This window comes from Anopheles cruzii, chromosome 3, assembly GCF_943734635.1.
Source record: "Anopheles cruzii chromosome 3, idAnoCruzAS_RS32_06, whole genome shotgun sequence".
Classification (NCBI taxonomy): Eukaryota; Metazoa; Arthropoda; class Insecta; order Diptera; family Culicidae; genus Anopheles; species Anopheles cruzii.
The window spans coordinates 57,261,020-57,332,595 of NC_069145.1; the positions used below are offsets into that span (position 1 = coordinate 57,261,020).

Sequence of the window (71,576 nt, forward strand, 5' to 3'; positions counted from 1 at the left end):
CATTTCTAGCAGCGAACGAAAATGTGCCGGTGTCCCTGGCGAAATTTAAAAGCGATTGGGATCATCGGAGCCAAGGTTGAATGTGCCATTGAAAAACATATTATCAAAGAAAGTACATAGAGAAACGATAGAAAAAATTATTTTGAGGTACGACGATACGTCAAGTCGTCGAAAGTCTTGTTTCTTACAAAATTGAAATTTCTTGTTCGGGCTCACACACCCTTGCGCACGCTTTTCGAAAATGGCCACCCGATTTCGAACATAGTTCGGCTTCAGCAACGGCTTTTTGACAGTTGTTCAAAACTGGGGAAATTTCACGCACCACGCGGACGCGGCAATTTGTATAAATAACCAAACTAACGATGTCGTTTTAATTTTAAAAGAAAAATCCTGCGCGGTGTGGGAACGATGGTCAAAGGATTATATTTGATCTCAACGGTATTTAGAAATTCTAGTAAACGTGACGAAAAAATATGTTGGGAATCGTTAGTGATAGATTTAAAGTGTGCAAATACCCACGGTTGTGCCACGCAAATGTTCCTTGCAGAAAACCCTATAACAATCAAACTCGGTCGATTTCTACGGTTCATTAACAACTGTTTATTTTACTGTTTTGCGTTTGGTTGCATGGTACGGTTAACATTGCACAAATTTGCTTTTTGCTACGCGAGCGCCACATAATCTCTAGCGAGTGGACTGTAGTTTTATATTACCCGCCATACAATTGGGCTTTTAGATATAAAATATCGTCTCGTTCTGGAGATATCTACTTTGTGATTTATTCAAGATACAAATTTCCGTACCGTTTGAGGTTTGTACGTGAAGTGAAGTGGAACGTGATGACCACGAATGGTCTGGTTTAGGAAAAACCATCATGACCGCTGATCTGTTGGTCGCCCTCTAGAGGAATGCATTAAGTGCAGTGCAGTTAGGCGGAAAGTGGGAAATATTGAGCATATGGTATGTTGTAGGCCACTTTAAAAGTAGTTCTAAAACTATAATCTGTTTTCCACATCCTAAGTCCACTCTAAGAAAAAGATCTTATAAGTTCTAATTTGAGTTAGTGAAAGCTTATTTTTGTCAAAGTAACTCTATGGCTGTTTTTATTGTGTGTTTGGGCAGGCAAAAGTTGTAACAACTCCCAAAATGGTATCGTTCTAAATTTAAAAATAAATTATTCGCAGTGTGTGAAGGAACGTAATAATTGCATTAGATTCCGCGATTTTAACGCTTCATTCTACCATCTGCATGTGTCCTGTGTATCGGTAAGGCACAGTGAAGTATGCTTTAGCTACATGATTTTGTATTCCTTTCACTAACACGTGATTCATTAAACCAATTGCTACTTAATAACAGGATAGAATATTTATCTTGCACCAGCTGCGCGGTTAGCTTTGGAACATTTATTTCGTTCGCAACTCTCCTGCACAAACCTAATTTCCAAAAACAACGAGGACAATAGCTCGCCGCCCCAAAAGTGTTCAATTAGACCTTCACCTTCAATTCGAAAATCTTCGGACCAAGTTCGTCAAACGACACCACAACAATGCCTATAGTTCTATTATATAAATATCCGTAGTGACAACAAAACTACGTTTATCACAATATTGGTTTGTTTGTTTCTGTTACGCTTAGCTTACGAAAAAACTAACATTTAACACTTTGCCGTTTCTAATTGTGTGGTTCAATCTGTCCGGGAGACGATTTGTTCGTGAGTTTGTCGTGTCGTGCAGAGAGTGCGAGAGATATTTCAAAAGACGTGCAAAATAAACTATTTTAAATCTGTTATGCCCCTTTCGCGGAGCTCAAACCGGAATGACTGTAAATATGTGTATCCTTCGGTGGATCTGATATCTTTTATCGGTTGTACTTTGTGTTTCGGACACGCCTTTCAAATCGATCAAAAATAAGCTTTCATTTAAAACTGAGGATCAGGACGTCTTGACAGAGAAGAACGTGTCGTGATAGATGTTTTCTATGTACTATTTCCTGCCACACTACACCACAACTGCACCTGCGCACACAACCAATTGGTAGACCAGAGAAATGGCCAGTAAGTGCAAAGTAAGGGCCTTAAAAGGCGCACAATTCCGCGGGCTAATTTTGCGCAAGTTGCGCGCTAAAGGTACGTATGTGTCAAAACTTTTCAATATTCCAGCCCATTTGAGGACACCCTATGGTTGACGGGGACCTTCATCGTTTCTATTTGCATTTTTCGATAAAACGTAAGGGACAGAGGGAGAAAAACAGCAACACACTTTATGCTTAAAATAAAAATAAAACAAATTGCAACACTGTTGCAATAACGGCGCTCAGCATAAGTGCTCCAAACAGCACGGCCGGAGCAGAACGAGAGCGACAGGCTTTGACTGAACCGCTTTGCCTGCAGGACCTTTCTAGCAGCCACCTTATCATGACAGTTCACCGATCGGTGCATTCTGCAGCCAAAGTTCGTGTATGAAGTTGTACAAATTATCACTCACGGCAACCTGCGAACGGAGAAGGACGATAGATAGAATGAACGAAGAACAATATTATTTAGGAAATCGACGAACAGGATTGTTTACTACCTTATAGGGAGTCGGATTGAGGGTGCGCTTATGATCTTGGCGCAAGGTTTTCAGCGAAACCTGCACGCGCTCGCGAACCTCCTCCAGAGAGGGCAGCACTTGCGTGACCCGTCCCTCTGTCCAGTACACCCGGTACAAAGGCTCTACCTGCGTCGGAATAACGTAAGCGCGTTTCGATTCTTGGAATGGATGGCGACAGAGGACCTTCTGACCCACTTCCGGAGGGTTCTCGTCGACTCGCTGCAACAGATCGATCAGCGCATGGCCATCGGCCCCGTACAAACGGAACACGTTCTTGCTGCCCGGCATCGTCACTTTGCCGACGTCCTGGCTCAGTTTGATGCGCGGTTGGGCGTTTATCTCAACCATCTTATACACACAGCCTAGCGCTGGCTGACGCTGACATGTTACTGTGGGTGTAGAAATGAAGCCCAGGCAATGAAACGGATACAGGTATTCGAAGCATTATGGCAGTACTTACCCAGATGCGTCCCAATACCGAAGCAATCAATTTTATGGCCCTGCTCGTTCAGGCTGAGTATCGTTTCCTCGTTGATGTCGTTGGACGCCACGATCGTCAGTTTGCTGAACCAGGGCAGCTTAAAGCGCTCCGCAATCCGCTCGAAGGTTTCGCGCGCCAAGCAGCTCAGATACGCCAGATCACCCGAATCGATGCGGATGCCGATCGCACGATAGCCCTGGTCGTTTAGGGCAAGGGCCACGGCACAGAAGTTCAACAGACCGCTCCTGTGGAAACGCGAAAGGAAACAAGACGTGGACGAGGTGGCCACGGAACCATCACGCACACATCATCGGACAATTAGAATGGCAGGATTGGCGGCAGTGGACAGAAGGCGAGCTTATAGAACGTAGAAATAGGAACGACAGTTTAAAGATGAAGTTGTGTTTTGATAGATAATGTAGAACAAGTGAACAAGTGAAACATTAAATTTAGAGTAAATTGTTAGAGAAGTGGTTAGCACATTGACAAAAGAAAACAGAATAAAACATTGTAAAAAGATTTCAGATTTCAACGACGCACTAAAGAGAATGAACATGATGGGAGTAAACAAGGAGTTATATATCTTTGGTATGATATTCGTGCCATGTATTTACTACCTAATACCTATTATTGGATCCATTGGCCAATTCTACAATACCCAATGGTTATTTGTACAGAAAATGAACACATTCTTATCATCTTATTTTACACTAAAATAAAACTAAACCGATGCTAACCTCGTGAGAAAGTAGCCCGCCAGGCGGCGATGGCTAGGTACATTGAAATCCAAATGCGAAAGGATACTACTTCTGACCGCTATAAGCCGCTGCTCAAGCCAGCAGCATCGACTAAGTACAGCGTATTTTTGTGTGGTTTTTGCAAAATGGAATAAAATTTACGTGCACATGAAAGGGAAAGTTTGGAAACTTTAAAAAATATAGTTTTAGCTACATTGAAAAAAAAATAATCTCATAACTTGATGCGAAGGTGCTTTAAGGATATAAACAGAATAATGTTTAGAGTTAACGGCAATAAGCTAAACCTACGAAAAGCTTATATTGTTGGGTGTCAGTCAGTCAGTCAAAAAAGCTACAAACCCCACGTGCCTACTTTTGTACAAATCGTTCTATACTTTTACTGCTGATGAGCTGAAGTGTTACTCATGTTTGTTCACAGGAAAATCATAAGATGATTTAAGGATCAGTGATGAGCGCCAAGCGATAACCAATTAACCAATATCTGCGATCGATTAGCAAAAAGCATCAACACTTATTTAGCATTTAAACCAGGAACTTTTTTTCTGTTACTGACAAGCCATGCAGAGTGCTCTCTCGGACTGTGGAGGAATGTTGACAATTTCTTCTGATAATCCAGGATAAGAAAAACCAGCATAAGAAACGGTAACAGAATATCAATTAAACGTGGCCTGAGAGACAGGAGTTGCGAAATCACGAAACGGCGACGAATCGAAAAACCAATTGCAATTAATGACGGCACAGGGAAGGGTACCAATTTCAGCTATTTTCAGGGTTCGCTTATCTGTTCATTGAAAAACATTCACATTTGTCTGACAGGATTCAACGGAACTTTGTGTTTCGGGAGGTGGGCTTGATCATATTTTTTCTTTAGTCTAAAAAATAACAAAGAAAAGCATCATGATTTATATGCATGGCGTGTTGCACTATTAACGATCCTCGATCGCAACCCGTTTGAAAAGAATTCGAATGTCCATAATGTGTGCACCAACAAGAACACCCTGTTTTCACTGTCACGTTGGAAAGTCCTTCGAAATGGGATACGGTGTTTGATGGGAAGCGGTTTTTGTGAAGCAATATGACTAGTATCATCATGAAAAATTGCACGTTTAAATCATTAATACACCACACATCGAGTTTCCATCCTTGCGTGCGATTCCTGGGCCTGGGCGCTTGTCATGCACTGTGCAGTGGTATTAGTCAGTAAACACAGGTGTGAACATTGAAAACACTAAACAGAAAAGGGAGTGACTGTTCAAACAAAATAGGATAAACACAACGAAACAAATATTGATATTCGGAACATAAATTTGGAAAAATGAAACATTTTCGGTTTCACTAGCAGACACCGTGTACAATCATGCCGACACTAATTGAAGTAGTTTTGAGTGTGTGAGCGAGTGTAATTTAACCAGTGTTAGTGAAGATCCTTCCTTGCTGCTAGCGCACATGTTTGCAAGCGGAACAATAACGAAAACTCCTCTAAAACAAAACCACAAAAACACGCTCCAGGACATTCCAAAGCAAAAACCAATTGTAAATGCAAGTCTGACTCGCTCTAGGAGTGGATAAGCGCGATGGGGATAACGCGCGCGCAAAAACGCAGCGAAACGTGACAATGGCGACAATGAGCAGAAAGTAGTGATGAGTTGGGCGAGCGTGGGGCTTCAAAAACTGTTTTCCGCGGTTTGCGCGCTTCGTGCCATCATTACCTGAAGGACTTTCCAACGGACCTCAGATGGTGGATCATGGTGTTCAGTGCCTCACAGTTCGTACACCTGGTATGATCCTCTTCAGCCTCGTACGGTTCGAGTTCCGTGTCTTTCCGTTCATCTTCTTCATTGTCTTGCTCAGCCGGAAGCAAGTTTTGATCTTCAATATCCTCGTTACCGTTTACGTCGTTCTTAAACGGAGAGCTCGTTTCTTCCTCCGCCGGGGGACTCTCTTCGGCCGCGACTGTTATTTCAGGAGGCAATAGATCCTCACTTTCATTTGCCGCTACTGATTCTACCTCCTCCTCCTGTGCTTCGGTTTGCTGCTCTCCACCGTCTTCTGCCACTGCTTCTAGCTCATCCGCCGCCGGCGGTTGATCCTCTTCCGGACAGCATCCATTGCACTCCTCTTCCGGAATCTCCGGTAGCGGGGCTACGCTGTACGATTGGTGCAGTTCGTCCGAACTTCCTTCGAGATCGTGAATGCGACCCACACAGAAAGGATCACAAACGATTGTATCGGGTGCATCAAGCAGGTCAACGATCGCCTCGCCCAGCAGCTTATCGCTTGAAGCATAAGCACCAAAGAAGGGTTTTCATGATGATGTCACAACACGGTAGCACTCAAAACACAATGATGTAGCAGACATTCACCAAGGGACATGGATTACATTAAGCAGTTTACCGATCCCCAACCGGATGTTACAGAAATCTCTTGCACAAACACAAATTTGCAACAACAATTCAGCAGAGTTCTTAAGGGGGTTCTAATTACAGCTAATAATGTCCTTGCCAAACAACGGATACCGATGCAACGAATGAAGGCAATTGAGTAAGAGTTGAAGAGATTAGCCAAAACTATTCGATAACGACTGTAGCAAGAAAAAGATATTTGGCCGAAAGATTATCCCTTACTGATACATAATACTACGCATGTCAGGGCAAAACAACAACGAAAAGGGTAAGCGGATCCGTTAGCGGATTTAGTTGCTACTACGAAATTTCCATTGATATCGCTGTCAGACAGTATTGTTTTGTTTTATGTGTCAAAGCTAAAGGTAAAATTGGGGAAGAAAACAAACACTGTTCGGGTTGAAGCTCAAACTTCAATACTGCAATGCACTGCAAACATTTAGTAGTGCCTTGCTATGTCAAAAACCATCCAAATTCACTTCTCTTCCTAGTACCACAGATTCTGCACATGGGTAAAGTTGGTTGTTCGAGGGCAGGGTCTTTTAATTGGCACACAAAACAACTTAATAATAGATAATAGGACAACGAAAGCAGAACTAAGCAAGTAAGAAAGAATGAAAACAGTGTTATGGCACTTTCATCAACAAGGACAGAGAACTGGAAATAAAACCAGAACCAGATCATCAAAGAAAAGTAAAATAACGAAAGATCGACTAAGGGAACAAGAAAGAACTAAGGGAACAGAAAAGAAAAGGGAAAGACATCATCCGAGAGAGTAGAGCCTAGAAGCGGAATACCTCTTGACATCGTACGTGTCGACTAGCGCCATGAACCCGTCCGGGAAGGCGATCGCAAACGAAACCATGGCGGCCAGCTCTCCCTCGCTGCTCTCGTCCGTCGATACGTCCAACACATTGGCCAGTTGCACCCGGTGCTCCATGGCCAGCTCCAAGAGATCGCGTGAGGCTCCTACAGACAGACGCGTTAGAGTAAAGTAAAAACCAAGAAGTTTAAACCGTTTGATAAAATTGATGGCGGAAGCGAAGGATGAAACAAAACACTTACCGCTTTCCTTGTGCTGCAGGATGCGCGTCTTCAACTCATCGATTCCGGTAAAGGACGTTATGTAGGCGTGAGCATGTGTACCTTTCACGGGAATGTTGAACAACTTTCCGGCCAGCACGTTCGACGTGCCATCGAAGCCCCCTGAAATGAGGAGTGCAGAAATGTAAAATGTGCAGCAGAGCAGAGTATGTGCAGCAAAACTCGTGGGGAAGCTAATATTGCAACGCGGAGCAGAGAAAGTTGATAATGGATAAAGTCCGTAAACCTATAAACCGTTTCTGTTCCGTTCCGTTCCGGCCCGATTGGCCTTGGCGGTCGAAGCAGCGCTTGGCGTGATCCTGCAACTTTACGAATAGTTTCACGGTCCGTTGGTTCCGTTAGGGCACGGCATCTACAACAATCGGGTGTTATAAACCATCCATGTTCTGTAGGATGTACCCAAAAAGGTGCTTTTCATGGCAGCTCTAGCTTCGCTTCGATAAACCGAATCCATCGAAAGAAGCTAGAAATGATGTGCGAGAAAACATAATTATTTTATTTTGCTATCAAATATACGAGGGTACAAATCACAAAGCGAAATGAAAATGGTTTGGGTCCTGCATATTTTTTCTCCCTTCGCGAAAAGCCTCAATTGGAGCATCACCACACCAGCCGAGAGTCTAACGTGTCCAATTACAATATCGCCCCGCGATGGTAGGCGAAAAATCGTAAAAAAGAAAAGAACTACCTCCATCGACCTTCGTCCAACAAGACCCCCCCGCTCATCGCTAAGTTCCTAACAAACATCTAGAGGCTCGGCATATCCTAGTTCCAGGGCCCTTGTCTGGAAACAACGGATGTTCAGTTTATATGGTGATGTTATTGATCAATCTTCGCACAGAAAATCACCACGCGCGCCACACACACGGACACGCGGCCTGCCAAGCGAAGAAAAGTCGGAAATTCCAGCAATTATTTGCTCCATTTTAGAGAAGCCGCTCTACAGAAGGTCCTACTTTAGACGGCAGGGCAGGCATTGGGAGCGCTTCTCAAAGCTGCAGCTTTTCATTTATCTGTTTGGTGCAGTCATTTTTAACTTTGCGTTTATGCTTGACACTTTATAATTTCCTGCTTTTCTTTTCCTTCTCACTCCCCATTGGAACACGGTTTCGTGTTTCGAACTCAGCAAAATGTCCTGGCGTTTTATGGTTGTAAATTGCTTATGATGGCGTTTTCTGATTTGATGCGATCGCCAACAATAATTTGAACGATCGCTCAAGGCATGAAAGGCGTGCAGCAATTTGTTAACCTCTTTGGCGTATTGCGACATACTGAAACTAAGATACATTCTAATGCCATAAATTACTGTCAAGTAATCTTCCTCACGCAGTGTTGCCTACTTACACAGCATATGTTTGGCATATTTGGCTTCCATTTGCCCACTCACGGAGAGGCTACTAACCATTGGACAATAGTTAAGCAGTACTTTTCGGATCTTAAGTTCGCGAATTGTCGAAAAGCCCGTAACTATCAATCAAGAACACGGTGCCATCGACATGCTAGCGGTAGTTCCCTTTTCGCCTAGACTAGATCCGTGTTGAGACCAGTGTAATGTGGTTTGTCATGTTCGCTCAAAAGACCGACCAACCAAATGGCCAAGTAGCGCGAACGAAGCAGAAACATAAATTATTCTATTGCCTCCGTCCAACATTTCCCCTGGTGGCGCACTACGAAAGTCCTCTTCCATCGCCATGCCCATCGTTTTTCACACCGTTTGACACAGGCCGGCTAGGCCGCTAGTAACTCGAGCCGTTCGATCGGGCCAATTTACGATCGCGCAAACCGTCGATAAACCTGCGTAAAATCGGGCGCTATTTATGCTGCCAAAGCCTAGCACTGTCTATCGGGCTATAGATAAAATCGCGTGTGGTCTCTGCATCGATAAGCGCAGTCAGACTGCACGACATCTGGTGACCATCAAAGGATTGTGGGGGGACAAGCCCTGATTTGTTTGTGGTTTTCTGCTTTGCACTAAAATGGTTCGGCAATTTGCAAACACACTACTGCATTCTCGGCTGCGTAACGCGCGCGAAACCGAAAGTACGCTGTTTATTGCCAGAGCTGTACGGAGGAATTGACAAAACCTGGCCGGCCATCCTTGTCTGTTGATGTACGAGTCCTGCTGAAGTGTAGTTTGCGATGGGACACTGTCACAGACTTGCGCTTATTTCCAAGGACCAAGGGCCTGCCGGTGAGAACGAACTATGCTGTTGCGACGTTGCGTAACTCGATACGTTGTTTACGAGAACCATGCGAAGAATATCCTGCTATGAAACAATCTTTTCTACATCACGGTCCCTAATGACATTTTAATTAGTTTGTCAACAAAATTAACACCCAAACAGGAAGGGTCCTCCTGCAACCGGTAACGTCTCTGAAAGTACGACTGATGTTTGGGAACTAGTCCTTGGAAAGGTTGCTTCGTTTGGTAACTGGACTGCACGGCAACAGATAGTAAAATAGAATGTGGAGAGTAGATGTGCTCGACGTACTTTCCTTCTTAGCGCAAGGTTGGAACGACACGCTGTTGAGATCGTTACCATTTGAATTTATTCTGAAGACAATTTACCGTTTCCGTTTAAATTCTCAGCCAACCAACATGCGGCAACCGGTACTCTTTTGCATTCTGATGATCATCCTATCAACATGGAGTATCGCCAACCTCCAGCAGCCACCATTCTACGGTGAGTGTCCACCGTATAACCGGCCGCACACGACAAGCGTTTACGATGTTAACGAACAGTTTGCCCGTGTCAACACGTGGTACATCTACGCGCGGCTCGATCCACATCCGAGCCTCGTTTCTATGTTCCACCTTCCGGTCAGTGTAACGGCAAAGTGGGACTGCATCAGAGTGCTGACCGGTACGGTGCGTGGACTGATACGCTTACAGTTTGAGTGTCCAGGTTTTGGCGAGATGTACAGCGTTGGGCTTTATGCGAAGGATTCGAACGCTTCCTTCTACCACCAGGTGAGCCTTCGTCCGAAGTACCAACACACCGAAAGGCTCGCCGAGGTTAAGGTGTTGGCCACGGACCTGGATACGTACGTTGCGTTCCTAGGTTGCCAGCAGCACCAGAAGTGGTGGTCTAACAGTGAAGCCCCATCGCTGCCAGGAGGCTTACTGGTTCTGGTACGTATGGAGCTGTACGATCGATTCACACCGCCACCGGAGTTGATGGATTTGACAAGGTTGACAATGAATGCGAGCCTTAATCGACAACAGCATCATAGTGACGGACAGACCGGAACTCGGAGGACAGTGTGTGACTGTGTTTCTGCCTATCGGACCATTAAAGAACACATCCTCGGGCGTTTCAACCGAGAAAGGGCTCTGAAACGTGCCCGGGCGCATGGCAAATTACGAATTGCCAGAGGGCTGCGCAACTTTTTCGGTTGCCTGCTGGCGTTCTCGGTGTGCATGATCGGTGTGAACAAGGTAGTTGATGTCCTCGTTTTCGATCTCGAGTACACCGCTCCGGTGCGTCGCATCATTGCAGCGTGGTAGATCCAAGCGAATAGTTTAATGCTCTTCAAAATTGGCCACTTTGCAGAAACATTATAAAAAAACATTAGACACTCAACAATCAGTTCGATATTTCTTGGTATATTGTTTCCGGATGACAAAAGGTACACCTTGGCGCAAACATTAGTCATATTGTAAAATGAACCCTCCGAAGGATTTTGCTACAAACTTCAAGTGAAAGACGTCACGCCTCCATGAAGGACAGGCGCACACATACACAAGCAATCCGGCCCACTACAAAACCATTATTGTTTGATCGTTAGAGCAATTGTCGCGTCAGGGCTGTGGCTTGCAGGCTACCGGTTCTTACGTAATCGGTCTCCCATCGAAGTGCATGCTTTTGTGATTTGATCGAAACAGTTTTGAATGCTCGTCGCTCCGCGTACACACACACACAGCATAGTACGATGATTGACGTGCGATCGGCCTTCCCGCAATAGTGCACCAAGTGCAGTGGTCCGTTGCACTCTGCATTGGAGCGGGCACGACGGGCGACAGTCCGTTAAGCTGCTGACATCGCGGGTGCCCAAGCTACGTACCTTCCATGCTATTTGGCCACGTGCACGCGCCATTGACATTGACTGAAAATGCTATTTTTCAATGGTGTATGAATTCGTTCGCAATTTGATTCGTGACCAGGACCAGGAAGGAAGGAATGGGGTTCGCTGGGTTTTGTTGAAAAAGGTGCAACCTCAAACGGAGGTCACAGGGAGTTTGGAGCTGTCGTACGCTCGCTCGAAAACTTTGCACCCCTCGGCCCGTTGGTTTATTTTGTAGATCGCAACAAACGGATCGAAGAAAACAATATTGCCCTTCCATTGTCAAGGAAATCTCACAGCAACGGTGTTACGGTGTTGCCACCCCGGCCTTTCCCAGCACCGCCAAACGCTCCAGTCACGGCACACGTCAACTGTGAAGCCAGAATTGGCCCCCCGAGGGGTTGAGATCTTCGAGCTGGTTGAAGAAGTTTTCGTTCGAAGCGTGATTGAGAACGTAAATAACAACAAAGTGCTTCATATATCCTGTGTGTTTTGGGCGGGGCGTTCCATGGAACCATATCCGTTTGGCTACACTTTCCCTTTCTGCCCCCGCTGCCACCCGGTGACCCTGAAAGAGGCATTCGTCATTTTTCTACGCTTCTTGTGCCAAACACCTATCGGAAACGCTACAACCTACTGCACGGGTCTCATGAAGGTCTTAGTACGCGTCTGAAATCTTGACATTCGGAACCAATCGGTGCATCTTTTGAGGTTCGCCAAGCGTTTCTACTTACCGATGTAGGAATACTTGGACGCAGAGAGCCCACCATCCGGGCCCTGGGCACGTCGCAGGCCAAACTCCAGTAGATGTATGTGCTTTCCCGCGACCATACGATAGCGCGCCGCGTTCGTGGCCATCAAACTGCAACGGAACGCGTGTAGGCGTAGCGTGGTTATAAAAGGAAGGTTAAGGTTTGCGCTGTGGGATCGCGTCTTCTGTCATCGATCAGAAAGGTGATCGACAGTCGCCGTGAGGCTGCTTACCTTGCATAATTCACCAGAGTTAGAAGTGTAGTTTCCAACAGTTGCACTATGATCAGTGGCCCTGCCACTTTGATGAGCGGAACTCTGGTCGGTGAAAGCAAGCCATTTGAACGGGTGTTAGGGGGTACAGTCTCGGAACATTGATCTTGAATCTTACTTCAATATGACGTTGCGCTCACCTTGGAAATGCCACCGATCCTTCCTCGATCGCGAACAACGTGACGTCTTTTGCCGTCAGTTGACTTAAATATTCGAAAAATTCTTCCTCAATGCCCTGCGGCAAGGCATGCTTGAGATATTCAATATCTAGGGTGAAAAAACATTTTACGTGCATTATATTTTTAGTGCAGTATTTTTCCATTGTACCACACGTACCTGTTTCTGAGTAATGGAACCCGTCCAAAAACTTGAGACACTCCTCCAACCCGGCAAAGATGGTAAACTCGCCCTGGAATGGGTTCGTGCGGAAAAACAAATCGAAAACGGCATGGTCGTCGGTTTTGCCGGACTTCCAGTACGCGTATGCCATTGTTATTTGGTACAAATCTGAAAAAAAGAATGGAAAGAAAGTGCAAAGCCAATAATTATTTTGATTATATTTAACAATGCATTGTTTATTTGTTATTTTTTTTCAATTGTGTTTAATAGTATTATTTCTATTTTGTTCATTCAAAGATTCATTCCGCGTATTGAGTCAGACGCCCATTTCGTTATCGCTTGAGAACATTTCATCACGGCCAAAGATTGCATCACTGTCTGACTAACTGGAATACATAAGAGGGACTCTAATTGATTTGCTTCGATGAATCGAATGCGACTCTATGATTGACCAAAAGACGAAAAATGTCTTGTTTTTGCTTTCATTCTTAGAAAATGTTTTGATGTGATGTGAATGTGATTAGTTTCAGTTCTAAGTGCTAAGTTGAGTTGTTTGATGTCAATTAGGCTAAGTTGCCCGTTTAATGTTTTGTAATAAATAAATTGAAAGACAAAAATGACACAAGCCATAGATTGCCTATGATGCATCAGTTTTCAGGGTTATTGTTAAGTCACTACAGGTACATCTTTTCAGTATTAACTACAGCATTGAAATGAAACAATATTAATGTAGTGGCGTAATCAAAACGGCTTGTTATTTTTTTGTAATGAAAGCGAAATGCCAATGACGCAAGCGTAGCCGTGCTTGGGTAATGGGTACTTGTAAAACAAAACACTAATAAAGGCTAACAACGCTATGTCATTTCAAGGAATAACATGTTTGTCTACTAACTTAACCTTAGCTATAGGCCGGTCGTAATCGATCTACGATGGCGCTACTGATAAAGGTAAAAATGTTATCAGTTTTTATTTCAATTAAATGTAAGAAAATGAGAAAAATAAGAAACAGCAAAATCATTATGAGTTACAAAACAAAACATTTCGTGACGATAAGGGGACTAACTATTGTTGCATTCCTCGGATAGCCAAAATCGATCTATTTTATTTTGACTATACTTCGCACTTCTAAAACAAAAGAAGTACAAATCAAAAGTACCGGCGGCATGTTTTTTCACTGTTTGCCAGCTCGCTCAAAGTCCAAGACGTGCACGGGAAAGCGGATGCAGAACGCACCTACAGGAATGATGAACGGTTTGCTCTTATCAACATTCAAACATCAACTCGCACCGCACGAGAACAATCACGGAAGAAACTCTGCCCGCCGGATGCCTTACGGCGGCCCTTTTAAGCTCTCGGACCCTTTGCATCAATTTCAAGTCACTAATTGCACAAACTGTTGATAAAAAACGACAATCACGCGTCAACCGGTAGCCGGGCCAGCGAGATAAAAGGTAATGTGATATAATCGCTTGATGCCAAAAGCGGCCGATAAAACGTATCGAAGGTTTTTTTTGTCCTCTGCCCTGGGTCAACCTGTGTACGGGCGAGGACGTACTGGATTTTTTAATCGTTCCGTTCCGCCACTCGGGGGTAGGTTAATGCTAATAGCTGCAAAATGCATCCAGTGCCCGTCAGAAGTGGATTAAAATAATGGACCAGTACAGTATTGAAGGACTTAAAATTGGATGAGAATGAAACAATGTTTGGGCGTGTGGGAGCAGAAGTGCAGCAGCCAATGCGAGTTGTACGATGACGCGTACTATCCATCGACCAGTTGTTCTCATGAATGACATCGAAATCGAAAGTTAAATCGCCCGGTGGGGCACACTATGGGTTCTCTATCCTTTTCGGAAGGCAAGTGAAGCAAAATATGGTTCTATCATGTTTTTACACCAAAAATTGAGAAAAAACATTAAAATTTTATTGCTGAGTGTTTGCTAGGTTTGTATCTTATAGGAGTTTGTTTTTCTGAAAGATAACCGATGCTTTTTTATGGCCCTTTTTCTAAACACGACTTCTTACGCCAAAGTTAGAATATTTACGGGGCAGTAATTGGAAAAAGCATAACGGTGTTGTTACAAGTAGAAGCTCATTTCCACATTGCCCTTTCTTGAAACTATTCAAATGTCCAAGCCATATTTGATTTCGAATTGAATTCAAGTGCCCAATATTTGCGCCTAAATAGTAAGTAAATAGAAAGTAATCCATGCTGATGCCAAGGCGCACGTTGAAAGCAAATCGTATAAATCAATCAATCGCAATGTAACAAACAAAACTATGCTGTTCTATTTTCGACCACCACGTGCGCCATTGTGGCATTGTACAGCGTGTGACGAAACCCCGGCACACCACGATGCTGTGCCAAATGTGTGCGTTAGCCATTCGCGTAAGGTTCTAGTCGGCTCTTATAGTGGTATGCGCGCCCTTTTTCTCTAAATCCGCGCTGCTCTCTCTCCGCGCGCTCAGTTCAATTGTTTTTCGTCGTTTTCTGCTTCGCCTTTAGTGATAAAAACGTGAAATGGCGTGAATGGCACACAAACAAATTCATGGACTCTTACCTGTGAGCAGCGGCTGCACGACGCTGTTATGGTAGTGGCGGTTCCAACTGTTGCGGCCCGCGGCAAACGCGCTGTCCTCGGACAGTTCGCGGTTCATCGAGGACATTGTGTCGCTGGATCGTGTAGAGTGGGATCGGGGCGGTCAGTCGGCTGATTAGACGCGGGCACGCAACGAGACACACACTCACAAACACTCACACACGGCGGTGCTGATAACGCACGCACTGGATGGAAGACCGAAGAAGATCGCGTTAGAAACAGTGATTCTCTTCCGATTTCTTTGCGGATCACTCGAAAAGGGACAAAGTGTAAAGAGATCGACAGATAGTAAACCGAGCCAACTGTCAGCAGTTGGCGTGAAGAGGCGTAACACTTCTTTTAACCTAGTAACCCGAGGACGTCGGTAACGGAACACAAAAAATCACATAAGAGGCGAACACGCCGCGCGCTGGTGTCGAGTCGCGGGAACAACGGGAGAAAAAAACGTAAACAGTCACAGCTAGAGAGGAGCGCGTCGTGCGCTGAAACCCGTTTCCGACCGTCAAACGGCCTCTGGCTGGTCACTTCCTTTCGCAGAGTTAAGGTTACCTCTAGTGAATTGGCGACACGATGTGTTTTCACAGTGCGGCGCCGTTACCGCGATCGGACCAGAGACGCGCGACAAGCCTTTCAACCGAACAGTTCAAACGCGTACCAAAAATTGACGGAGAACTTGCCTGTTTTGGGAGCGCGAGTGTTTTTTTTGTTTTTTTCCAAGCAACGCGCGTGACACACACCAACACGCCACCGCACAGTAGGGAATTTGTATGCGAAAGGCGGACATATTTTGTTTTTAGGAAGAATCTATGGAATTACTGGAATCTATTACTGCAAATTGTTTAAAATTACCTAAATTTCTATTGTAATGCCTCGTTTAGGCGGAAAAACGCGAAACATTTTTTTGCTGCATTACCAAAATCGAAAAACTGTATATTTTCGTAGCTTACTATACTAATTCCCGATAAAAATGTACCAGCAATGCAAAACGAAGACATTTGATTATTTCATATGAAAGAACGATTCATTACCTTTCGAATGATGTATAATACAGGTACATGACCGTTGCAGAACTGTGCTAACGATCGCGTTAAAGTAGCTGATAAAAGTTGGTTTTAAAGGTTCATTCTGACATGAACATGAAAGGCTAAAAATCCGGATTTGTCATAGACAACTTATCTATCTTAGCCTAATATAACTAAAACCAGAGGCATAATAGGGAAAATAGTGATTTTTAAAGTTGTCTTATGATCTCCTTTTCCCCATAGTGCACCGGTTCGAGTGACTGTTGTGTGAGTGATTGCGCCCTCGCGAATGTAAATAGCCGTGGGCCGACTGCGGCCTGAAGACGGTAAGGCTGGATCACGGTCCTTCATGATGGGCTGGTATTTGACTTGAATGACTTTAATTATTGATAGAATCCTTCCAGCACATATCACTCCCAAGTAATGCTGTAACAGTTTTATAGCAGTGAGAAGAACATTCGATTAATTATTATTTTCCAAACGATACCAATCCGGTTTTCTTCATCAAGCCTTACTCTCACAGTCGTGTTTTTTGTGAAGGTATTTTGAAGGACAAATCTGACAGTAGCGCTGTTCAGTTCGAGTCTCGGCTAAGGACATTCGTTTTGGTAAACAAATTTTCCGCCAGAGTTGAAAGTGTGCTACTCAAAAGTGAAAAGTTCCTGTGATTCTCGGCGAAACAGACAAGGCAGGTTAGTAAATTCCATTCTTTATTGATGATTTATTATGACACGCCGGCCAGGAATCAACTGGGTTGGGCCTACTATGATCAGCATCTTCCTATTCGCTACTAAAAACCAACTTAAGCTTACGAACATACAAAACGGTAATGTATGCGATTGTATCGAACGTATTTTGGTCTAACTTAATACACTTTGCACGGCACCTTTTAGAGCCTCTTCGGTCACGGGCACAGTTTTCCTACGTTAGCCTCTTTCGTTTGCATTATTTTTGTTTACTACTGCAACACTCCCTTCAGTGGGCTATTTTCTAGTTATTGTACTTTTACGCTTTGTACGGCCAACTTCAGACACGCTGCTTCCTGCAATGACACCATTCGGCGTTCGCTTGCGAAGCGATGTCACAGTTCCGGAGGCTGCACCGGTAGAGCTCGGCTTTACGGTGCTCTTGCTTTCGTTGTGATGATTGTTCAGGTGCAACTGTAAGGAAAGGATATTTTTTATTCGCAAATTCCGCATGATTAATCATTAACACACTACCTTCAAATGAAGCAACTTCCGGAACTCCTTGTCGCAATGCGTGCACTTGTGCAGCTCATCTCCTGGTGAGTTCTGGGGTTTCGTTTTCGCAGACTGACCCTCAACCATCACCCCCGCGTGGCACTGTTGATGGCGTGCCAAGTTGACGGCACTTTTGAACGCTCGGCCACACTTTTCACACTCGAACCGAGAGTGCTGCCTTTCCATGTGATCCCGAATGCTTTCGCGGGCCGGTAACGTTTTCCGGCACACGGTACAAAACGCGGAAGGCGTCCTGCGGGAAACCTTCGTCACCGGGTGTCGCTCTTCTTCCACGGGCGTTGGGGTTGACTTTTTTGCTTTCGTCACCTTTTGCTTCTGCGAAGGGACTGGGCTCGATGGATTTACTTTCTTCACCGGTTTTCGCTGCGACTTGCGTGTCAGTTCCACCTTTGGTGGCGATTCTTGCAATGGTTCTCGTACGGAAACTGATTTCACATTTTCCGCGGTTGATGGTTGAGGTTTGCTAACTGGAACCACGGTGATCGTGGTTGAAGCGGGTATCTTCAATGGTACGATCGTCAAAGGGGGTGGTGTTTTGGAAACCGTTTCTACCGGAGAACTGACCAGTGGTTTGACCGGTGTAGGCTGCAGCGGTGGAGCCGATAGTAAATGCTTGGTTTTGCGTACCCGGATCTTGATCGCCGGTTTGCCATGTTCCGACATCAACGGCATTGGGCGTGCGGTTGGAAGATGAGTCTGAACAATGTGTTGCTGCAGTTCGCCATTTGTAGCGAAACACTCCGGGCAGACGCTGCACTGAAAGCGGTTGCTGCTGCGAACGTTCAGAATAGCAGGAATCATCTGCAAAAACAAAGCAAAGCATTTAGGTTAGTATGGGATGGGATCGTCCATAAGAACCTTCGTAGCGCAATAATGCTGTACCTTCCGGTCGTCTTCAGAGTTATCGGATGTTGTAACCAATTTAATAGTCACCGTGTTATCTTGCCGATCGTCAAATCTGTGGTCAAACTTGGTCGCACTGCTGCTGTCTTCATCGTCGTACGGCAGGTAAAGATCAGGATCAATGCCCACTTCCATCTGCGTTACGGAGGCGTCATCGATTTTAAACGTATTTCCTGTCGTTTGCGGAGCGGTGCTCACTGGTCCGATGTTGGTTGGATATGGTGGAACCGGTGCCAGTTTAAAATGGCCGATATGGCCTCCCAAAACATTACCCGCCGGGGGCACAATGGACGACGACAACACCAATGGGGGCGGCACATTAGCGTTGACGGTTGCACCGGTTGATGCCGTCGCAGGTGGAGACGTGAAGCTGTTCATCACCCCCTGACCGATGTAGGACTTCAGGAGCTGCGTCAGATCGCCATCGTTGAGCAGATTGTGATTGGAGAGGATCTCGCGGAAGCTCGAGTTTTTCAATCGCTGTATCAGCACATCGAACGATGCTCGTCGATCATTTTCGGCCCACTTTAGGGCTTTCAGGATCAGCTTCAGTAGCTCCTGGTCTTTGATCAGAAGCCCAAGTTTCAGATCGCTGTACGATATGGTGCTGACCTCCGCAGGGGTGATGTTGCCCTGTGTAAAGTTGGCCGCTGGAACCGGCTTCTGAAGGCCGGAGGCAACGAAGAACCGCTGTTGTTGTTGTTGTTCCTTCATGTGAAATGCTTGGATATTGCTTTTCTGGTCGCCTGAGCAATCGGTCGCCGCCGTCGACTGTTGGGGTCTAAAGAGGGGCAAAACTAGATTGACGTTTTGCACCAGCTCGTCGGAACAGTTGAGGCCTCGCAGGCGGCGAATCCACGCCCGGAAGGCATCCTCCGTTCTGTTCGCCATCAAAGCGAATTGATCTATGCTTTCGAGTTTCAGATAGCAGGAACCGCAAATACATTTCGGTAAAAGATCGTCAGCTTGAATCTGAAAATTCGAAAGAAAGGAATTAATTTAAGTAAAACAGTTTAGTCCATATCGGTCCATACCCAACATATGGGTCCTGATCATATAGTTGCTTGTCTTTTAGAAGTTTTGAAAGCATGAAAATATATGAGTGTTATGATGTGTTATGGTATGTGGGATAGTGACTGGGTATCATCTATCTTATTCCACAAAAGTGAGGTATAGTTATGTGTTGCAACTATAGGGGTATATAAATACCGCCTTGCAGATCTTCTACCTCGATTTGCAGTTACGACTAGTTCCATACGTTAAATATGGTAGAAGTTGTTGGTAACTATCAGAGAGGAACCAAAAAAGTAAATTGTTGACCCGATCTTCACTATGCGGCAAATCCTTAAAAGAGTACTTACAATCTCCGTATCGTTTTCTAGGCAGCATATGACAGCATAGCCAAAATAAAATTGCATGACACGTTGACTAGTTTTGTAATACCGCCCAAGCTAACAAGATTTGAGACATTGTACATTTTTCATCATGTGGTACTTCAACCCCACGGATCTTTGTTAGTAGCGTTGCTGAGGGTACCATCATGAATTTGATCTTGTTGTTTATCTGCAGACCGAGATTATCCGCCGCTTCTTCAATCCCTATGTACGCCAATATCGGGAATCATTTTCCTTTAGAACTTATAATGTCTATAGCATCGCAATAGGCCATCTTAGCTGGGTTTGTCAGAAAAATACTGACCGATAACAATTTGCCCAAAACTTACTAATTACTTACTTACTTACAGGTCCTGTGTCCGCCGTCTTATCGGCGCGACAAGAGGGATGAAGTTAAATTTCTCCACTGCTGACGGTTACCCGCTATCGCCTTTACCTGGCGCCAGGAAAGGTTTCCGTCAGCAGCCCGGATGTCGTCGGCCAGGCTTCGCCGCCAAGAGCCTCTGGGCCTGCCCCTCCTCCGTTGCCCTTGCGGGTTCCAGTCCAGTACCTCCCTACAGATCTCGTTTGCTCCTCTTCGCAGGGTGTGTCCGATCCACCTCCACCTGCGCTCCCGGATTTCAATCTCAATCAGTCGCTGCTGGCATCGACGGTGGAGTTCCTCGTTGGATATCCAACTGTTAGGCCACCATGCCCGAATGATGTATCGCAGGCAGCGGTTGACGAAGACTTGCAGTTTTTGCGTTATTTCTGTGGATACGCACCACGTCTCACAGGCGTATAGCAACACAGATTTAACGTTAGAGTTAAATATCCGGGTCTTGGTGTGCAGAGTGATCTGGTTTGAGCGCCAGATATTTCGAAGACCTGCAAATGCACCCCTGGCCTTCCTGATCCGCATGGCTATATCTTTCTTGGTACCTCCATCAGGCGTTGTCTGGCTACCAAGATATTGAAAGGTTTCCACCTGCTCAACTTGTTGGCTCGCTACTGTGAGGCTGGAGGGATTGTCAGCGTTCACTACCATTGACTTAGTTTTCGCAACATTCACTGTTAAACCTGCCGCCTTAGAGCAGTTGGTGAGGTCATCAAGTTTGCTCTGCATGTCAGTTCGACGTTGCGAGAGCAAAACAATGTCGTCGGCTATTTTGGGAGCGCGAGTGTTTTTTTTGTTTTTTTCCAAGCAACGCGCGCGACACACACCAACACGCCACCGCACAGTAGGGAATTGGTATTCGAGAGACGGACATATTTTTTTTAGGAAGAATCTATGGAATTACGGGAATCTATTACTGTAAATCGTTTAAAATGACCTAAATTGCTATTGTAATGATTCGTTCAGGCGGAAGAAAGCGACACATTTTTTTGCTGCATTACCAAATATGAAAAACTGTATTTTTTCGTAGTTTACTATACTAATTCTCGATAAAAATGTACCAGCAATGCAAAACGTAGACATTTGACATATGAAAGAACGATACATTACTTTTCGAATGATTACATTACGAATGATTCGAGTACAGGTACATTACCGTTGCAGAACTGTGCTAACGATCGCGTTAAAGGAGCTGATAAAAGTTCCATTTTTATCACTTTGTGGGAACTGCCTCTTCGAGGACATCCCCACTCGAGTACTGGAGGCGACCGCGTGAACGCGGAGCGAGCACGGCAGGTGACCCAACAGCACTGCCGAAAGTGATAGTCGCCCCGTACCAGAAATATTTCTTTCTCTCTATTTCGTCACTCGATCGGTACAGACGTGGTAGCCAACGCTCCAGCACATAACCTCTAAATCAACATGTAAGGGCCGAAGCCCACAAGTGTTAAAACCGTTATCGTTTGGATAGTAAAATAATTAGCATCTTCATCTACGTGGTAAATATTACACAGACTGCCAAAACTCTTTCGACTTTGACAGATGAATTCTCGGAATCTACGCAACATGGAAGGCTAAAAATCCTGATTTGTCATAGATAACTTATCTATCTTAGCCTAATATAACTAAAACCAGAGGGATAATAGGGAAAACAGTGATTTCTAAAGTTGACTTGTGACCGTCTTTTCCTCATAGTGCACCGGTTCGGATGACTGTTGTGTGAGTGATCGCGCGCTCGCGAATGTAAATAGCCGTGGGCCGACTGCGGCCTGAAGACGGTAAGGCTGGATTATGGTCCATCATCGTGGGCTGGTTTTTGACTTGAATGACTTTAATTATTGATAGAATTCTTCCAGCCCATATCACTCCCAAGTAATGCTGTAACAATTGTATAACAGTGAGACTAACATTCGATTAATTATTATTTTCCAAACGATACCAATCCGGTTTTCTTCATCAAGCCTTACGCTCACAGCCGTGTTTTTCGTGAAGGTATTTTGAAGGACAAATCTGACAGTAGCGCTGTTCAGTTCGAGTCTCGGCTAAGGACATTCGTTTTGGTAAACAAATTTTCCGCCAGAGTTGAAAGTGTGCTACTCAAAAGTGAAAAGTTCCTTCAATTCTCGGCGAAACAGACAAGGCAGGTTAGTAAATTCCATTCTTTATTGATGATTTATTATGACACGCCGGCCAGAAATCAACTGGTTTGTGCATACTATATTCAGCATTTTCCTATTCGCTACTAAAAACCAACTTAAGCTTACGAACATACCAAACGGTGATGTATGCGATTGTATCGAACGTATTTTGGTCTAACTTAATACACTTTGCACGGCACCTTTTAGAGCCTCTTCGGTCACGGGCACAGTTTTCTTACGTTAGCCTCTTTCGTTTGCATTATTTTTGTTTACTACTGCAACACTCCCTTCAGTGGGCTATTTTCTAGTTATTGTACTTTTACGCTTTGTACGGCCAACTTCAGACACGCTGCTTCCTGCAATGGCACCATTCGGCGTTCGCTTGCGAAGCGATGTCACAGTTCCGGCGGCAGCACCGGTGGAGCTCGGCTTTACGGTGCTCTTGCTTTCGTTGTGATGATTGTTCAGGTGCAACTGTAAGGAAAACATAATTTTTTATTCGCAAATTCCGCATGATTAATCATTAACACACTACCTTCAAATGAAGCAACTTCCGGAACACCTTGTCGCAATGCGTGCACTTGTGCAGCTCATCTCCTGGTGAGTTCTGGGGTTTCGTTTTCGCAGACTGATCCTCGACCATCACCCCTGCGTGGCACTGTTGATGGCGTGCCAAGTTGACGGCACTTTTGAACGCTCGGCCACACTTTTCACACTCGAACCGAGAGTGCTGCCTTTCCATGTGATCCCGAATGCTTTCGCGGGCCGGTAACGTTTTCCGGCACACGGTACAAAACGCGGAAGGCGTCCTGCGGGACACCTTCGTCACCGGGTGCCGCTCTTCTTCCACGGGCGTTGGGGTTGACTTTTTTGCTTTCGTCACCTTTTGCTTGTGCGAAGGGACCGGGCTCGATGGATTTACTTTCTTCACCGGTTTTCGCTGCGACTTGCGTGTCAGTTCCACCTTTGGTGGCGATTCTTGCAATGGTTCTCGTACGGGAACTGATTTCACATTTTCCCCTGTTGATGGTTGAGGTTTGCTAACCGGAACCACGGTGATCGTGGTTGAAGCGGGTATCTTTAATGGTACGATCGTCAAAGGGGGTGGTGTTTTGGAAACCGTTTCTACCGGAGAACTGACCAGTGGTTTGACCGGTGTAGGCTGCAGCGGTGGAGCCGATAGTAAATGCTTGGTTTTGCGTACCCGGATCTTGATCGCCGGTTTGCCATGTTCCGACATCAATGGCATTGGGCGTGCGGTTGGAAGATGAGTCTGGACAATGTGTTGCTGCAGTTCGCCATTTGTAGCGAAACACTCCGGACAGACGCTGCACTGAAACCGGTTGCTGCTGCGAACGTTCAGAATAGCAGGAATCATCTGCAAAAACAAAGCAAAGCATTTAGGTTAGGATGGGATGGGATCGTCCATAAGAACTTTCGTAGCGCAATAATGCTGTACCTTCCGGTCGTCTTCAGAGTTATCGGATGTTGTAACCAATTTAATAGTCACCGTGTTATCTTGCCGATCGTCAAATCTGTGGTCAAACTTGGTCGCACTGCTGCTGTCTTCATCGTCGTACGGCAGGTAAAGATCAGGATCAATGCCCACTTCCATCTGCGTTACAGAGGCGTCATCGATTTTAAACGTATTTCCTGCACCCATCGCCGTTTGCGGTGGAACCGGTGCCAGTTTAAAATGGCCGATATGGCCTCCCAAAACATTACCCGCCGGGGGCACGATGGACGACGATAACACCAATGGGGGCGGCACATTAGCGTTGACGGTTGCACCGGTTGATGCTGTCGCAGGTGGGGACGTGAAGCTGTTCATTACCCCCTGACCGATGTAGGACTTCAGGAGCTGCGTCAGATCGCCATCGTTGAGCAGATTGTGATTGGAGAGGATCTCGCGGAAGCTCGAGTTTTTCAATCGCTGTATCAGCACATCGAACGATGCTCGTCGATCATTTTCGGCCCACTTCAGGGCTTTCAGGATCAGCTTCAGTAGCTCCTGGTCTTTGATCAGAAGTCCAAGTTTCAGATCGCTGTACGATATGGTGCTGACCTCCGCGGGGGTGATGTTGCCCTGTGTAAAGTTGGCCGCTGGAACCGGCTTCTGAAGGCCGGAGGCAACGAAGAACCGCTGTTGTTGTTGTTGTTGTTCCTTCATGTGAAATGCTTGGATATTGCTTTTCTGGTCGCCTGAGCAATCGGTCGCCGCCGTCGACTGTTGGGGTCTAAAGAGGGGCAAAACTAGATTGACGTTTTGCACCGGCTCGTCGGAACAGTTGAGGCCTCGCAAGCGGCGAATCCACGCCCGGAAGGCATCCTCCGTTCTGTTCGCCATCAAAGCGAATTGATCTATACTTTCGAGTTTCAGATAGCAGGAACCGCAAATACATTTCGGTAAAAGATCGTCAGCTTGGATCTGAAAATTCGGAAGAAAGGAATTCATTTAAGTAAAACAGTTTGGTCCATATCGGTCCATATCCAACATATCGGTCCTGATCATATAGTTGCTTGTCTTTTAGAAGTTTTGAAAGCATAAAAATATATGAGTGTTATGATGTGTTATGGTATGTGGGATAGTGACTGGGTATCATCTATTTTATTCCACAAAAGTGAGGTATAGTTATGTGTTGCAACTACAGGGGTATATAAATACCGCCTTGCAGATCTTCTACCTCGATCTGCAGTTACGACTAGTTCCATACGTAAGTATGGTAGAAGTTGTTGGTAACTATCAGAGAGGAACCAAAAAAGTAAATTGTTGAGTAATTGTTGACCCGACCTTCACTATGCGGCAAATCCTTAAAAAAGTACTTACAATCTCTCTATCGTTTTCTAGGCATAGCCAAATGACAGCATAGCCAAAGTAAAATTGCATGACACGTTGACTAGTTTTGGAATACCGCCCAAGCTAACCAGATTTGAGAAATTGGCCATTTTTAGCGATGCCAGCCAGGTGAAAGTGGATGGCAAGCATCCCTTCGTTACCACAGAGCGATTGCACCAAGGGTACGGTTTGGCTAGTCTCCCGATAAACATTGCGCCATAGCAGACTGTTGAGTTGAGACTTCAGAGACATTTTACTACAAACCCAGCTAAGATCCTGGCATATTGCGATGCTATAGACATTTTAAGTTCTAAAGGAAAATGATTCCCGATATTGGCGTACATAGGGATTGAAGAAGCGGCGGATAATCTCGGTCTGCAGATAAACAACAAGATCAAATTCATGATGGTACCCACAGCAACGCTACTAACAAAGATCCGTGGGGTTGAAGTACCACATGATGACCGAAAGTTCGAAGTCTTCTCGAACTTCACTTATTAAGGATTAAAAAAGGATATTCGTACAAGAATGCTAGCAGTCAACAAGTCGCTGTGCAGTCCGAAAAAGCTTTTTCATCTCGTGTCGAGACCGTCGGAACTAGGATTATACAAAATCTTTATAATTCCGGGACTGACATACGCTTCTGAACCATACACTGTATCGAAAACTGACAAAAAACCTTTTAACCGTGTCCTAGGGAAAGATGCTCGATCCGAAGCGGTTGAAAGTCTCTTGTATAGACGGAGACCGATCAGGGGTTGTAATGATAAGTAATTATTGGTCTGAAAGAGTTAGAAACTTGTCAGAAAAATACTGACCGATAACACTTTGCCCAAAACTTACTAATCTTATACATAAAAGACGAATTTCGTCCGAGTGACAATACGCTTATATCGAATATTAAAAAAAACTTCGTCTTGGACTATAATTCGGCTAAAAACTAATATGTAAAACATTACTTATACATTGATAAATAATACGGATACATTAAGAATCTCACGACCAATCGTGATTTACTTAATTTGCCCTTAAAACATTTTCCTATAGTATATTTTCGAAGATCTGCGTAACGTACATCGTATACGTCACAGAACAGAGACTGGTAACGTTGCCAAACAAAGTACAGTGTATAGTACAATGCAGCGAACGAATAGTGCGTTAAGCTGAAATTCTAGTAAATTCGAATAACTAGGGAAAACGGGAACGCTATATCACAACTACAGCGTAGGAATGATTTCAAGATTGTTTTTTACAAAAATCAACTTTCGTCGGAACGAAGTTTTTAAGGTCGACTAGTATATAAAATATCAAGCCAGAACGAGCCCTTTTTGCCCTATAATGTTTTTTGATTGTTTGTACCAAACAAGGTTTTGACCAAACTGATTTTGAATTTTATCTTCTTTGAGGTGAGTTTGACTTCATCTTATATTTGTTCTAGCATACTAACAAAGACAGGAGAGTAAGTAGGAGTCAAGACATCGCACAATTGAAGGGTGATACGGACAAAAACGAGTCAACTTCAACTTGACGCAGTATTTGTCATAGTGCATCAAAAAATCCTGTACATATCTCATTTTAAAGATGTTTTTGTCTAGAATCATACGTATTATTCAATTTTGACATTTGCCCTTCATTTGTAGAAAAAGGGGGCGAAACAAGAGGAGCATCGTTTCAAAGCTTTGCACCGTCAGCACGAAAATCCGAATTACTCGCGCGCCAAGTAAGTGAAATTGATGAATGTGGCCAAATAAACTATCACCAATGTATTAAAACTATTCGAAGAACGTTTGACGACAGTCAGAAAGACTGGATCAGGTGGAAGTCGGAAACAGGAGACCACGAAAACGACGAAACGGGTGATCAGTTGGTTCAAGCGGTGTTACCAATAGCCGCCGATATCGGTAGAGCCAGCTAGCCGCCACTTGCATGCCAGGCTGCAAACAAGCTGCAAACAAGTTGCAGACCCGCTTACGAGCGAGAGAGCGATGACCACCGATCGACTCACGAGTGAGAAAGGATTATGCATTACGTAGGAACGCCAGTGATAAGCGAAACGCCGCGAACGGCGGACTAATTTTGAGTCGCTTCTTTCGGGTGACCAATAAAGGACTTCAAGATACTGAACGTTCGTGGTGTTTGATTATTACTAACAAGCGGAATCCCAAACTCTCCGTCCGAGATGTCGCAGGCAAGCTGGAAGTATCGTCTTCAACCGTACGATGAACTAAAATACGAGCTAGTCTAGCATTTTAGAAGAAAGTAGTGACTCCAAATCGTGACGACAAGCAAAACATGTCGGCCAGAAAACGATCGCGGAATCTGTGCATAAAGATAATCACGAAATTGTCTGCGTAGTGCAGGATGATGAAACCTACATCTAGGCAAACCTTAAACAGCTTCCTGGACAGGAGTGCAACTGAAAGGGAAAATGTAGGAGAGATTTGCAAGGACATAAAACTGTCGAAATTCGCAAATAAATATCTCGTATGCGAGCTTTCTGTTCCTATGGTTTAAAAAGTGGCATTTTCATCGCGATCGGGACCATCGACCAGGAAATTTATGTCCGAGAGTGGCTAAATAAAAATATTTTGCCTTTCCTAAAAAATTAAAAAGTTCTTTTTTATTTAAGCTGGATTCAGCATCTTGTAATTATGGAAAAAAAGCTCATGGAGTGGTATGCCGCAAACAACGTCCAGCTGGTGCCCAAAGACATGAACCCTCCCAAAACTCCACTGCTCCGCGCAATCGAAAAATATTGGGCCATCGTCAAGCGGAACTTCAAAAAGACTCTTAAAACAGTTGTCAGTGAGATGGAATTCAGAAAAAACTGGCGTTCTGCAGTAATGAAAGCGTCCAAGAAAACGGTGCAGTCTGTAATAGTCCTTAGACTGTGATTTAAAATCCAAAAGGATGTGCAATTCCAAAACACGATGCTTTTTGCTAGTCAAAATATACAAAATTAATCCTACAATTTATCGTATTGATATTGACTACACAAAATTGCCATAGATTGTTTTAGCCTTGCTGATAATAATTTTGGGAAACAATTTCGCTGTCCTTGCGATAAAAATCTACCAGCTGTCTGCATGTTATTCAATTTTCAATAATTTAAAGTTCTACAAGTGTCTTCTCTAATAAATTCCCCCATCATCAAGGATTGTTAGGAAATGAGCACGTGTACGTTATTTGTAATTACACTGTACACAGTTACATCCTAAAGATTTGAAAAACACCACACAGGGGCTGGAATTGGGTTTGCCTCATGTTTTCCTCTTTTCGAGGACGATTTACACAGCAGACCCCGTAGCTCTAGCGTGCGAAACCTACAAAATCCTATTCCGAGGATGGCTACGGTCTTAAGGACACTAGAAATTTCTCTTTGAATTGGACTTTTTGCTCACTTTGTCCGTTTGATTCGTTACCCAAATCTCGTACTACCGAGCCTCCAGAGCCCATCCAAAACAGGATAAATCAGGAAATGTGGCGGCGTAACAGCCCGCGGCCAAAAGTCACCTGTTGGTTCGCGAGTGCGTGAGCGAGAGCCTCGCCGCGAGATTGTTTATTTGTTTTCTCTCTATTTGTGGGGCGCGTGGACCAACACAAACACATCTCTCTAAGTAGTTCCGCGACTTGCACGAGAGACCTCGCGAGTAGTCCGTCGTTTTTTTTGCTGAGAGTGAGCGAGGAAAAGAGACGGTGGCACGGTGCTCCTTTTCACTCACCCGTCAGCTTTGGTTTGTGGCGCTACTACTTGCATAATATTGCGTTGGATTCCCCACACACGCACCGCCTCACACGTTCTCACTCTCTCTCGCTCTTCCGCGGTATTGTACCGCACGCACACGTGCCGTGTGTCGCGTTAGGCGCGTGTTTTGCTGCGATTATTGCTCACCATTTTTCGTCTTCTTTTTCAGCCATGTGGACCGAGGACGGCCCGGTTGTGTTTTTATGCATGCAGATGCAGAAGTATGCGTGTGCGTACACCTCTTGGCTGCGTGCCGTTTTTGGTCGGTACCCTTTCGGCGACCGGGGACTTCCCCCGTTGGCAAGTTTTCTAAAGTTACGCACAACTTTCTCCTGACCACCGCGCGCATTTCTAGTGTGGAAAATGGCGCGATTTTGCCGCTGTTTTGATTCGGTTGTCCGTGACACAAACATTAATCCCAAGCAATCGAAAGGATATGTGGCTGTTTTGCCTGATTTTTGTACTTTCTTCCCTTAGTGAAGATTAGAATATGCACACGGGCGTATGAGTGCAGAATGCAGGACAGAGAAAGAGAGAGCAACAGAATGCATTTTACAGCCGCGTGTCGCGAGGTCGTGAATTTTTTGAACAGGGTTTTTGGGGCCTTTTTTGGGGACAAGCATTTGTCGGCTCTGTCTCTCATTACCGCCAGCGTATAGTGTGCACTCTTCACACACTAACACACACACACGACCCTTGTATGGTTCGACGAGCTGCTCCTCGCTCACACGAGGATTTTTAAAAATAAAATCAATACAATTCCCGCTGCTGCGTCTCGTGGGGTTGTATGCGTTGCTCCACTCTCGCGCTGCACACTACGGCAAAAAGCACGCGAGTGTTTTGCGCTTTGTTTTGATCATCTCGCTTCTCGCGGTTCCGTGCCACGCGAGATGCGTTGCTTGCGTTCTCTCTTTCTCGAACCAATCTCACTCGTATCGAACCATCTCTATCGCACTGCTGTTACCTTTTCCGCTATGTGAGTGTGTGTTGGGTTTATTTTTATTTTCTCGTTTCCTGCTGCCGTTTCTCGTGCTTTTGCGTGTTACAATGCTGGTAGGCGACGAGAAACGTATTTGTTGCAGTTCTGATAAGGATAGCACAGAAAGGATTTCTAACCCCATCCAGTCTCTGGCTTGCACCGTGTTTAGTGTTCAGTTAATGTTTTGGGTACACATATTCAAATCCCTCCAAAATTTGGGCTCAACCGAACTCACGCACAATATTCCCGAACCGCGTGGTGAATTGCGCGCTCCTTTACTTAATCAGCTTTACTGTTGATAGTAGTAGTAGTAGTGTGACGACTACTCTTGGGCAGTGCATTGCGAAACGTACAAATCTCTCGCCGCGCGTTCGTATACCAACAAGTGCGCAGGCAACGAAAGAGCGCGACAGAAAACGCTGCTTCTCTTTCGTGTGTACTACCAAGGCCACGGCACCTCAGATCGCCTCCCCAAGCGTGTGGTATGCGTACAAACATACAAACAATGATGTGATGATGAGCAGTGGCGAACACAACAAATAGAATGGTGAACCTTTTTTCTCTGTTCCCTCTAGGGACATATGTAATGCATGTTTCAGTTTAAACAGTAATCTAAACTACACAACACAACGGATCGGGGGACCTTTGGAAGGAACCCCTGTGCCCGTGATACTTACGTTCAGCTGCAGATAACGTTCGATTTTGTGATCTAGCCGATCGCTGCCGAAGATCGAAAACGCACAGGACAGGTCGAGGATATCCATGCCGCAGATGCGACACTTTCGGGCGACATTCAGCGCCAGGTTCATGTTCAGCAGGCTGTTGGTATCCATATCGTGTTCACTACGAACACACGCTTTTCCACCCGCCCGGGCACTTTGTTTGCTTTTGGCGCAATTTTCTTCGCCGCTTTTGACAGCACCACCGACCTGTCAAATGACGTAGTAAACTCTGAGAGCTGTTCAAAGGATAATAGATGGATGATGAGCACCGTGCACTGATCGGCGTGAAGTGAAGCTATGCTGACCAAACCAATAGAAGACCACCACGACACAACACCACGAAGCAAAATGCGCCCTTTGAAGGGCGATTGAAAGCGTTAAAACGTGACTCTAGCGGTGGATGTCGGAGATATGCATCACGGTACACAACATGCCACCAAATACGAACACACACACTCAACGCACAGCCTACTAACGAAGATGCTTATTGCGAGGCGGCTACGTACGACAGTGTTTTGGTTCGCTATTTTTCCACCTCGCAAGGGACACCCAAGCATGTGTGTGGGAAAAGGGTAGCAAAACTCCCTCTCTCTCTCTCTCGCTTACTTCCGTCCTATCGATTATCGCTCTCTTTCACTACGGTACGAATTGCGTATCTTTCGTTTCACTCTCGGCTAAACATGTCTTCTATCTCATTTCAGCACTCGATAGCGCGCCTTGTAGAAACACCTCATCACGGTTGAGGCTGGGGAGCTGAGTTGCCGTCTGTTTATCGTGCGTGAGCAAAACCGTGAACCGGCTCGTACGAGAACAGCAAAAGCCCGCCACAACTCACTTCACAAAACTCCGACAGAGCAAAAGAAATCAGCACGAAACGAATGCGACCGATCACGAACGGAGAGAGAATTGGACTGAACCGCGTGAGCCTCGTAGGAACACGCGAGAGTCGGCACCGCGTGCTGCACGTGTGTGAGTGTTTGCGCAGTATGGTAGTGCATTGAGCGGGCAACAGGAGTGAAAGGAACAGAAAAACACGTGTAAGTTGCCCGACGGATCGTCTCGCCATCTCTTTTGGCAATGGCAACTGTCTCACTCTCACCGCGCGCTATATTCTTCCTTTTCCTTCCAGCTTGGTGGGTTACATTTTCTTATTCATTTCTTTCGTTTTCGAACACAGGAAGATCAGGGCTACTACATTTGGTCGTTCTAGGGTCGCATAAGTGTGTCACGCTGAAGAACTTCTTGTGGCGCGCCCGTCCACCGAGCCTGCTGTCGAAGCATAAGGACATTCGCAAGATAGCCTGAAGAAGTACTATGCGCAGTACGAGAGCAAGGATCGGTTGCGCAAGAGAACGCCGAAAACGCAAGTTGTTAAAATGCTTATTCGCGAAGATCCTCCACGATCCTCGAGTAGGTCCGTGTACCGCAACCTTCTCTATCGGCGCCTCGGTAGTCATCATAAAGATTCCCTTTTTCGGGCTAGTGTGACCGCTTTCGCTTCGGAGTGCGCCGCGTTTTGCAGCTTCGGATCATTTGGGAAGTGTGAAGAAAGTTTTATATCGGCAATTCCGGTCAACATTCGGCAATTCAGGTGAAACCGCAACCTTGGGTCACACACCTCGCTCTGTACGATGCATAAGTGTGTGCCCAAAAATGGGCCCCAGCATGCGCCTACTTCATGATCACCGTTCGCGAATATCGCAGAAATAGGAAGAGAGATTTCCAGGTCCTTCCAGGGATTAATGGCTAGTTGCTTATATTAAGTTTTGGCCACGATAGCTTGGCATGCGTAAGAAAACGTATACCAACGATGAAAAGATAGGGAATCTGATCAGAAACTAAGAGATCGAGTATTTCTGATCGAAATGCAAACATGATAAAAGTATTGGTAACAAATAGTTTCGGTGGACGGTTGCGTTTTAGGGATCCAAAGGTATGCGTTTTCGGGTACGCGTTTTTACTAGGTCTATACGTTGAGAATGGGACTGTTAAAAAGATGGCTGTACCTGCCGATTGGGACTTCCCAGTAATGTAACCTTGTTTTGACATCAGGTAAATGATTTCAGGTCGAAAAAAAAATGATTTCGGTTTGCAACCCATCATTTAAAAACTATGTTAAACTAGGGTTAAACTATGTCAACTTTTGTGCCTGAAAATGACGTTTTGCGGGGATTATTATTTTTCTGCTCCTCTTGAAGAAAACTGCTTCGAAATCGCACCAAATGCTTGTCGGGACTTGTGTTTGGAAGATCGTAGTGCTTTGAGTGGTTTAAAAATTTCAAAATGGCGATTATGACTTTACAAAAAAAAAGCGTCTAAGGACTCCAAAAAACGGATTTTCTGAGGGGACAGAAAGGTGTGGTGTTTCACAAGCTCCTAAAACCAGATAAAAACGTTAATTCAGAGCGCTACTGACAACAAATGAACAATTTGAACCATGCATTAATCGAAAAACGATCAAAAGCCGTTTCTGTTTTCTAAAATGGAGACGCCTGGTGCTTCATGAAGTGAAGCTGATATGTGCCCAAAAAGCAAAACAATTTCAGAAAATTATCAAATCACTTGGATAGGAACTGCTATCCCTCCCCGCGTTATTCACCAGACTTGGCTCTTTCCAAATATCATTCTTTTTCATCGATGGGACACGTATTGGCTGAGCAGCCCTTTGTTTTTTTACGAGGAAGTCGAAATAGGATGACTAATTAGTTTACTTAAAAAAATGAAGAATTCTTTCGTCTGGGAATCCATGATTTAGCAGAGAGATAGGAGAAATGTATAGCTAACGATGGCACATACTTTGAATAAAATAGAAAATCGCCTTAAAATTTTATAAACTTTTTTTGTGTGTTTAAAACAGTCCCATTCTCAACGTATAGACCTAGTAGGTGTGCGTTTAGGGACTGCGTCCGGCACTGACGGATAGAAACGCTAACACCAGGCATCCAGGCATGGAGCGACGAAGGGCAAAAAACCGCATGGAGTGAAGCGAGAAAACCGGGCAGTCGATTGTCAGAAGTGGAAAGATAAAGACTAAAATAAAAACTAAATTTCGGCTCGAGGCCTGAAATTTGGGAAAACAAAACAGTATTCCTATTCCACTACAGGAATTAAGCAATTTTAAAAATAATTCTCACGCAGCTATGGTGATCGTGGCACGAGCCGCTTTTGCCTAAACACATGTTTGCTTTGCGTTCGAAAGCAAAATTAGTGCATTTTTAACGGTAACATGCTCAAACAAGAAACGGCATTTTGAAATTTCAAAGGGGAAAGTATAAACTGCATTTACCAGCGCCATCTGTTGGATTTTTTGGTCAGTAAATGACAATTGATTTAGCGGTGACATGAACCACGGGAGCTAAACCATAAATTTACCATAAGATAATTGTATTTGTGGTTTCGTTATTTTTTCAGTTCTTTTCACACTAAAAGATTGAGTTTTGTGAGTTTAAATAATGATTTCGAGGACCGATCAATGTACGAGGATGAAAAATTACTGAATCAAAAACACGAGCTTCTCGTTCGTTCGGCTGTATGAGCTGAAAGTATGAGCTTGCCGCTGAAAGTGCCGACGGGATAGGCTTTTTGGCGGTCAAATTGCCCCGCCTGTGGCTTATCCTTGTGCGGTGCGTGGCAAACAGGATGCCAAGGCAAGATTCCTTAGGTAATTCTAATCTGATACTCACTCTGACTCCTCTAGGCGTGCAATGGAAGTCGATGGGGAAAGAATCAGTTAGCCTTCTACCGTTTTACAAAAAAATTAATAAAACCATCGTTTATCTTAACAAGATTGTTAAAATATTGTATTTGTATGTTCAATGTTCAAGACAATAAAGGACCATAACCTGTTTTTAAAAAGGCTTATTGCTCAATATAAACATTTCTATTTTAGAACTCTTACTCATAATACTCATGTGATCGTTCCGAATAGAATCCTAGAATGTTGATCCTAAATCATAAAAAGAAGAAGTAATGAAGAATTAAACACATTTTAGTGACCTGCGTCTGTTCGTTGGTGTCCTATCTAGATCGTTGACACGCCCAAATACACCCCAAAAATGTATGGAAAAAACGACAAAATTGCACACACACCTGTTGCTCTTAGTGCTCCAAACCGGGAGACACATTGACACGTTACATCATAATATTGAATCAACTCCTGATGCATGCGCCACATGCTTTCCGATTCCACCCACAGAGATCGCGATATCGCGACAGGGGGCACTTATTAGGACATAATAGCTAAAATCAAACCACTTAGCGCAAAGGAAACGCCGAAAAAAATAGCTCCCCACACGAGCAAAAACGCCGTGACAACATTCGCCGAGAATTGAAACGTCGTGAGAGAGTACGCCGATTATCTCGATCGATCGTTAATCCGCCGCTCGATCCGATCGATCGCCTGCTCCAATTTATCACGTTCCACGTGATATCGCGCACGCCCGTGCGTGTGCCTTAATGACCGCTGGTCAGTGTGTTGTTTTGTGAGACAATTAGTGGGAAGCCGGCAAAAACCAAAGTCGAGCAAATTCAAGCTGCCAGCGACCACGGGATATCGCGCAGCGGCGATCGATCTTGTCTCCGGTGGAGCGATCGATTGGAACTGAAGATAGACGCGTGAAGTGTCCAAGGAATGGCTGGAAGGGGAGAGTGCTGTTGCACCGTGCCATGATGCCGAGAGCACTGCACAATGCAATAAACCGAGAAGCTGAAGAACGTAGAAAACGGTCCACAAAGTCATGTGTGCCGGAGGCGAGAGGCGACAGTGACCAAACCTTGCCCGGTGGGAGGCCACATGGAGGCGCATTATGTTTTGAAACTGATATAGTTTAGTGTGCCCCACATCAGCCGCCGCCGCCCGATGGCAACGGAATTCGCCAATTTACCGTTGGGCGTCTTGCGCCTGGTCGAGAACCATGTTGGCTGGGTCACGGAGTGGCAAGATCGTGCAGTCCATGGTCACTTTGGCGCATTATGCTGCGCAAAAAAGGGGGCCGAGTGGCCAAAGTGGGCTGGACTGGTCATATGGGGCTGAAGCAAAAAAACAGAAAAAACACACTGCAAACGGTGATAAAATCGAATTTATAGAGACCCTCAGACGGGAGGACATTAAATCCTTGACTGCGGAAACTAACGAGCGGTCTATTTCGCAAAACTTGAATGAAAAAAACGTAGTTGTTGCCTCAACTTGTCCAGGTAGCAATTTATTTACTACCTCGGTGGAGGTTTGGTTTGTTTCTAACCAATCGTACCAAGTTTTTTAATGAGAATAAAAAAAAACTTTTATGTATTGACTTAGGTTGAACGGAAATTCCGAACGGTTCTAAATAATTACATATTTTTAAGAATTAGGAAAAAAAGAAACAGTAAGAATGAAACAGAAACAGAAAAAAAAAAATTTGTTCAACACACTAGAGTTCAATCCTCTATTACATATTCCGAGCATCCCTCAATCAATATGTTGAATTGGTTTTTATATTTAAAAGAATATTTAAAAGAATCAGGAAAAAAACTTAATATCTGTGTTGTAAAGTCAATATCTTATAAGTTTATGAAATAAGATAAATGTACTATTATTCGTATGCTTACTATAAAGCTCCTCATGTAATAAAGTTATTAATAGTTATTCAGCAATGAATGAATAAGTTGTGATAAAGTAATAGTAGATAAAGCTTCTCATGAGTGAGCAGTAGAAAGTAATTTAATAACAGAGGTGCAAAAAGGCTCTGTGCCATAAGGAAGTATTCTGATATTACGTATCGTTATATTTCTCAACATTTATGTACGAAACGAGTTATTATTTTCGCCTTACCAAGCAAAAGTTCGTATTCGAAAGGTACCAGGATGTTCAATAAGTTTTGCGTTTCAATGAGAAAAACACATAAAATGGTTTGAAATACACTTTATTATTCAGTATAGCCTCATCATCATATGATCAGGCTGAACATCATATTTTTTTCTACGATTTCAGGTGTCGTAGAAGGTTTTGGACGTCCTTGACGTGGATCGTCTTCATGGTTTAAATTCAACAACCCATTTTTGTCCTGTATTAATTCAATGCGAAGAGTCCTTATATCGAGGAGTCAGCATTCGTTCATAAATTTCCTTTGCTTTTAAACCTTTCAATCATTACACGATACTGAATTTTTTAAATCGCTTTCAGTCAAGCGACGATTTTCCGATATCCTCTTTTTTCCCTCGATCGGAGAATAAGGCTAATATGGATATGGTCGTTTTGGACGAAAGGAAATTAAACAATACTTAAACACTTTTCTTTCAAGAAATCCGACAGACCTCGGCTAGGCTTGGCCGTTTTCGGTGGCAGCTTTGCGTTGCATCGAAGTCCACTCGCTGCACTCGTAAACTGCAGTCTGCGGTTTGCCATGGCCGATGGAAAAGTGCATGGTTCGAGTTCGGGGGGTGGTTTAGCGAGCTGCTCATTGGCTGCGGCCACCGTCCGCCGCCGCCGACGCATAGTGGGGTCCTTGGAGCGGCGCAAAGGTTGGTGGCCGGGTCCAGAAAATGTGCCGTGTTTCGCCGCATTTGCTCTACATTCGCAACGTTACGTAACGCGGACGAAAATTCAAATCGACCACCGCGAGGGGGCGGCAGCGATGGCGGTGAAAAAGCGTGACCATTTTGTGCGCACATATTTCTTCTTCTGCAGGCCTTATGCTTTCCACCGGGTCCGCCCGCCCGGGTCTGGGCGCAGTGAAGAAGGTAATGTTGGCTGGCTTGCTGGCTGGCGTGCTTTTTTTTGTGTGCCTCGGCCTCGATCGCTGTGGGGTTTGTGTTGCTTTTCGCTCCGCTACCATCGACGACCGACTGCTTTCTTTTCACTTTCGTTCGCTACCTCATTTCGTCCCACGGCGCGGGGCCCGCTAAGTGAACGATGACGGACATCATTACCGGGCGGAGTGGTGTGGATCAACAGGAAGTTCTGGATGCTGGACGACGACGACGGGCGTGTTGCAACCGCTGCCGGCCACTCGATGGGAGTACACAAAGCAAATATGCCGGAGCCGGGACCGAGGACCGGGAGGTTAGTGAGTGTGTGGCAGGAAGTGAAATGGTTCACTCTTTGGCCCGTGGCCGAGCCTGGAGTTCTTTCTTCTGCGCAGTGGCAGTGGCAGCAGTTGCCAAGGGTTTGCAGCGAGCGTAATAATATTGTTTGCTGACAGTAATGGCCATTTAATTGGACAGCTTTTTTTAATGCCTTTTCTTCCTCTTCTTCTTCTTGGAACGCCCGCCGGCAAATGAGGTACTACTGCGGGCCGCGGGGAGGGCTTACAATGTTGCAGTTGCAGGGCAGGAGATGAAATGATTATTTTCATCGGGTCGAAATTTAATAACCGTGGCTCGGTTAATCGCGCTAATCACTCTCTAACACTCTCGCTGGCAAATAAATTAGTCATCGGCTAAGATGATTGACCGGGATGTCATTGCTTTATCAATTTGTTTGAATACATTTTGAAAATTAACAAGATGTTACATCAATTATTCGCAAATGGTCCATTGTACTTGTTGGTATGGCATTGAAGTTGAAGAGCTCTATTCATGTTTATGCGAAAGCCACTTGCAAATATTATTTTAAAAATAAACCAGGATAAATAAGTTTTGAATTTTAATAAAAACGTTGAACGAAAACAAAAACAAAAATCAAATACCGACTGCATATTCCTTAATTAGGCTTTTACTTAGCCATCATTATGTTTTTCGTTTACGACGAAACGGGAACGATTAGTCTTAAAGTAACACAAAAATGTTTGAAACAGGAAAAAAATGTTCAATATTATCGATATAAAATGTAGCGCGCATACTGTAATTTTCAAGAGCAATTTCACAATGTGCTTGAAAATGCTGTTTAGCACATATTGATTGTCGATTTGACTTAACGTTTCGTTCGTTTTTCGTGGGCTTAGTTTTGACGTTTACTTTACAACGTTTACTTTACAATTACACTTACATTACAAACAAGTTTACATTACTACTTTCAAAGATCTTTAAGTTTCGATTGAAATTATTCATTTGAAACCAACTACCGAATTGGTTCAAATGGTCCAAAATCGGTGCAATTTTCAAACATCAGCCAAAGAGACACCTTCGTCTTGGAGGAGCCTCACCCGAGCGAGTTATGCGGTTTCCTAATCCTCAACCCTTCGCGGCCCTTCGCATGATCGGCTTTTTCGGTACGACATTACGGTCCCATTCACTTTCGGTCGACGTTCGGTGCAGACACCGGACGGCGTAGTTTGCTGATCGCTGATCCGCTGATCAGGTCGGACCGCGGACCGCCGCTCCCCGGTAGGTGTGGACCGTCTGGGGCTTATTTAATTTATTTTCTTTTTGCCACTCGCAGCTATGCTTGTGCAGTTTTACTCGCATTGTTCATGCTCGGACCCGGCCGGTTCCGTCGGCAGGTATCCTGCAGCAAGCAAGCTGCACACTCAACGGTGGGGTAGGGTATGGGTGGTCAGAGTTTGCGGACGGGGTCCTAATGAGAAGCGGAGGTATTTGTAATGCGAGCCCGGCAAGGTGAGTGAAGTGCCAAGCGTTGGTGGAGATGTTCGCAGTTTGATTAAACCAAATTAAATAATATGACGAAACGCACGTTGTGATGGAAGGTGATGTCCTAATGGATGTTTGAAAGTGACCTGTTTTGTCTATGGCGTAGAATAATATTTTCCCATTCTTACTTGTTAGGTTGGTCTTTGTTCAATACTTTTCTTACTTGCTTTGTCTTTTTTCTAATCCGTTTCTATCTCGTTAATACTTATTTACTCTTATTTACTGCGGAAAACTTGAAACCTGATGCAAACAAGGCCCGCCCGCAATGGGTTCGCCAAATGGGATCATTTTCAGCCAGTAAATGCTGTCTGGTGCTTCGCTTCTCGTTGCTTGAGCACGGTTAACTTACCGTGTGCCGTGAGTACTGGCCACCATCATTGCGCGGTGCCACGGATTCGATTATGGGCTTTGTTTCTTATGAGTTTCCATAACGATCGTGAGCATAATTCGATCGACACCGCGAGCCGAATGCAAGGACGTGTTTGCCGCCGACCCGAAACCGCGAGGCGTGGTGTGCGTCGTTTCCGTTGGAATGTTGGGCACGACACATACCGTGTGTCGTGCCGTGCCGTTCCCGGCCCCCGACCTGCCTGCCTCCGTTGTTAAACCAAACCCGTGCTCATTTGAAGTGCGATCTGACGATGGGGAAACCTTTGCTGTGGATACTATTATGTTCGTCCCCAGCAATGTCGCCTGCCCGCCACCGGGGGCAGTACGTGAGAGGAAACCTGTAGCACCGGGGCGACTGGCGACCGAAAATTCGCCGAAAAAAAAATCATGATTAATGCTCTTTGGCCGTTTTGGAGCAGTGTGTATGGCTATGTTTTCTTTTTCAGGTTTCACATGTTTGCCCCGTTGTTGGGCACGTTTGTTTGGTTAGTTTACATGCATTTTGGTACTTAATGCTCTGCCGGGCCTAGCGCCGTCGATGTTTTTTTCGGGCCCATCGAGGTTAACCGTGACCGAGCGGTACCAGCATTGGAAGGATTTGACGCCGAGGATCGATGTTTTCGTTTGTTCGACGCGGTGCGGTGCGTTTTTGGACAAATTAATAATCACCTCCGCCGAGCGCACGGGCTTAAGCATAGCTATGCGCACACGTTAGCTCCTTTCATGGGCTGCCTGCTTGCTGACGGTCGCTGAGAGAACATTGCTGCCACAGTAGAGGTCGCCAGGAACGGGCAATTTTGACAATGTGATGAATAATGTAATAATGGCCGATCGGTTGTCTTACTTCAGAGCTCCTTCAACTCGGTAACTTGATGTTTTTTTTTGCACACACACACACACACCGCTCCACCTTAATGCTAATGCGATCGATAGTAATAATTCGTTTAGTCGGTGACTCCGCGACTCAACGAGCATGCATTTGTCACGGGTCCACTCGCTGAGGGTGCCCTCGGGCGAGCGTTACCATTTTTATGCTGATTTTTCATTGAACGTTCCTTTTATTTAACGTCGCAAAGGACGCTAATGAACTCGGAAATGGGGGAATAATTATGCAGATCATTACGCCACGGTGGCGAAAGAGGGTGTCCCAACGCAAACGATCACAATTACAGTTCTGGTGGTGAAGCTGATGACCATCATGTTTCGACCGTGACGGTGATGAGGGTGGTAACAAGAATGTTTGCCCTTTCGAAATCGGTCCTCTCGGTCAGAATCTAAAGCAACCTTTCCGGTAAGGTTTTGCCTTTCTCGAACAGAGCTTTTACACTGAATCGAGGATCTACCAGTTCAAGAACAAACGTCTGTTGTTAGAAAAGCCTCCACTAAAACTTTAAGTTAAACATGTAATGTTTAGGTTGTACGTTGGAAAAGTATTTCTTATGTAGGAAGAAATATTTGCTATCAAAAAATAACAACAGAAAATGCCAAACTTGGGGCGTTTTCTACCAGAAATCGATAAGGTCAATTTCAGTCCAGTGTTAGTTCATGTAAACATTCTGAAATAAAAATCGAGAGTTGACAATATATGAAATTCTCAAAGTTATATCAACAATCGTTGTTAAGTCTTAGAAGAATTACCTGACAATGACATATTGTTTTCGAACTTAAATATCTTTAGTTTTATTGATAAAGCATTGTACTTGGCGTTGTATGTTAAATGATAATATCTGTCACATTGAACAATTCAATTAAATGCCAAAATCCGTATCAGCAGTTACCAACGTTGTTAATTCAATGTACGGCAGTTATTTAAATGTAATTGAATGTGTTAAAAAAATGCTGTACTGAATGTAGTCGATGTGTAGCATTTTACAACATACAATTGGTCCAGTTTTAATCATAATTAATTTAAATAAGCAAATGTCAAAGTTTTGAATTATACTAGCGTGTTCAATAAGTTTTGCGCCTCGATACCAGAGGGCGCTGGTAGGAGTCTAATTTTTTTTGTTGGATTGGTACACTCTTCGAATGAACGTATGTGAAGTTTCATTTCAATCGGTCACTTAATTTTTTTTTTACAAGTCATTTAGTATCGACATGTCACAGTATTTTTTACAATGGAAAAAACCAACTATCGTGCAGTGATTGAATTTTTATTTTTGAAAGGTTTTAAAGCAAAGGAAAATTATGAACGAATGTTGAAAGTGTATAAGGACTCTTTACTTTTAATTAGGTGGTTAAAAGGGGCAGTTATGAGTTTAGACGTGGTCGTAGTAGCCTTCAAGACGATCCATGTCAAAAACGTCAAAAAACAGACACAACATCGGAAATCGTAAAACAATACAGTATATCGTTTTCGAAAATCGTCCAATCACTGATAGAAATTAAGTACAAGACCTAGCCAACTCATTGAGCAGTATAACCAATATTTTGACTGAAGTTTTGGGTTCCTGAAAGCTGTTTGCAACATGGGTGCCGCATTTGCTACAAACGCATTCGAATGCATCTTTGTTGACAACATTCAAAGCGTTTTCGATTGGATAAAGTTGATTTTGTGCATTGAATCATCACTAGGGTTGAGACTTAGGTCTATCACCATGTTCCTGAATCAAAACAAGAGGTTAAGGAGTGGTGTGAACCTTTTACTTCAGTTCCGAAACGACTTCGCCCAGAAATTGCCTGAAAAGATGTTAGCATCAGTTTTGTGGGATACGAATGGAATTTTGCTAGCGGATTACTTGCAAATTAATAAAACAATAAATTTTGACTATTTTTGTAACATTTTAGAGCAACTGAAAGTTAAAATTCGTGAAAAAAGACCCGCTCTGCAGAAGAAAAAAAAACCTCTTTCATCAGGGCAATGCACCCTGTCAGAAGAGCATTGCGAAAATGGCAAAAATCCTTGAATTAAAGTTCGAATTGTTGAAGTATCCAACCTATTCACCAGATTTGGCCCTTAGCAACTTCCATCTGTTTTCAAACCTAAAAAAAATCGTGCGCGGAAAGGGTTTTTTCATCAAATAATGACGTCATAACAGCTGTAAAAATATTCTGTGACATGTCGATACTAAATGGCTTGTAAAAAAAAACTAAGTGACCGATTGAAATAAAACTTTACATACGTTCATTCGAAGAGTGTACCAATCCAACAAAAAAAAATTAGACTCCTACCAGCGCCCTCTGGTATCGAGGCGCAAAACTTATTGAACACGCTAGTATTATGTACAATTGTTTTTAAACGACTTTGTGTAAGCTTCTTTATTACCACTCGGTTTTATTATGCTACATTGCGATAAACCATTTCGATTGCCTTCTTCAAGGATACAAATATTTCCATCTGTACATTGTAACGCATGTTACGTGTACCCCGTAACAGACAGTGAACCCTGAAGTGGACTGCCGCACACGTCGAGCATAATCACGTGGAGCGACGGCGTCGGCGGCTCCAATTTGTAAAACATCGCCCCTGATCGTGAACGACATATTCGATTTTATTTGCACATTCATAAACGACAGTGCCTCGTCAACATTGTAATGAAGTTCCCGGCAGTCCTGGGCCGGCAACGTTCGGCTGTCTGCAACAAATGTGCAGACATTCGCGGGCTTCTGGGTGGTGCCGTTTTCGGCCCGGCCCGACCCAGCGAGATCGTTACCGAGCAAAACATTGTTATGGGCTAATTAATTCCGCCTGCACTGTGGGAAAATTGGTACCAATCTGTGCAACGAGCGATCGAACGAGACCGCACCCAGTTGGATTGAGCCGTTCACCGAAGGGCTCTAGAAGTAGTTTATGTTCTCGTTAGGACACTTTTCAGACCACCTCATGGGTCAGCCCTCAAAACTTGGACACACATAGCTCCGCGAGACTACGGTTCGCACTCTGAAGCAATCAATCGACTCTAACGGGACTCGGTTTTAATTAGTGAACTGCTTCGTAAGACACCGTTCGACAGTATGGCCAGTTTTGGCCCGCAATCCTGGCTCCAATCTAGATGGTGGTGGAAGATTTTCTTCCCTGGGAGTGATTAATTAACCCATCGGTTCCACTAATTGTCACAGCTTCAACGCTAGGAGCTGAAACGTCGCCAACCGGACACTGTAGGCCGTGGAACTTTTTATGTGCAAAGTTTAAGGTGAAAAGCCGTTGTTGACCGTTGCGCCAATTGCCGTTGTGGCGGCCTTGGAACCGGTCGGGATCGTCCGGATGGCTGAGCTGGGTGGAGACCAGGGGCGTGACGTGTCATTTTCGTTTCCTTCTAGCCGCAATCTCCCTCTCGTTTTCGACTTGCGGATCTGTAGCTGAAAGGCTAGAACCCGCCGAGGTAACACTTTCGAGACCGGTACGTTCTAGCACGGCCTTGGAGCTCTATTGTTGGCGGGCTCTAGTTGATGACTGTGGTTTGTTCGTTCGCTAAAAGGCGAAGGCAAATGGTTTCCCTTTCTGCGGGCCGACTTTGAAACCGCATCCGGTTCAGTGGTACGCGAAATCTAGTGTACGAGGTGTCGGTGTGTCTACTTTTTATCGCGTGTAGTCATTTAGAAGGAAGTACATGGTCGGACCACTCGCTAGCTGTTGGGGTACACCACCGTTCGGCTAGTCCGTATCGACGTGAGCATAAAGATGTCTGAATAAACACCCTAGACGAGTAAGGTAGGGTAGTAATTACACGCTGTATGGGTTTTGGGGCCCTAAACAGGGGCTGCGTTTCCAAACAAAGCCATTATGCAATGGTTAACTACTTAACGTTTCTAGCCTGATCCTACGGTCTTGTTTCAAATGATATTTTACTACAAGCGTGCAGTTGCTCATTTTTGTTGGGATCGGGTTCTAGATTGGTTGGTTTAGTGATATATCGTGCCACTTGTTTACGCTCTGTGTGTTGTGGATGTCATAAGCTAGAGACTCACGGTATGGCCTCACCTTAAAATCAGTCTGATAAACGGAAAACGACATAATATCTTCCGTTTGTGTCTCATTGAATATTGTAATCTGTACTTTGTGTTTGAAACCAAGAACAGGACAAATAAAACAGCATGGCACTGGCATAGACAGTGGAAGAGAGAAGAAACAGTGGACAAAAACCCCAAAGTATTGACACAATCGGCAGGTCTGGTCGGGTTCCACGCAATATTCGCAACGGGGAAGATAAAGTGGAACAAAGAGTAATCGCTGCCCGCACCCGGCACGTAAATTGTTCGCGATTTGCTCCGGAGAAAGACATCAACCGGTGGTGAAGCGACGAACCTTAACATTATGTCATGAGGCGGCATCAATCGGGGCCCAAGCATCGGAATGCGTGTACAGAAACCATATGGAAGAGGTGGCTCTCGAACATATTTTTCCAGGTCATTTGCATCCGTTCATATCGCGCGCGATATTACGCCGCACTAGCTTTACCGTAGTGGCCAGGTTCTGCGAACTGCGCGCCGTAACCCGAATCGCTGTGGAATACTTTCCATTCGCTTTAATTAAAATTACACCATTGGCAATTTTCCCAATCACGCCGGTGCAGTCGGGTGCTCTGGCCGGCCGCCGGGCCGTATCGGTCGGGGTCGATAATTGTTTCGGCTTCTTTCTTCGCCGAATTACCGCATAGTTCGGCGTGGGGCGCGATGCTTCCACCATTATATTGTGTGTGTGTGTGTGTGTGTGTGTGTGTGTGTGTGTGTGGGCTGGCCGGGACGGATTGCCTAGAAGGATGATCGAAGCAAATGGAAGTGACAGGAAAAGTATGTCGGTATGTGAAAATTTCGGAGCCTTTTTTTTGCTTCCAGTGGCATCCCGTGCTGGTTCGTGTGGAACAACTTCCGAATGTGAAGCGTATCATTTCATTCATTGCCCTCACGACAATACCCAATCGCTCTGGTATCTTAAATCTGGTTTGAAGTCTTCAGTAGAAAACAATTGTTTTGTCAATTTTGTACTAATTTGTTAATAAATAACCTAAAATAATGTAGACGTGTTAAAGGATTATAGTCATGAGGAAACATTGTTAAGAATGAAACGCAACATTAAAGCATTAATTTGATTTTTTATAAATTTAACACACACGACTTTTAATTATTTATCTTTGTTCTTTTCATTTATTGTTTGAAAATTCCTAACAGGTAACACAAGCTGGCATCTATACTCGTCCGTCAAACAATCACATACTTCGGCAGTGCGATATTCCTTTAGTGATAGTTTATAGTCGGACTCAGATTACCTCGGAAAACGGCTTTAGTTTTATAGTGTCCATAAATGGTTTCGATACGACGCGGTTTGGAAGAGACAGCAATGCGACTGTGGTCCATCAGTGCAGGATCATCGACACGTCCAGTTAACAGGTTGGTAATGAGGCGACATTGGGCAGTACGATGGCCGACGGAACGGGACACAGCAGTGAGCTTCCACTCAACTAAAAAGGTAAGCGATCGGATGAAGTTAATAGTCGGACAGTAATTTGAAGCAATATGTTTTAAATGTGTTACACCATCACATCGTGCGTGTGGCATTCATTCTCTTCCTTGATTTTTACCCTTGTTAAATTATAATTTATTACTTTGAATGCTCTATCCATTAATGAATCAATTCAAGATTACGCCGATTCCAGCCAGAGCCAGTTGCTCCACATGACGCACAAAGCGATAGCAGATACTGCTCGAGTACATGTCGTAACTGGCGACGTAATAAAACAGATCAGAAAATTAAACAAAAATATCTGACTCACCCGAAAGCGCATACTGTTCCCGGGCTCTTCCGTGTGCTCTGGTTTAATTTACTTTTTTTGACAACCCCACGACTTGCTGGCCCTCTTTCTACGGCCGTTACGAGTTCCGATAAATGCTCCCGATTACATGCACATGATCCGAGGCGCCGTAACAATCATAATCATCGATCGGTGGCACCGTTTCGCACCCGCACCCGAGATGTGCAACATGCTCATTAGCCGGGTGTCGGCTGCCTCTCGACGAAGTGTTGGCTTGGGTGGGCCGGGTTTCTATTTTTAAAGGCCCCCGCGTTCTCCGTCGCTCGGCCCTCGGCTCGATCCTTTCTAAAACTGCCACTTTTGGTGACGGAACGCCGTCAATAGCGTTATGCGAGTGTCGCTGAACAATGGTCCGCGTCCGCCGGGACCTGTGTATCGATCGGCATCATGATCATAATCAAATCTGGTGTGAATTTTCAGCATCACCTCCGCGATATCTAATTCGAGTAGGTGGGTGGGATGAAAGAGAGCGCGAGAGAGAGAGCAAGATATACACACCTAGTGATAATAATGATGGATACAATTTTGAACATAACTTTTGAAGCCTATCCACACGTTCGCCTTTGATTAGGTTCTTTAACTTGCTTCTTCTGGTCAGGTTTGCCTTCTTATTCTTTTTTTTTCTCGAAACTCCAGTGCCGGTGTTATGCTGCGGAGAGAACGTATCGTGTGCCCACAGCATCCATGCTGGCCGCGTATGGAACGGTATCATTACCGTTGGGGGCACCAGCAGCGGTGGCCCTTTCACCGCCGCCCAGGTGTCAGTGGCTATTTTGTCGGTGCTTTGTTCGCCGCATTCGAGCCCAAACCACTCCGGTCCGGCCCAAATGGGTGGCATAACGTGTCGTTCGTCGGTAGGGGCTCGAGAGTAGGGTGGAGAATGCTCTGCTATTTCCTGCTGCAAAGGCTCAGTTCGATGCCAATTTTGACACATCCAACGTGAAGCCGCTTACTGGCAGCGGCACCGGTCGGACGCTGTCAATTGCCGTTGAGGAATTAGATCACATCGCGATGAGACGGACTTGGTTTTATTTCTACTAATGACGTTCTTTAGCTACAGGGAGAAGGAAAGGGACGGTAGAGATGGAACACTATGCTGTGCATGGAGATGACAGCTCAACGGAGAAATTCAGTTAATTGCAGGACGAAATAAAATTAACAAAAAGATTATCATCAAACTCGATAGGGATAGAGCTAAACTTCGTGGACGTAAACTAAAAATGTGAAGATTTGAATTTGAGTAAAATTTGAACACTATTGGTCTAATTTGTGTATAATTGATTTGTATTTCGATGTGTATTCCGATATGGTGCTCTAGTGGTAAAAGTATTAAATATGTTAAATTAGGACATTATTGTCCTACAACTAAATCATGAAACATGGTCATGGTCACCACCGAAAAGTTTCAATCCCTGCCCAATACCGTAGTGTTATCTATTTTGTAGTTTTGAAATAACAGAGCAGGAATTTTACAGCTTTCGAATATATCTGTAGCACTCAAGTGTCAAAATTTAAATTTCCGCTATTTTAAAAAATAATCGTTTGGCAACAGAACAAAGTGTTGAAATTATTAAATTAAACAAATTAAAATTAAAGAAGACGGCAACTTTGGAACATTTGAAAAAAAAAAAAACATTCGCCAAGTTATGGCCGAGGTAACACCCGAAATGTGCAAAAAAGTAATTCAAACATTATCTTGTCAGAATCGACTGTTTCCATTTATGATAAAAATTTATGAACATTTATGATATAAAAATTATTACAAGTTTAATTATGCATGTATTTTTTTAAGCACTTTTTTGAAACTAGAAAATATATAACCCTGTAGGAACGCGAAGCATTAAGCTTCAAAACAGGAAGTGATAAATTATAGAAAGTAAACTGATTTCTTTACCGTTTACTGTTAATGGCTAAAATATAGTGGACGCAAAATTCAATTTAGCACAGCACTAATTGTTTCGATTGCGTGTTTCTACATGTAAGTTGATGGTTTGCGGTTGAATGTTATAAGTTTTCCATTATTGTTTGCGCTTCGAGAAACGTCCAATGTTGAGACGGTTGCGCAGAGTAACTTTTCCAAGAATCCCGGTACCTATTCCCGTTTCGATCAGCCGAACAGTTTTCAGTTTGCTGCCAGGCTGACGTACGTGCCTCTGCCTTTCTTCCCGATGTGGGTGTTGGTTCGGCCTTCGGGCCAATTAATTTGCCATCTACAAACGACTCCTGAATAGTCGTTTCGTCCAACGACAACCTCCAGCCTCTTTTGGATCCTTTCAGCCACCGATGCATCCGAACAAATCTGATCGACGTTTGATCGCAACGGTCATTAAAAGCATGCTAACAAATTCAGTCTTCGCCAACCTGATTGACGGCTTACTGGCCGATTGACTACGGCCATCGGCTGTTGGCCGTCGGATTCCGGGTCCTGTGTCCGGGATTCGACCGTCTACCGACCGTCCGTCTGCCGAGCTGTCTACCACATCTCGGTCGCATCGTATCTGGCCCCCGCATTTGGTGATTGGATTTGAAAATATCATCGGATTAAAGTCGGTCGGCCGGAGTTATCGTACCGTGCCGTAGCCCCTTGGCGACAGATTGCATCTTGAGCTCGACGATCTTGGCACCAACACCGGCTATCGGTCGGGCACGAGTTTCAGATCGAATCGAGTTCGAGCTGATTAATGCATGAAATATTGTAGCGCCACAAAAGGCGATACGGTTTTGTCCACGTTTTGCCACCATTTGGTGTTGGTGGCCGGCCCGGGCTTCGGTGCAGATCTAGTGAGCTTTTTCGGAGTGACGCAATAACGCCTGCAACGACGACGACGACGACGACGGCGGCGGCAGGTTCGATCGCTGTAATTGAAAATGAAATCAAATTAAAAATCGATCGGAAGCCAGCAACAGGTCCCGATCGAAGGCTTGAGTCCACCGGTTTGGTTCGTGCTTCGAGAATGAAACGGTCTTTGATCAATGTGGCGTGATTTGGAGGCAAAAGTGTGCCTCTGTTTTGGGGAGGCTTCATTTTATTCGACGTTAGAATCCGTTTCGAGGGCAGTTGCTGTTGAATCGGTGGTTCGTTGATTAATTTGTCTTTGACTTAATTAGTAAATTTGGAACACACGAACAGGAAATTAAAGATTATACGTTTGAAAATTAAATCAAGCGCACTCTGAATCGAACAAAGAAAAATCGAAAGAAAAGTCTTTTGAAATAAGATATTAGCAAGAAACTTCGTATCTCTAGCTTGTGGTTGGTTGAATCGAAAAACGGATATGCTAATGAGCTCAAATTTTCTAAAGGTTGACAAGCATTAGCTATAATTATATTCTATTAGCTATTACCAAAAAATACGGCCGGGTTCGTTTTTCTAATATTAAAAATAGCTTTTACCAAATTGTAATTAACTTTAGTCATTATCATATGTTCTTTTTTTAAGATATTCAAGTCAATCAGTTACTAACTTTAGTTTAAAATTAATCTTAACTTTGCAACTAAGCTACAGTGGAACGCAAAACAAATACGACCGTTCAAACCGTTCAAATTTGCTCGTTGTTGATGATTTAAATTAATTCTTAGAATTCTTAGAAATTGTAAACGTCCTTTTTCTGTTGTAGAATTTTGAGTATCCAGGATTTGATTAGGCCATGTCCCTATGCGTTTGACACGATACGGATATCGTTAAATGATTTGCTCTATTGATTTATACCAAAATGGAATGGAATTGGAATAGATTTCTAAGTGAGAGTCCAACTTTATGTACATTGAGCACAATTGAGTGAATTTAAATTGAATCGTACATATAAAACGTCGACAAATCGTTTCAGTTACACGACCGGTCCAGATTATTGTTACAGACCGACAGCTGTCATCGCCGACATCACAACTTTAACCTTAATGAAACAATTCTCATCGAGCAGAGGTTATGTGCGCGCACTTTGTTCGCTATTGTCTTCCGATTCGATTGGCCGCAACATTCGGCACCGCCGGTTCGGTTGTTTTTCGAAAGGTGGTCCTCGCTGCCGTGGACCGCGCCATTGGTTTCCATAAATCACTTCGAGACCATTCGACGAAACCTAATCCGATATTGTTCGTTCGATTGTGTTGTTGATTGCTCCCCTTCGCGCGATCCGTCTCTCTCTCCCTCTCTCTCTCTCTCTTCCGTTGTTTAACCGACCTGCCAGACCCTGGCCACCGGATTGAGGTGCCCACGACAATTAATCTTCGGCCCGTCAGACCGCCGTCAGAGCGCTACGACGCCGCCCAAATATGGCCCAAGCATAGCTTCGGAATTCGGATACGTTGGTCGGCGGTGGAGTCAGAAAGTCAGACCTCCGGGTTGTGTGGTAGCGAGTGCGGGCAACAGCACCATGCCCAAATTACACGGTAGCACCGTGGCAGTTCCGGCGGCTCGTGGTTTTTTTTCTGTGGTGGTCTGTGCTGATTTTATGCTCGGGAGACGAGGAAACCCGGTTGAATCATAGACGCCGGAGACGCCGGGGCCGCCTTCGCTCCGGGTTTAACCTTCGGTCGCCCGTTGATCGTTTCCGTTCGCGTTCGAAATTCAGGAAAATTATGACACTTAAACGCCGTAAGCTGCTGGCGTGGTATCTAGGTGTGTCATGTGCCACCCTGTAGTATATTAAAACCCGCTCTCTAGAACTCGAGTGGTACCCTTTCGGATCGGACCCCGATCGGTACCGATACCGATCGCCAGCCTCGCGCGACCTTGGCGTCCCATATGTGAGGTGGTGCCGCACGAGAGAACGTGAGAACACCGTTTTCGAAGTCCTTCGGATCGACCGATCGAATCGGATCGTTTGCCGTTTGGTTGAAATATTTCACATTTCGGTGCGTGATTCCGGACGAACGAACGACATTAAATAGCCTTTAGGTTTGGGGGGGTTCAAATGGCAGAAATAAATGGCAAAAATTCGAGCTACCATTAATTACCGGGACCGCCGGCTGGGCTGGACCGTCGGACCGTCGGATCTGCGCCACACACACAAATGCATGCTTTAGGTCCGCTTTAAGGCTCTGACTTTGGGTGAAACGCTTCGATTTCAACGCCCCTTTCGGAAAGCCTTCCTACACGGGCATCGTGTGGCCATCGTTGCATTCCAATGTGGGGCGTTTGTGTTGAAAATTGGACCACATTGGGTTGGGTGGGTTTCGTTTTTCACCCGACGTAGGTGTGATGGTTCCGAGTAGCCATCGAGCGCCTTTCGCGGGGCTAGCCCAAGGTTGGCCGTCGCCAATGCAAGGCGAGGCGAGAATTTTGGCACGTTTTGTCGCTTAAGGTAGTGCGAGGAAATGGTTGCAGGCTGCGGGTTGCGAATGGTTTTCCGGTCACCCCGGGCGCATGCGGTTCAGTAATTCAGCCCAGGCCCAGAGATTGCGTTTGGCGTTTTTTGGCGTCGTCGCGAACCTTCGCTCCATCGTCACGCAGGCTTGCGTTGGGCTTTGGCGTGTGGTGTTATTCGAAGAACGACGCCATTGGTGGCTTCGTTTCCTAAAACGGCAAAATAGGAATTTGGCACCGGTTCGGCTCGGCGGGTTGCGGTTGGGTTTCTTGCAATTTTCGGCAAGCGAGCGGAGCTGTGCAACGATTCACCATCCATCCATCAACGAACTATAATGAGTAGTTCTTTGATTTTAGTTTCAAAATTTTACGCGAATTTACAAGCGTAAGACAAAAATATAAAAGAAATTTTTAAAGAAGATATCAACGATGTTTAACATAATAAATTGTTTAAGCAAATTATCGGTGCGGAGACCAAAACCGGCACAGACCACGAACCCGACCTAGCAATGCCAAGATAACATGCAACAACACGCAGAAATATTTAACCTAAACCAGACGCCAAAAATCCCCAGACCCGGCCAACAAACATTGTCAAAACGTAAAACCTGTACGGCAAGGCCAGAATGAGTTATCGAACTGCACCAAGCCGGAGAAAAGGTCGAGACTTAAGGAAAACAGAGAAACGGCTGAAGGATGGCAAAAAGGACGAAGGGATAAAAGGGTTCGCAGTAAGAAGGAAACGTGGAAATGGAATACGCGAGAACCATGAGGCCAATGCTGGATTAGAGTTCGTTGGTATGTGTGAGCCACGGAATCGGCAGCGGACCATGCAAGTAAAGACACAAGAGCGGGTCATGTTGGGAAAAGGTTCGTCGGGATGAGCCGAGTGGAGAGGTCAGCATCAGAACATATATATGATACAAAAAATAAAGTTTAGGGAGAGAGTTGTAACTAGAACTTGGTGGTGTCTACATCGTGTTTCTATTCCGTAGCAACCTCTCCCGTAGGATCTTTTCAGCTAGTTCGACGGATTCTCAGCGAGAAGAATCTGTACATCGTGACAGCAAAGCCATTTCTGACTGGTGACAGGGACATTGTAGTTCGGTCTCAGGTTGGGCCACTACATAGATAGTAACAGTGAATTAAATGTTCAGCCCTAACGAGTAGGGCCGCTTCATCTGGTGACAGCGGTGGGATCCTCGATTGCCCTACGGGGATCCTCGACATCCCCAAGGTTTCGGAATCTATCCCGGTGGGAAAAGATATCCAAATCTACAGTTAAAAAGGAGAAGCTACAGTGACAGTGAATTAAAGGTGACAGAGAAGTTTCACAGTGTTCGAAGTAAAAAAAAAGACTGAGAGCTGAAGAATATCACCCAAAAAAGGAACAGTGAATATACGAGCCAATCACCGAAGATCACCTGCGAAGAAGGAAGACGCGAACCACGAACCCTACGAACCACGAAGGATGATATTTTCCTATTCCGGGTCAACGCGACAAGAGAGCAAGAAAGCCAGCAAGCATCTACGCGAGCAAGAGAGACAGCGAAAGTTAGCCCGCTGAGAAGAAGGCAGTGGAATGAAAGAACGCCGAGGGTCGAAGAAGCAGCCTAGAAAGAAGGACGAAGCAACTTAGAAGGATGAAAGAAGCAGCCTAGAAGGATGAACGACGAAGATCGACGCCACTTGAGCAGAGGATGGAGTTCGGAGAATTTTCGTACGGCACGCACAGCTTAGGACCAGCCAACCATCTGAGAAAACACAGTTTACGGTATCACCCGTGTTAGTAAGTGAAATACATTAAGAAGTGTTGTGACATGCGAAAAACTAGGAGAAATGTTAAAAAAAATTTAGAAAAACGAATACAGAGATATTATTCAGGAAGAAAAGATCGAAGAAAGGATCAGAATCCTCCATATAGGTAATCGCCGGCAGAAGATTGATAAAAGTTATGATCCTCGAATACATTTACAAAATCGAGAGTTGGCATTGATAAACTGGCAAGAAAACGTTTATAATTCAAACAGCTCAAGAATTTGCGATCGCGAAAGGGACGGTCAAGAGGATATAGACCCAGGTATCAAGGAAAGGACAGCCAAAAGAGAAAGCCAAAGTATAGCGAGAACGCCCGCTCTGACCAAATCATGCAGGCGGAAAAGAAACGGAAGGGCAAGTTAGATCCAGGCGATGGAGGTCGAATAGCAAGGTTCGGAATATTTTATTGGTATGTAGGGGGATTTGTTTCGCTGCGATCCAACCCATATACCTCAGCGAAAATGGAATATCCAGATTTTCCTCATTTTACCTATTGGAATGCAAGAGATGTAGGCGTAAAGCAAAGCAGTATTTAACGAGAATGTTATAGATGGAAAGAAAAAGACGAGGAACAAGAGGAAGAAATAAGAAACCAGCAGCACCAGAGAAGACAGTACGAGAATGAGAATGGTAATTGCAAGACAAAAGGGAAAAATGTACGAGAAATACGAGCGAAGTCAAACTGCGAAACCTAGAGAAAGGATAAAATGAAATGTTAGAGGGAGAGAGATTAGCGAGAAAAGGAAGACACGCCGAAAGCAAATAACAAGAAAAAAGAGGAAAGAAGATAAAGGGGACCAGGAAACTGGTGCGCGAATAACCGTTCCGAAAAGTCACCAACAACGCACCTGTTAGGTAATTAGACAAAGCCGTTGGATGGACGATGAGGGAATCAAAGAGGAATAAGAGAAAGTGAATACCGTGAGGGAAATATCACGAGGCAAAATCAGTACAGGAGAAAGTCAGCACGCGAATAGGTCATTCTTATAATCCAACAGTCATTGCACCAGCTCGTGGTATACAACAAGGACAGTGAATGCATGGCAGAGATGAACCAACTACAGATAAAAGAATTTTGCAAAGGCATAATACCGCAAGGAGAGAAAATAGAACAGGAACTAGAACAGAGAACACTAAAGAGCTAGAAAGATAGTGAGAACATGGGATGTACTGGGATGGAACATGGGATGGTTGACACTGGACTGGCTGAGGTTGGAAGTCTGTTCACGTGAACAGTTTCAATCTCGAAGTAACAATGCTTCTAAAGTAGCATGTTTTTAAATCTGTAACATAAATCAAAATTTAATAAAATCCTGTAAGGCATTTTCGTGTTTGATAAAAATGCACGAATTTCGTATTTTTTTCAGAAGATTTACTGTGCTTAGAAGGTTTGTGAATAAAGTTTAAAGTACTTTAAAGTATTCTGAATTTAAAAAGGCTCTGGGTGTTCAAATAATCTCAATCGCGTTCAAAACATTGTTACTCTGTTAAATAACATCACTGGCAAAATAGATTCAAATGATCTATGAAACACACGGACCGGACATGAACAGCGGCAACATAAATGAATAATGAAGAATTACAATTTGTGTAAGTTGAAATTGATCGAATTTTTCGATGAGGAAAACCAACCAAACCAAACCAGCAGGAGAACTTAAACATATTTCTATTCGGACTAAAAACCCTTCGATCTCTCAGGCGAATTCGTCGAGAACTATTCGTCGACTCATTTTTCGACATCTTCAAAGTCAGTGGAATGTTACTCTGCAAGTATTCCATATCCCATCGAAGCAAAAAGGCAGTAATCTGACGGGGCCAGTTCTGGAGATTACATTGGGGACGATAATAAGGGGTATGCGCCGGTACGTGAACTGTTTATGTAAACATTTCTTAGAAGTTTTCTGATAAATTTAAATGCTTTTGGATCTCAATGCTTACTCCAATGCTAATTTGCGTCGTTCCAGCAGAGCTAATAATTCTTGATCAGAGGATCACAAATAGAACAAACGCTGTTAACTCTCAAAACGACACAAAATCGTACCGCTGCCTTAGTTTCACTAAGGACTCGAGAGTGGCAACATTCACTGTTGACGGGAACGGGCTGTGGAAATCGCTAAGCGCAGGCGTATTTCCCGCAGGCTTTCCACCGTTACTTAACCTGACCTTTGTGGACCTCCCTTTGGTGGCCGTTTGCTGCAGGCTTGGCGAAGGTTTGGCAAACTTTTAGCAACTCACTAAGATGAAGAAAGCGAAACCAATGACCAAACCAATCGGCGTAAGATCGCTCGAAAGGCTGCCCATATGGTAATGATGCTGGTCAGGTCGGTCTGGCCGGCTGCTGGTGGCCACCGAAAAGTCAAACGAAACCACACCCCTGACAGTTTTCGAAAGGAAATGACGCCAGCGGGTGTCTGCGAGATCCATTACTGGGCCGGGGTCATTACCGGAGGGTTCTCGATCGAGCAGCCGTTGTGGTCCAAGGAGCACCGTGAGGGTGTCCGCTAAAATGGGTTGAGTGTTGTTTCTTCGACTTCGGTGACTAAACTGTCGATCGATGAGTTTGGGCAGCATAGGGCGGCTTTGGGTGGCATACGTACATTAATGAGAAGATTTCCATCCGATCCGCGCTTGTCCGAGCTTACGCTGCTTGGCCGTGCGTTCGAGAACGTCGTGCCCGGCCCTCTAATGTGAAGTCGTTGACTCGGGCCGAGATCGTGAACGCCTTTTTGATTCGTGGCGTCGGCGCCGGGATTCTGGAGCCCACTCGAAGATAAAGGCACCAGCTGAAAGCGATCGTTTAACGCCCGCCGATGTTTGGAGCACACCTATTTCTGCGTGCCCGGTTTGCAGTGGAATTGACGCCATTCTGGAGCACTATCATTAAATCTAACCTTTTCGCATGTTTAGCTGAAAATGAAGGGAGACGGAAACATTAAGCAAACCTCGCTCGGGTTGCTCGCACGGTGCAAGGCTGCGGTTCGGGATGGTGTTTTGCATGTAACACGAGCGTCAGGTCTTAAGTGACGTAGGGTTTGGGGTGTTTTGCACACTGGTGATCAATGTTCCCGTCTGGCCACAGGTCAGTTCCTTACACGCAGCTCGCTAATCGATACCATTTCCCGTTCATCAATCCCCTTTCAGGGGGAGCCCGCTTGGAAGTTTTGGAAGCGTTCGGGCAGTACGAAGCAAACCGATCGAATCAGGAATAGGAACTTCGGTGCGTAAGGTTCCGCCGTGTGGGGCGCATGTGCGCACGTTGTCTGCCGTACACGCAACGTTTATGGGGCTGATGCGTGGGGTGGCGATGCGGATTTCTTGGTTCCGAAGCACCGAGGGTGTCCGATTAACGCTATCAGTATCACTACAGGGAGCGGCCTTAACACGCCGGAAAACGATGCGAATGACTGACTGGTGAAGAATTGTTACGTAAAGGTTTCAAAGATCAACATAAAAGCTATGGACACGGGCGATTGGAATTCCGGATTTTTTTTTAAATTACTGGCGATGTTAAGAGCCAGAAAAAGTCACGTAGAGAGAGACTACGAAGGTGGTTTGAAAAGTAACCCGTCGAAATAGTACTCGGAAAAGTAGTACATTCACATTTCACAATAATTGTTCACAAAGGTGATTGCTTGTTGCTTTAACGGAAATGTCTGTCCTCCAAGTCAAATCTTCAGATCAGGGAACCAAAAGAAGTCTTTTGGAACTAGGTCTAGTAGGGCGAATAGTTCAATAGTTCAAACCGTAATTCATGGATTTTCGCCATTTCGCCGAAATCGATGAGGTGTGAAACAATTTTTTGCTCTAACGTAGAGAACTGTTAGTTTTTATTGTGCCAAAAACGTTTTTTTGCATTTTCATATGTTCTGCCATCGGTTAATTAATGCGGTGATCCTCCAGTATCATTTGGTTCCGACTCGGGCTTTGGCTTTTGGCCTTAGTGTTGCCATCTTTATGTTATTTTGATTATTTATAATTATTAGAACGGGTAGAGCCTTATTAAGTACCAATTTAATGCTTTGCATTCGAATTGGTATTCACTGACAGGGTTCGAACTGACGTCTTTCGCATATAAATCGACTACTCGGTGCAGCGAGACGGATGATCTACGGACGAGCCACATTTTCATGTTGATTTAGGAAACTTTACAGACCAGACCCTCGATCTTTACAGATCCTCGATCTTTACAGACCCTCGATCTTTCGCTGAAAAAATTGCGTTAGTGATGTGAGAGCCAATAATCTATGTCTTTTTGAGTCTCATTTCACGATTTGACGAACTCCAGGTAGCTTTCGATGGAAGGGAATTTAATATTACCCTCGATCGGAACGCGACCTGCAAGCGATAGATAATTGCGCATGAAAAGCTACGGAACGCCGAATATAAAATCTTTTTTCGCCCGCAACGCTGACGGCGGCGGCTACGTTTCGATTCGCGACATAATTTATCGCCCAGTCGGCGCGCTAAATAAAACCCCAACGATTACCAGCCAAGTGGCCGGTTTATCGTTGGATTTGCAATAAAAGCCGTCTGTCGCCTCCGCGAACCACGCAATGCACTTGGCCCGCTTGGCCGGGGCAGTTGTCACCCCTTTATTCGCAAGAAAGTAGTCCCGGTGTGGTCAGTCGGTGGCTCCGGTCGGTGTATACTAATGAGCGTTGGTTCTCGAGCCGGGCTCCCCTATTCCCCGCTCCAAAACGGGACCACCTTTCGAGCGTCTTGGGCTGATTATAAGATTCGAGCACATGGCGGCGGCGGGTCGAAATGTAAATTACCGTGTCGTGAAGGGAATGGCATCGTGCTGCGGTGGTTGCTACTGCGCACTGCGTGTACTGCGCCCAGTACTACGCCTTCTCACGATTTAGATCACAGTTTAGGGGCGCACAAACGGTTCCCTTCCCAAGCTAAGCGAGAGCCTCCCCACTTGCCACGCGTTGAAGTCTTTCGTTGCCGTTCGTCGAAAGGAAGGAAGTACGCTTTCAATCAGTGGCGATGTGAGAAAAATGTAGCAGTTTTATGAAGCAGATATCTTCACCGCACGAACTGCATCAAAGCCGCGGCGGTGGCTCCGTTGGGTTGCGTGAAAACGCGAAAAGGACCCAGAGCGGGCAGGCAGCCGAAGCCGGCTCATCTCACGGCGGCGTGCCGATGGGAAAACGAATTGAAATCCAGTTTTTCGGTGAAAGTATTGCATCATGGCGTAATTGGAATTCGAAAATATTTGTGTAAAACCCGAGCGTGCCGCTCCGGCTCCAGTCGGAGCGCACGCAACTGGGCAACTTCTTCGGTGGGGTTTTTTGTTAGTTCCCAGCCATCGTCGCCGGGCCGCTTCCTCTTCGCCAGGCACCACCACGGCGGCCACATCGGCGGCGAGGAAAGAAATATGTTTGTTTGCTAAACAGTGGTTTTAATTAATTTCAATTACCAAACGCCAATTCGGTTGCACAAAAGGCCGCGCGAACGGAGCGAATTAGTTTCGAGCGTCCGAAATTGATGCTTTTGCGTCTGTTTGCCAGGCGAATTCGAGCTTTTCAAATCATCCACTCAAGCTCATCCCCGGGTAATCGAGTGGGTGTCCGTGCGTGAGAGGGCTTTTCGTCAAACGGTTTGTTGGTTATGAGGGAAAACCAAATAAACATCCCAATCGGGGCTACTTTAGCTAGCTGTTGAGCCCCCAAACTTACCTGCTGCCCTATTGGAATGGTGTCACGTCTTTGAGGATGCAGTTTTGAGGCTACACCTTGGTACCGATAGGTGTTTGTGTCTTTGAAAATGTTGTGTTAAAAGTAATTGCCTCCCCGATTAGTTTCATCTTCAGAGTTGCTAGAAGCGCTATGTGCCATAAGAGTCTCGGTTCCTAACACGGCGAATGAGTGGACTACAAGTCATGGAATTGCAGAGACCAGGCCTGTTCAGGTCAATAGTTCCATCCAGCAACTTGGGTGTCAAATGCATATGCTTATCTCGGAAGGAAGGATATGAGAAAGAAGGCAACGGTAATCAACGGAACGCAGAAAAATACACAACGCCACGCAAGTTGGGACGCGATACGTGGACCAATAAACTTGTCCTTAAGGATGTAAGTTCTAAAACCGATTAGTCATCCGAAAATCGTCAATAGAACTTAAATCCCCGGGGTCAAGGTACACAGTATATCTCTTAAGTAACGAGGATTCTTCCATAGCTTCAATAAAACATACAAGATTTTGTTTTTGGAGTTTTTTTTTCGACGTAGTTTCCATTCCAGTCAATACAAAGTACGCAACGGTTGAATAATTTTTTCATTGATTTTTTGTAATTGGAAGGCATATTCGCAGGTACGGCTTGAATCGCGGGAATGTCGTCATAAAAGGATCCGTTCATGGCCAAATTGAGCAGAGGGAATAGCAAATAGTCGCATGGTGACAGATCAGGCGAATACGGAGCGTGGTCAATGATACAAATTTTTGTTCAGAAACTCCAGATTTAAGTAGATCGTACTTCAGATCGTACTCGTCAAATTCTTAACAATAATCGTTTCAGTACTTCTAAACGGTATTCCCCGTTGACCGTCTCATCTTAAGGAACAAATTCCTTGTGGATCAAACCCTTCGAATCATCAAAAGTGATCAGCTTTCTTTTTATTCTTGACTTTTGACGTTTATTTGACTTTCACATGACTTTGATATGACTTCTGACCACCCAAAACTATTGCTCTACTCCTACACTTACGTAAACTTGTTGTAACAAATTACAAGTCTCGGTTCATGTTTTGCCAATTTTGAACAAAATATCATATTAACTGTTTGTTTCTTTGTTTTTTTTAATACACGATTTGCATTAAAATGAATGCTTTTGAAAGAAGAAGAAAGATTGGAATCATGTGGTTTATGTAATTCGCTAAATCGACTATAAATAAAAGGTTCCAGGCTGATTTTCAAAGGCTCAGTTCGATCTCAGCTGACAGTAAAAAGCCATTTCAGCCTAGAACCGTGCGACGCATATCAACTGCGCAATCTTTTACCCGTGTTACAATCGCACAGAGTTCAGTATGTTTGTATGTTTCATTATTTATTTTAATGACAAATTATCCACCATTAATTTTTAAATCTCCTAAATCAGCTTCCAATTATGTGGCTAATGAATTCCATTTGGCGAAAGTCATTCCAACCATAATTCATCTCAGATAAGTAGTGCAAACACTCCTAGGGCAGGCGTATGGTAGTAATTTTGCGGTTCCAGAAATCGTGATCGTACGCTGTCGCCGGAAGGTGCATTGTATGTCGGCCAGCGACGACGACGACGACGACGACGATCGCATGTCTCGCGAGATGATTTGCTGCACGGCGATGGCGTCGGCGTCTTGTGGCTCGGCCAGAAGGAGATCAAAAATCTGCCAAGCCGTCCCGGCATTACTCTAAATGCAGTGCAACCGTTAGTGTGACGGGGCCCGTCTCGAAAGTGAAAATAGGAAGTGTGCCGTTATTGCAGTTTTCCTCTCACTGCCGACCGTCGGCCGTGGCCAACCAAGAGGGAGGCAAAAATTAAATATTGCTGAAAAAACACACCACGATATTATGCTGATATCCACCCGTAATTGTCTGCTAAGCAGACGGATTGCATCGGTGCAAGGTTGGAGGTTCGCTGCTGTTGCTGCTGCTGCTGGGCGTGCTGCGGTTGAGAGAACGACGCCCTGTGTGGCTTAAGTAAGATTAAATAATAATTGAAATAGCTGCCGGTGCCTTAGTACATTTTTTTGGACATTACGCAACACTACCTCGAGCAGGTGAAATGACACGACATGGCCAATAAAGGTTGGAACACGAATTCGAGTTCCCTACATAAAGCAGAAAACTATCGATTGAATAATGAACGTTTCGGGTTCGAGATTTATTATAAATTACTCAATAGATAAATAGTTAAAATACAAATACAATTATTGTGTTGGTTTTGTTCAATAATGCTTCTATAATCTCGATAGTAATAGTTCTCATGATTTAAGTTTCAGAGTTGAGTTATGTGCAGTAAAATAATTCTTCACAGTAGAAATATAATAACAGTAATAGTTCTTTTGTAATATCACATACTTGTAAAGTTCGTTGTCCATCAAAAAGTCATCAAATAACACGTAGAACTGGGAACTATCGAAAATATGCACTCGATACATCACGCGTCCATCGCTAGGCTGTGTTTTCCTGGTGCAATATGGGTGTATCGTCACCACGTGCCGTCACTTCGACACTTCGCGACCACTTGATCAATAGAACGGTTGGCAACGAGCAGGATCAGCTTTAGCTATGCTGCTACGCTTGACAAGTGGCCACTGTTTGGAGCATCGCCTCCGTTTACGGTAGTTCCAACCGACCGACGGCCTCATGTTTCCTCGTGACGGCCTTAGGGGGGGTCGGTTTCACAAATCCAGCTGCCCAGCTGTCCACGGTCCACATCGACGGTGGCCTCCTCCTGCGCGCTAGAGTTTATTTTACGATTATATTTACTGTTTTGTCTGTGCTGCGCCTCAACGCCGCGCCATTAATGCTTCTTTATTGTGATTTCGGTAAGCGCCGGGCGTCAAGTTACAAAGTATCTAAGCGGAGCTAAGCTCGCTGCAACTGTGGCCGCAATCGGTGTTACCATTTCGTAATGAGACTACGTCCGTGGACTATGGCCAGGGTAAAATCGTTTTTTCATTCAATCTTCTTCGAGTGATTCAGGTTGGCGGAAAGGGTCATTCGAGGTGGCAGTTAACTGCATAAAAATGGACTAATCTGGATTAACACTAAACACTTAGTGCACAACATTTCAATATCCCGTACTTTATTCTGTATAGGATGCAATTTTTGTCTAACAACACGTGGGACAGTATCAAAGAAAAAGTCATTATTTAGTCTTTTGAAAAGACAGGAATGATCTGGGTGGGACTGAGGATAAGGCAATTTATGAAGAAAGTGATGGTTGTTAAAGAAACTATTTTTAAATAACCTTGAAGTAAGATTGAAAAAGGGTAAAATGTATGGAAAATGTGTTATCTCCAAAATTTTCGATCAAAAAATCCGAGTGCGACATAAAATGAGAAATACTAAGCTAGTTGGACAGGGACGAAAAATTAAGAACAGATGTTTGGCGTAATCGATTTAAAACTGTTCATTAGAAACGAGAATTCTTCGAAGGATCAACATACTACCAACCGTACCTATTGAACTTTTTACTAGGCCGATTTTACGGTTTACTCCACTGTGCTGTGGTTTAATTAATATTTTTGAAGCAGCCATTTCGAAATTGGAACTGCAACTTGCACATTTATGCTGCGCCATATTTCTTTTATGCCAGATCGAAAGGCAATCATTTACTGTTTCTTGTGGAGCAATAGCAGCGGTGACAATTGCTCTACACAACGGGCCTCGCGCATGATCGCGATCGGTACGCTCGATGGATGATTATGAACCAATTTGTATCGCCACCAGCGCACAAGTGAAACCGTTGGTCGCCGCCCCTCACAGAAGCTTATCGGAAAATTGGGTTCGATTTGCAATTGTCCCGACACCGACAGAGCGGGTCGGGAGCAGAACCCAGCGTCCGTTTCGTTGCCATTGCCGGCGGTCATACCAAGTTGGGGCGAATCGAATGTCGAGCGCCGAGGGCGCTAAGGTGAAAAAGCAGAACCAGGAAGCACAATGCGACTACAACCCAACCCGGACTAGCCCGGATTTGATTGGCAGTTGTTGCATAAATCAGCCATCAGGAGTGTAAGAAATAGCAACAACAAAAAATAAAAAATAAACCCTTTTTTCCGTGACGTGAAGTCGAAATATTAATCATCGGAAAGTTCGCACCGCCAGGAAGAAAGAACCGACAGCGTTCTCGGTATGCTGCCATTTCTTGCGGAGAGGTAGGAAACGGCCCTTCAGCCGGTGCCTGTGAAGGCGAGAATAATTTATATGGGAACGTTTGATTGGTGGCGGCGCACCACGGAGAATGCACGTCTCAAGTGGCGCAGAGCGTGGCTCGGACACCCTTTGGCAGCGCAGCCGTATGTAGGACCGCCCGAGAAGTGGCCCATCGTCCGTTAATGACGTTTGTGGCACAATTAGGAAAATAAATGTGTTTATTTGCTGCCCCGGGCACTAATATCCACCCGCGGATCCGCGTGCTGCAACCAAACAACATTGATCGAGTGGGACAAATTGGATTCGCATTAATCACAACTCGGCATCTCCAGTTGATCGCGCGGTTGATTATTGCACATTTTTAAGCGAGCTAGAAAAATGTTGATCGATGGGATTTAGGTTGCGGGTGATGGATTAGAATGTTCTGGCGGAATGGCCATGAGCTGTTGCGCTCGGGAAATGGGGCATTTTTACGAAATAACTTCAACAACTCCAATCTTGACCTGCCATTGAAATCTACAAAACCTGTAACGGTACTTCAGATTAGCATAGTAAAACATTTCGTGTTATTTTAGTTTGCCATTGGCAATCTGCAATTTTCGGAAGAGTACTATTCTATATCCCAATCCCAAGACGCCCAAATATTACTCCTTGTTGACTAACTTGTGCCAAGAATTCAATATGCACCAAACCACAGCGGTAATCCTTGACCGTGACTTATGCCTTCTGGTTTTGCCGGAAACGACACAGTCTCGGTTTGGCTGTTTTTAAGGTTTTTTGGGGCTATTTTCGGTGTTTTTTTTAAAACGGTGTTGCGGAAACACTTTCCCAATATTCGCAAAGTGTGCGAACTGTTGAAATTGAGTTTCTTTTGTAATCTTAGAAGAACGGACCGGGCCGTAATTATATATGAAATAGTTATTAACACAAATTTTAACACATTCTTAGAATTTTTAAAAGTCGCCAACACAGACACATATGAGCTTTACTCCACGTAACTTTTACAGTTGATGGAACCTCATTTTTGTGTAAGTATCATAGAGAGTTGAGCAAAGGAACAAAAGCAAAAAAATGCTAGTAGTGTCGACTGCTAGAAGCGCCACATGGCGATCATTCCAGGAACTTTTTATTTAAAATATTATGAACTTTAAACAGCGTAATAGTTGTATTATAATGAAAAGCAATTGACATATAGTGGAGCCTTTGGAATAAGTCTTAAATATCGCTCCAAGCATGAGAATAGTATTAGATGGCTTGCCAGGCTGTTTATCAATCTGTGACCTGTGACATAGCAGGCTGAATTGGGATCTTAAATCATTTGATAAGTTTCTTAAATTCAAAAATTTTTTAATTTGATAGTATGCGGAACCGTGACATGTTATTCAACAATGTTTGTTCCTTTGATTAAATCTCCAATAATAATTCAGTCGTACATCCAGTCGTTTTCACTTTCAACAAAGATCTGTGAATAACAAAATTTTTATATGAGCGGCCTATTCCTAGGCTTGTTTGAAACTATACGACCCAAACTCGACTGAATGCTGTTCGATACGTTATTTTAGCCCGTATTTTAACGAGAGATAAATCAAAACATTGTGAAGTAAACGTCCTACCGAAAGTGAACTCGCACTGGCAAATGTTGGCCATGTTGAAGGGGATATTCAATCTCAGAATTACGATCGTATAACCCTCGAAGTTGCTACAAACGTGCCACGGCTGGCTGCTGTCGATCAATCGGTTTCGATGTTTGCTGAACCCGGGCGACTTTTTGCCATTCTCCCGCATTTTTCGTAGACATATGATAATTCATCAGCCATCAGGACCGAATGGCGAGCATATGGCGTTGGTGAAATGGCGATTTAGTTGGCGAAACTAAACCCCTTAAATCGCCCGCCCGGGGGTTGATCCGCTCCGCGCACGAACTCCGCCTGAAACAGGTTGTGTCCCCCCGATTGCGCTGGCACATGAAGTAGATCATGGAGCCAAATGTGTGTGTGTGTGTGTGTGGTTGATTTTAGCATATGCAGTTCAGTTCGCCATGACCAGCAGTAGTCCAGCAGCAGTCCAGTGACGCCGACGACGCCCCTGCGAAATGTAGAGAGTGAGAGTAGAGTTTTTTTCCTTGTCTGCAATCACCAGATTTTGAGGTGCCCGGTGTGCACCGTACGCCAGAGATACGCGACGGGTACCGAAAGGAAAACCGCCCATTTTTCCCCTGCCCATAATGCATTACGCCATCGTGAGCGTGAGCGGCCACGGTGTGGTTATGTGGGTCTTTTTTGTCCGTACACCGAAACCGTTCACATACCGAAACCACCGAGATCACGAGCAGATTGCAATGGTGTGGTCGCGATTCGGTGTCACTGGCGCAGCGACCCGGCGTGATAAGGTGACGTATTTGGGTGAATTATGGTTACGTGCGATTTGGGGTACCCGAGGAGTTTCGAACAATCTGGGGTGGGTTGATAGAGCAACCGTTTTGGGACGGACCAACAATTCACTTGGACGGAGCTGAATCATGTGGTAAATCTCATGTTGGCTTCCACCCACTTGCTGCAGAAATCCTTGGTCCGATCCGATCCGATCGGAGCTGTCAATCGGTCAATCTACCGAGCGGTTGCCGAAAACGGTTATTTGCATTGCGATTGCGACGTGTTTCGATTTTTGATTGAAACCATTCTGAAAAATCTTCGTACGTCCGGGTTTGTCCGCTATTGTTCGAGCGTCAAGTTGGCTGTCGACGTGGGGTTCGTGTCTTGCTGCGTGTCCAAGTCTTCCGCCGTCGCTTAGAACAGGAAGTGACCGTTTCGATCTGGGCGTGATTGCCTTTTGTTCGGCCCTACCACCGGAAGGGCTGCGCATAATCTTTTCAGTCGCATGTCTTGGGCGGTGGATGGGTGTCGAAGAGATCATTGTGCGAAATCGACGCCCACGGAAGGAAGGAAAGGAAAAAACAACCCAAACGCAAACCCCCTGTGTCCCCAGGGTGGACTTGCCGAACGGTTCACGTGTTTTCGAAAGTAGCCTGAAACGGAGGCGAGAACCGAAACGAGGTTCGGTTGCCACTCCGAGGTCGTTTACAATCTAGAGCGGCGCGCCTTTCGGGAGGTCGTCCAGAGCATTCACCTACAGCGCGCGCGTGAGCAGCAGCTGGCGTTCGGGCGGCGGTCACTGGACAAGGTTACGGAATCGGTTCACACACTGCAAACACACACCACACAGGGTGGTGCAATTGAACCGATCTGGAAGTTGCTGGCCACAGGATTAACTATCGCGCAAGGATCGTGCCCACAGTTCGGTGAACGTTGGCCTCGTTGGTTTTTGGGGCGATTCTTGGGTTCACATTATCGCCAGACACCTTCACCTGACTGGTGAACCATAAAACCGTTCCACTGGTCCTTTTTTTTCACTACACTCAGAAAAAGATTTAAGCGTTAATGAGTTTTATAATTGTCGCTTGCCGGAGGGGTGCAGCGATTTAATAAATTAGTTCAACAACGTTCATTCGGTACAGCCCCTTTTGCGATGTTTCGTGTGTGTCCTTGGCGGGGCTGAGAACTCAATCAAAGTTTTACGGGCAAAATGTTTAATTGACGTCCAGTTACCGCTCTGATTGTCAGTCGTCGACGGCGGTTACGTGCGCACGTCATATTAATTGCAGTCGCGGTTTTAGTGGCGATCGCGGGACATTCCGCCACATAGAACCTCATGTTTGCTCATGAAGGAGCGATGTTTAGGGGAGCGTTTTTATGATAAATAATCTAAATACAAGATAAGGATTTAAAAGGTCGTGAAATATAATTGACAGTGATGACATTTAATTCTTAGTTTTACATACTCTAATTTAAAACCTTTTACAGCGTTCAATCGCCCAAAGTGGGAAACAGTAAATCAATTCGTTTTATGAAATTGATTGTTCGTTGAATATATATTTCATTCATAATGTTGATTAGTCATCCTGGTAAAATTACTTGCTTTTAACATTAGCGAACATCTATCGAGTACTAATACTTCAGAGTATTTTTTCGGACACCACAAAGCGCAAGCTACGAGCTTTCTGAGGTCATTCAGAGACCGTTTTTGTTAAAATATTTAAGTTCGGCTTAGGTTTGGCAATCCCTTTTAATGGAGCAGTCAGCCAATCTCCGCCCGTAAAAACACACCGTTGAAGAGAACAACAAAGATTAACATTGCCTGTGGTGCATGTCTAGACCGCTCAGCGGTTGTAGCCGAATAAGAAGAATTTAAGTTAGGTGGATTATGTTTCTGATGTTTGTATTTTTAATTAAGAGTAGAAACAGAAAGTTAATTAAAACAAAAATTCATTAATTTGATGGTGAAACCCAAAACAGAACTGTTAACATGATTCAAAATAAGTGTTGAACTAGAGAGATAAAGAAAGGAAAAAAGAGATAAAGAGGAAAGTACAAACATTATATAGAGAACGGTATGACGGACAAATAAATGATAAACATTTAAGCAAATACCAAAAAAAGAGGGACACTGAAAGTGATATAAATATGACTGTTCCGTTTAAAGACTGTTCCGATCAATATGAGCAATGTATAACATTTAAATGCTTCATCATCAAATGGCAAATGATGTAACACTTTGATGCGACACTAAAATGCAACAAACGCCAACAGCGCAATATCGTCTGTAGCAAAAATTCTGGCAAATAGCAACCACTTTAGGCGCTGCAACGGCCTGCACCGTGCATGATTCATCCACTGGCGCGGCCGCCTAATCGTCTTGTGCCAACTTCTCGCTCAAATAACTTATGCTAAATTTGGTCAAACGTGGCGCACACGGCGCGCGCGGCTCACACCGCACCGCAACTCGTGACGGCTCGAATCGGGCGGTGGGGTCGGTTTTCGCTTTCGTCTTGCGTTCAATTAGAGTGACCTTTAGCGAAGTGAAACACATGCCGGGCGGCCCGGGACGGCGCGTTCTTAAGGCGTTCGATCAAACTTCCTTGGGCGCGGCAAAACGGCACTCCGACCGCGAGCGACCTGAACGACGGCGCATAAGGCGTTACTGGCGATACCGTTCGCGTTTTTTTTGCTTCACTTTTCGAATGCCTTCTCTGCGCGGCTTCCATTTTATTTTTAGGTGTCCAATTGAAAGGCACTGAATGTGCTTTTTATTTGTACGTCCGAGCGTCGCCCGTGTATCGGAAAGCGCTGAACCCCCGGCCATTCGCTCCTTCGCACCAATTCGCCCTCTGACGAGGCGTAGGCTGTGGGGCCGCCAAAGAATGGGCATGAGCCAGCATAAAGCATAGGAGAGCAACGGCTCGGACCGCAGCACTTTCCGAAAGTACACACCGAGATTGATTGCGGTAACGTAGCGCTGGGTAATAAAATTGTTCTAGCGCTCGTGACATGATCGTTTCTTGCTGACGGTTTAACGGGGCTGCTTGACTGTTCATCCCGCCTCCCCGCCAATTTCGTCATCCCTCGGAGCGGTCCTCCGAGCGGGTCGGTTGACGGCGCACTGATTGCCCGGGAGCCGTACGGTGAGGCGAGCTTGATCTCTTTGCGGACACGAAGATTATGTTAAAAACCCAACGCGCAATCGGCAGCGCCGATGTCGGCCGCTGCCTTCGCCGCTTCCTCGTGCGAGAATAAGTGCGAGCACTGGAAATGGATTAAATTGTCGATGTCGATGCTAATGATGCACACGGAGTCGAACAAGCCACCAAGCCTTTGGTTAGTGATGAAGCGACTTAAAGGTAACCGACTCCGGTTGACGGAAGCACGTCACGCCGGGGGGGGACTGGTGCCATTTTCCTCAATCTAGCTGATGATGAAGATTTTAGTGTGGCGTGAAATCGAGGCGGACGATGATGACGGTATGTGTTTTAGCTCACGTTGCACATAATAATTGGTACCATAATTTAGGCATAAAATAATCGTAAAATTAAAATGACATTTTTATTACGCTCCTCTTGGCTTTCAGAATCGGTGCTTTCAGCGCATGTATGAAAGAAACGTATGGGTCTATTGGGTCTTTAGAATCGTGTTTAGAACCATATGAAGCTCTTATTCATAATAAAATGTTATCCGAATTAAAAGATGAAGTAATGATGAAGCTTCTAAGCTTCTAAGTTAAGAGATTATCTTTGTTATGAAAATTCTCAAGTGTCACTCTATTTCAGAATATTATTTCAAGAAGGATATTTCCAGTGTCGCGAAAGGGTATCAATGGGCGTTCCTATAATTATGATCTGTTGCTAGGTAATGAAGAATGGCCGTTCTTTAAACACTTTTATTTTCCACCAAGGCCCTATGCTTTCTCACACATAAAACATGCATTACCTGTCTCCACGGTCATGACGCTGTAACCGAAGGATTTGTGTCAATTATCTACGGCTCCAGAACATCGGCATTTGGGGTGCCGATTTTCTCCCAAGACCGTAGGGCCGTATCGAACCACGCTCATGGTTCTTTGCGAAATTGCATCTTAAAACGCACTTAAGGAACAATTGATTCCAATTCGATCCCTTCCCAAAAAAAACCCCGGCGACAAATTTGTGCGCACGTGTGTGTGTTGGGCGTAATTGGACATTTTGCAAATAATGCCTCCAACAAAAACGGACCTCTAGTGGAAGAACATTCGTCATCCACCCTCGGAGCGGGCGTGATCGATGCGTCACAAATCTGACAAATGAGTTGAACATTTAACCATTCCCGAGCCGGGGCGGGCGAGAAAAAAGACCTGACAAATCAACCACGAACCGCGGAAAACCGCGTTTGCTGACCGCGACCCGGCATCGACACCGTTACACCCCAAAAATGTGTCTTATGTGCCGCCCGTAAGAGGAACCTTGACCGGACGCTGGCAGGTCCGCTTGACCCTGGCGGGATGGGATGGGAGTAAGATTGTTTTCTTGTTAGCGTTGCCTCGCCGAAACGAAAATGTCATCGGCGAAAATAAAAACCAAAAGTTGCGTGCACAGAAACTCCAAATATGACGAATCCATTTCGTTCCTCCATCAAGCGGGACCATTGTTAGCGAAAGGGTCGCTGCCACAAATGGGCCAACGGAACCACAGAAAGGTCCGAGCGTGGTCCGAAAAGTATTAACAAGAAATTGGGAACACTCGTTTGGACGGACGGGGGGCGCCACAATTAGCTGGCGTTTCTCGATGCGTTTCCGGCCACCTGGGAGCACCTGGGTCTGGTCAGCGGACAAAAACCTGAACCCTTACCGGACGGTGCGGGACTGGACACATGCGCGTGGCCTTAACCTTAACGTCACAGATTGAACAATGTTTGCATTTTTCCATCACCATTCGTTACAGCGGCGCGGCGCACTTGGGCCGGGAGGCCGTTTTGGGGCTCTTTTTACGACTTTTTGACTGCTTGTCGGACTGGGCGCCCAAATGGGCTTGGCGGTGTTGGGCGAACTCCGCCCGTCTAACGAACACTGAGATTGTTTCCATTTGTCACAATTATAATACAATATGTCTAGTTCTCGCACGGAACCACTGCCGCGAAAGGATCAGCTACCACCGCAGGAAGCGCTCGATGCCGTGAAGGTCATTCGTCGGGGGATTTTCCGGCTCTAGGTCGCGACTTTGGGGTCGTGAAGGGGTCGAGCATAATCACGCAATGGGGCGCGCGATAAACAAATATGATGACATTACTGATAGGATTGTTTCGACGTTCGGTAGACGAGAACGGTAGCCCGAATGAATATTCATTGCTGCCCGCGGAAGACCTTCTTCAAGCGGTGGGCGGCCGCGTGGGCTTTCTTAGATTAGGAGCCGAATTAACACCGGGTCGTGAGGAATGACATTATGTAGAATCGACACAAATTAGTGGACTTGATTGACCGCCCGCAGAGACCGACAAATGTAACACGATCTCTTACGCAGTAGATAATGATCTTTTGTGGTCTTCAACCTGTGCCCGGATGTTTAAGGTAAAGGAGTAAACTAAAACCGCAATCATCATAAACGATCCACTGAACTTACGAGCTAACTAATATAAACAGTAAACACATTTGCAACATGTTTACATAAGTCAGTCGTATTATTTAAATGGTTCAATGGGCACTGTTTGAATGCAATACTCTAAGAGTTTATTTATTGCTTCCTGTTTTAATTTCGTTCATCATGGCGATGCTTCATACGTTTTGGTAA

At 44.9% G+C, this 71,576-nt stretch overlaps 3 protein-coding genes across 4 annotated transcripts; all 3 read right to left on the minus strand.

Moving 5' to 3' along the window:
• Positions 1-2,180: 2,180 nt before the first annotated feature.
• LOC128274272 (nicotinate phosphoribosyltransferase) lies at positions 2,181-16,013 on the minus strand. 2 transcript variants are annotated; one of them, XM_053012406.1, is made up of 12 exons: positions 15,910-16,013; positions 15,322-15,545; positions 12,761-12,931; positions 12,565-12,691; positions 12,386-12,469; positions 12,136-12,263; positions 7,298-7,438; positions 7,030-7,201; positions 5,540-6,106; positions 3,052-3,317; positions 2,571-2,980; positions 2,181-2,489 (listed from the first exon to the last, which is right to left on the minus strand). In XM_053012406.1, the coding sequence occupies exons 2-12, from the start codon at positions 15,425-15,427 to the stop codon at positions 2,412-2,414; spliced, it is 2,250 nt and encodes a 749-aa protein (XP_052868366.1). In that variant the 5' UTR covers positions 15,428-15,545; positions 15,910-16,013; the 3' UTR covers positions 2,181-2,411. The 2 variants fall into 2 exon arrangements, with proteins under 2 accessions (XP_052868366.1, XP_052868367.1); XM_053012407.1 differs by lacking the exon at positions 5,540-6,106.
• A 1,352-nt stretch (positions 16,014-17,365) lies between these two features.
• LOC128270661 (uncharacterized) lies at positions 17,366-20,968 on the minus strand. Its single transcript, XM_053008071.1, has 4 exons — positions 20,492-20,968; positions 18,527-19,519; positions 17,603-18,445; positions 17,366-17,542 (listed from the first exon to the last, which is right to left on the minus strand). The coding sequence occupies exons 1-4, from the start codon at positions 20,966-20,968 to the stop codon at positions 17,366-17,368; spliced, it is 2,490 nt and encodes an 829-aa protein (XP_052864031.1).
• A 1,542-nt stretch (positions 20,969-22,510) lies between these two features.
• LOC128273047 (transcription factor E4F1-like) lies at positions 22,511-31,165 on the minus strand. The gene is made up of 4 exons (XM_053010959.1): positions 30,693-31,165; positions 23,915-24,883; positions 22,991-23,833; positions 22,511-22,929 (listed from the first exon to the last, which is right to left on the minus strand). Exons 1-4 carry the CDS (start codon positions 30,846-30,848, stop codon positions 22,753-22,755), a joined length of 2,145 nt encoding a protein of 714 aa, XP_052866919.1. The 5' UTR covers positions 30,849-31,165; the 3' UTR covers positions 22,511-22,752.
• Positions 31,166-71,576: the final 40,411 nt, after the last annotated feature.

What these genes read in the sequence shown, in the direction of transcription:
- LOC128274272 (XM_053012406.1), bottom strand. Translation starts at nt 15,427, where the DNA reads ATGTCCTCGATGAACCGCGAACTGTCCGAGGACAGCGCGTTTGCCGCG. An exon ending in CGTGCAGCCGCTGCTCACAG is followed by an intron (nt 12,932 to 15,321) that starts GTAAGAGTCCAT and finishes TCTTTTTTTCAG; the next exon opens with ATTTGTACCAAATAACAATG. An exon ending in TCAATCCGACTCCCTATAAG is followed by an intron (nt 2,490 to 2,570) that starts GTAGTAAACAAT and finishes CTCCGTTCGCAG; the next exon opens with GTTGCCGTGAGTGATAATTT.
- LOC128270661 (XM_053008071.1), bottom strand. Translation starts at nt 20,968, where the DNA reads ATGGTAGTGAACGCTGACAATCCCTCCAGCCTCACAGTAGCGAGCCAA. An exon ending in CAAACGAGATCTGTAGGGAG is followed by an intron (nt 19,520 to 20,491) that starts GTACTGGACTGG and finishes TCGAATTTTCAG; the next exon opens with ATTCAAGCTGACGATCTTTT. An exon ending in ACTCTGAAGACGACCGGAAG is followed by an intron (nt 18,446 to 18,526) that starts GTACAGCATTAT and finishes TTGTTTTTGCAG; the next exon opens with ATGATTCCTGCTATTCTGAA.
- LOC128273047 (XM_053010959.1), bottom strand. Translation starts at nt 30,848, where the DNA reads ATGGATACCAACAGCCTGCTGAACATGAACCTGGCGCTGAATGTCGCC. An exon ending in ACTCTGAAGACGACCGGAAG is followed by an intron (nt 23,834 to 23,914) that starts GTACAGCATTAT and finishes TTGTTTTTGCAG; the next exon opens with ATGATTCCTGCTATTCTGAA. An exon ending in GGAAGTTGCTTCATTTGAAG is followed by an intron (nt 22,930 to 22,990) that starts GTAGTGTGTTAA and finishes TTTTCCTTACAG; the next exon opens with TTGCACCTGAACAATCATCA.